Source organism: Epargyreus clarus, unplaced genomic scaffold (assembly GCF_041222505.1).
Source record: "Epargyreus clarus isolate Ecla_fem2 unplaced genomic scaffold, WU_Ecla_fem_2.2 ptg000032l, whole genome shotgun sequence".
Lineage (NCBI taxonomy): Eukaryota > Metazoa > Arthropoda > Insecta > Lepidoptera > Hesperiidae > Epargyreus > Epargyreus clarus.
The window spans coordinates 3,248,614-3,320,702 of record NW_027332237.1 but is presented as its reverse complement, the minus strand read 5'-3'; the positions used below and the strand labels follow the sequence as shown (position 1 = coordinate 3,320,702).

The window sequence follows — 72,089 nt, the reverse complement described above, 5'->3', positions numbered from 1 at the left end:
GGTGGTGTAAAGAATTCTACCACCTTCAAATTTAACAATCATTAAACTACTTCTCAAAGAAATTATTATTTGAAAAATTAGCATTCAAACATAATTTTTCGAGCTTCATTTAGTCTTTTTACGTACAAACAAACTTTGTATTTGTAACAGAAATTTTGAAATCGTTTATTTTGCAACAAAAACAAAAAGTATTTTTACGGCTCTTTTCAACCGCCACGGAGGGTGGGTCTCGAATTAATTAAATGTAAATGTATAAAACATTACGATACGTGGACCCCGGCCCGGTCAGCAAACACCGTTAGTTAGAAAATTGAGTAAATATTATGTTTCTACGGTAGATATAGTAAACAATGTACATTATAAAACGTACAGGTTAAGCATACCTAATCTACACAAGAGGTATGGCTTCTTTAAAAAAGTGCACTATTAGAAAAGTTAACAAATATATTGCTTAACATGGTACCCCCAAAGTTTCGAAGTTGGTAAAAATAAATTCCACTGTCTTTAAAGATAACTATAATCTTACTTGGTAAATCGTGTTAACATTCAGTTACCCATTTAGTATAAATCGGAAATTAATGTACCTAAATGTATAAAAAACAACATTACACATACACACATAAATTCTGCAGTATTAATAAATGGTTGTACCTTTGTAAATTTAATTAAGAGTAACATATAAATTAATAGTAAATCAATTAAATGTAAATGCATAAAACATTACGATACGTGAACCCCGACACGGTCAGCAAACACTTTAACCGTTAGTTAGTAAATTCAGTAAATATTACGTTAAATGTTAGCATATGTTACAAAATATACATTATAATACCGGTCAAGGCGTAATCTATTTCAGAAGTACTGCTTTTTAAAAGTTACTGTTGTATTAGATTTCTCTTGTAAATATTTGATTTCTTTCAACATTAAAAATACAGGGCAAAACTTAGGTACTATCAGATGTCCTGCCTGCTCGACTGCTATTAGAGTAACTAGATTTTACTTGTATAATAGTAATGTTTTAGTATTTATTTTCTACATACAAATCAGAGAACTAACTCCAAAAATGCGGGTTTGTAGCGAGAAGTAAATAAAAACACCAGAATTTTCGAATACAATTTTTATTGAAACAACTTCAACAATAACATCTATAAAAAGACGCAAGTCATTTTACAAAAAAAAAAACAAAAAGAGCCGCTGTTATACTAGATATTAACTTAACCAGGTTCATATTGTTAAATGAAAGGTATTTCGAGAAATTACAAGGTTGTTGGAATAAAGTTCCATAGATACACGGTTTCCCTTACATCGGATACAAATTAAAATTATTGAGTACTGTATACCGACAAATGTAAGAAAAATGGAGGTGGCTTCACCAGCTTTTCTAGAAATTTCGTATATCAAACTATTGTACCCCAAACCGATCTATCTTTTAGTAAAATCCTAGGAATTGGTACTTAACGCAAACTGAAAATAAGAATTGGAGAGTTTGAGACTGAACTAGATACCACTAGAGAAAAAGCGGATTTTTGATCCGCAGTGATATGGTACGAGTATATTCAGAACATATTTATTATTAACACGCTTTTCTTAGCTTGGGTTGTATGTATGTAAGTACGTAACAGAGTAACGGAATTTTTGAACCCGATTTCTATCCACTTTGAACGTTCAGTGTAATTCAAAATTTTGAAAAATTATTTAAAATTGATGACAATACACGATTTTAATAATTTTGTACCATTGTCCTTATCAACATCCTGAGGATTAACGATTTTCGAGGCGAGATTACTCGGCGCTTTAGAGAAAGTTCATCCCAAAGTTATTTATTTTCTAGTAACAGATAGATATAATATGAATGTATTCCGTCATGCAAGTAGCGCCTGATCTTACCTGTTTAATTTTCATACATTATGGTTAAAGACTTTATTTTCTCTTAAGAATATTCACAATTCACTTACAGAGAAAACACATAATTAAAACTATTATATGCCACCTAGCGTAAGTAACATGATAATAAATAAATGATAGTTTAACAATAATAAGTATAATTATTTTGTATCTAAAGCAAAAACAGTTAATACAATTTTCGACAAAGAGGGTAGATTCAGAAAAGTACACTGCGAATTGCAAGGAATAACGAACTTGTTATTGTTACTAATGATACGCCCAACAACTAGCGGATACAAGGTAAAGAGCGGACAGAATTATTATACATAGTACTGAATTATTTTACTGAGTTTTAATTAATATATTGATTGATTTTTGTCTTATTCGATTATAGTATTATTGTATTATTCACAATACATACATTCAATATACAATCAAGTATGTATTTTTTCAAATTTACGATCTTATTGAGTTTTACCATAACTTAAATTATCTGTCAACACAAAATTACGAATACGCGAACTATAATGATAATGTACTTTCTGTTACAACAAAAAATAGAACCCTTTGTGGTTCGACTCCGGCGGCACCACCGCCACACCTATTTCTACCTAATAACAACATTGTTAGACGCTGCTGTGTTCCGGTTTGAAGGATGTGGTGAGGGAGACAGACTTTTCCGAGGCGTTCCAGCTTAGTCCTCAGGGGTAGCGGCGCATCTGCGGCCGATTACTCTCTGTCTGTTACTCTTAAATTATAAAAAAAAATACAATCACGTGTCATTGTGTGAACCCATACACTTATGATTATTTTTTTTTATAATATGGGAGAGCAGACGAGCATGCAGTCCACCTGATGGTAAGTGGTTACTGCCGCCCATGGACATCTGTGATAACCCCAGATAGGATTAGATATTCTTACCTGAGGTCGGCCACAAATGCGCCGCTACCCCTGAGGACTAAGCTGGAACGCCTCGGGAAAGTATGTTTCCTTTAAACCAGAACACAGTAGCGTTTATTTAACACTGCTATTGTAAAATAGGTGTGGTGGTGGTGCCGCCGGAGCCGAACTACAAAGGGTTCTACCACCTTGGACTTTTGCCGAAGTCTAGCTACTTTCGAGTCCTCAAATATCTGTGATAGATAAAACTAAATTACCACGTCCATTCCCAACGAGCTTACCTACCTTCGCACATCACAGTTCCCGCTACGTAAAGTTTTTTGCATCGCGTGCCGTGTGACAGACAGACAGACGGACGGGGCAATTTATAATATGTCGCTATCGCGCGATCTGAGCACGCTATCCATGACCAACGTTACTTGAGCCCCGCTGGTTAAGCTAGAAAAAATGCTTGTGAAATTTTGTTTGGTTAAAATTGAACGATATTTGCTTTTTTTCATCAAATGTTATGCTTTGTTATGAGAAAAATATTTTTTTACTTATAAAATAATTGTTTCGTAAAAATTGAGGAATATTGTTTTTTTGTCAAATCTGTGCTCTTTTAAGTATAAGAAAATATTCTAAGGGTGGGTTGCATCATGTAACTTAGACGGTAAGTAAAGTAAGTATGGTAGAGTTTTATACTTCATATCTTTAACTATCATATTTTTGATAGAAAGTGCACCCAACAATGCTATACTTTTTAATATACTAAAGAGTTTGAACAGTTGTGGTTCTGTCACAAAAATAGATCTTGCTAACAGCGCCACATATCGGATTAATAAGTATCCAATTATTCAGGTTGGAAGTTACTTCCAAAAAATTATTAAAATCCATACGCTCTATGGAGATTACTCTATTGCGGAGATTATTTATTTATTTATTAGTATTAAGAACTCAGATTTATCACGATCGTAATGTTCTTACAACTACTACATCGGCCGATATCGTCTACAGTGAAATCGTAAGTATGGTAGTTTTTTTCATACGTTAAAATTCGTCAAGCCATTTAAGTTGCACGAGTGGCGACCACGAATCGGCAGACGGAGTGTAGGACGCCCCCCGGCGCGCTGGACCGACGACCTAAAGAAGGCTGGTGGTAGTGGCTGGATGAGAGCAGCGCAGGACCGAGTGCTGTGGCACACCCTAGGGGAGGCCTATGTCCAGCAGTGGAACGATAAAGGCTGAAGTGATGATGATGATGATGATTTAAGTTGCAGAACGAGGCAAGAATGAGAAAAACATTACCTATATTAGGTACTAGCTGACCCGGCAAACTTTGTACCGCTTCAAAATCTATTTATCAAATATATTTCATATAAAATATAGCCTATGTTACTCGTGGATAATGTAGCTTTCGAATGGTGATAGAATTTTTAAAATCAGTCCAGTAGTTTTTGAGCCTATTCATTACAATCAAACAAACAAAGTTTTCCTCTTTATAATATTAGTATAGATTAGTATAGAAGTATAGACAGTAACATATAATTTGAATATCATTGTTTAAAAAGGCAAAAAATAGCGATAACTAGCATGATTACTAGAGAATTGGTAGGGGTCTTCATAAAATGGTTTTAGGGTATTGCAATACCATAGCGATTATTTTACCGATTTACACGATAGCTAGGTAAAATTACCGGTTATTATACGGAAAGGGTTAGGGTTCCGTTGAGACCCTAGTTTAGGAGATAGGGATCGATTAGTCATTGGAAAAACCGCTTTTATTAGCTTGGGTTGTATGTATGTATGTATGTAACGGAAACTTTGAACTCGATTTTTACCCACTTTGAACGGTCCGATTAATTTAAAATTTTGAAAAATTATCAAGAACCGATGACAACACAGGATTTTAGTAATTTTATCCCATTCTCCTATCAGAATCGTCAGGAATCAGAATTAACGATTTTACTTGTGCGATTTTAGCGTGGTTTTTAGTTTTTAAACTATAATTTATTTGTTTTAAACTTTATGATGGTGGTAGAAACCTTTGTGGTTCGATTCCGACACCACCGCTACACCTATTAATGCCTAATAACAGCAGTGTTAAGCGCTTCTGTGTTCTGGTTTGAAGGGTGTGGTAAGGGAGTCATATATTTCCGAGGCGTTCCAGCTAATCCTCAGGGGTAGTGGCGTATCTGTGGCCGATCTGAGATAGGAACATCTAATACTATCAAAGGTTGATTATATATGTCCATGGGCCGCAGGCTTACCATCTGGTGGACTGCATGCTCGTCTGCTACTCCTATATTATAAAAAAAGAAACGTAATGAAAACTTGTTACTATCGCCAAATAGTAAATCCCAGATAGGATTTAAGTACTCCTTGAGGTCGACCACACATGGGTTGCTAAGGTCTAAATTAGAATGTCATTTATAAGTATTTGAAGGTGGTAGGACCCTGTGTGGCACGACTCCGGTATCATGGATTTTTTTCTAACTAATTCTGCATTTCGGAAAATGTAAATAATTGACCAAGTGCAAATCAACTCGCGCACGGAGGGTTCAGTACCACAAATATTTTCATATATTTTTTAGTGTCTGTTAATCTATTACGGTTAAAAAATAGCGGTTTCTTGCAAAGCCCCGTTTATTTTTTCAAGTTATTTTTAGTACTTATTTTTTATTATACCGGCCACCCGTATACATAGTCTGTAAAAAATTCAAGTCTCCCACGTCCTTTTGAAGGTTTCCTCCTCGTAAATAAAAAACAAAGCATAATAATATTTAAAGTAGATTTCTTCCTATCAATTTTGAATCCGGAAACACCACGGCTACAGCTTATAGCAACGTGTTCTGGATAAAGACTATTACTTCAGGAGTTAGAGCCCTGTGACAGACGGGCAGACAGCGGAGGCTTAGTAATAGGGTATAAAGGGTTACGTTTTTATCGTTGCGTACAGAACCCTAAATCATAACAATGGACAAGTGTCACCCACTAAACTGATATTACTTCTCGTCGATTATTTTATTCTTATATTAAGATATAATTAGTTGACCCGGCAAACGTTGTGTTGGCATATAAATAAAAAAATGTTAAGGGTGAACAACCCTTACCACTTAGGGGTACGGAAAATAGATATTAGCCGATTCTCAGACCTACTGAATATGCATATAAAATTTGGTGGAAATCGGTTAAGCCGTTTCGGAGGAGTACGGTAACTAACATTGTGATTGTGACACAAGAATTTCATATATAAAACTATTTTTATTTTTATGAAAACTAGCTTTTTAGTTTTCAAAACTATAAATTTATTTGTTGTTTGTATTTAGAACGCTAAACTAAATAAACCACCTTTTTGAACTTTCTTCTTCATTTATGCGAATTTTCTAGAAATTAATTTTTTACTCTGTTTTTTCTCCCTTTACTAAAATCGGTTAAACTAGGCACATACCCCGCTAGGGTGGCGTTTAATACATCCCCTGCGCGGCCATTTTTCATTTTGCTCATTACTTGCAACCCTTTGCGATTCCACCCTTGTAAGGTTTACAGAAAAGTTTTATTTAATAAAAATAGGAAGTGTTCGCGTCTTTCAATTAATATATTTATATTTAGTTAAAATAAATATTTGGTTGCACACACACACACACACACACACACACACACACACACACACACACACATCCACACATGCACACATATCCACACACATGACACACACATCACACACACACATGACATCCAGATTATAATTTCTGAAGGATTTAGTTACTCGTAGATACACAAGGCGATCCAGGATTTAGTTCATATCTTTTAGAAATCTTTACTATTCTAATCTTATTTTATTCCATAGTTAGTGACTTAGTAACCATTTCTAAGGTTATTCTACTACTACTGACATGTACGGATGCTAGTATATCATTTTTTACGCTTTCTACACTCACAGCCCCACACTAGGATTCCCTGTATCGTGGGTGCCATGGACACACACAAAGACGCGGACACAAACACCAAGACCCAGAATAAATATCTAAATTCATCACTCAGATATCTGTCTGGCCGGGGATCGAACTCGGAACCCTTTGCGCGTTAGACCGATATGGTGACCACCGGTATGGTGGTCGTCAAATTTCAATTTCAGCATCACCACCCATATTTCTACTTAATAACAGCAATGGCTAAAGGAGACTCTTATATCAGACATTCCAACTAAGTCCTCAACCCTAGTGAGATCGTGCACAGGCTTGTCTTTTTTATTATTTACTAGATCTAGCAAAAATAATCAGAATATTGCTTTTACTCTTGTCCCCTGCAATGTCATATGCAAGATCCCTTGAAATCCTTGAAGGTGGTAGCATCCTTTGTAGCTCGATTCCGGCGGCACCACCGCCACACCTATTTCTGCCTCATAATTATGTGCTGTGTTCTGGTTTGATGGGTGTGGTAAGGGAGACATATTTTTCGAGACGTTCTAACTTAGTACATTTATAATAATAATAAACGCTTTCTACACTCACAGCCCCACACTAGGATTCCCTGTATCGTGGGTGCCATGGACACACCCAAAACAAATACACAAACACCCAGAGTCAGAAACAGAAAACAAATTCATCAATTAGAAATCTCTCTGGTCAGGAATCGAACCTGGGACCCTCTGCGTGTCAGACCAGCATGGTGACCGCTCCGCCACGCGGGTCGATTTATATAAGACTAATAGAAAAAAATCTTTAAATCTTTTTTTGCTATCACTACACGCAGCTCCGCCGCCGGCAGTTTTCATTCCGACTTGATTAAATCCTGCACCGCTAATATATAACGTGCACCATTGTCCAAGTGCAAGAATTGAAAACACTGCACTTATTAGCTAAAACAGTATTTCCTCTAATATAGTGGCTAGGTTTTAATTGCGATACTCTTATGTAAAATTTAAAGTTCGCGTAAAACTGCTAGTCCGCTCTGAATATAGAAATGAGTCACGTCGCCATAGCAAATTGTATGTACACCTGTTCGCAACAACTTCAGAGCGGAATAGCTGTTTGGCTCGGACTATAATTGATTAAATCCATAGTAGCTAGGTTTTAACTGCGATACTCTTATGTAAAGTCTGCTCGCAATAACTTCAGAGCGGACTAGCAGTTTGACTCGGACTGTACTTGATTAAATCCTGCGCCGCTAATATATAACCTGCACCATTGTTTAAGTGCAAGAATTGAAAACACTGCAGTTATTAGCTAAAACTGGTTTTCCTCTAATATAGTAGCTCGGTAACTGCGATGTCCCTGTAGTTCCGGGACTAGAATAGGGCTATGGTATCCCATGCCTGACGTAAGAGGCGACTAAAATGGGGCTTCCGGGGTTGCGGCTAGCAAAAGTGGGAGCTCGAACCGTCCAGTACCTCGGAAAGGACGGCGGTTTGCGTGGTCGCATAGACTAATTGGGGTCTCCGGGGTTGCGGGCAGCGAGAGTGGGAGATCGAACCGCCTAGCAAGCGACCCCTGGAAGGACGGCGGTATGTGTGGTCGCATAACTTCGTATACACCAGAAGGTGTGGCGGGCCCGGAAGCTCACCTGGGTGGAGCTCGAAGGGGCAATGCGTTCAGAGGACTCCGGTTGCGTTCTGTAGGAGATCCCGGAGTCCTCTTAGTAACGCTGAGGACGGCCACCGGGGGGGTTTTAGTGCGGTAAGAATCCCACATAACCCTGTGCCGCTCCCACGGCACCGGGTACCTTTTGAAGGTTTCCCCCTCGTCAACAAAAAAAAGGTAGTTATCTAATTTTATCTAGGATTGATTACAGATGTCCATAGGCGACAATCGCCACTTACCATCAGACGGTCTGCATGCTCTGCTACCCCTCTTTTATAAAAATACGCAACCACGAAAATACAAAATATATAAAATTATATTTATGTATCAATTAGTTATACTAGGACAAACCATAAAACAAAATGGTGGAGTAAATTAAAAATATAGTTTACACGGTAATCTCGCCCACTATTATTGACTAACATTCATGAATGCTTCGCCAAAGTAAATATGTCACCATTCCGTAATATATAGGGACATAACATTAAAACATAGTAAAGATATTAGTCATGAACTATTTTGAAAATGCCTCGTAGGTATAATAATATTTTGTCCCTGTAGTTCCGGGACTAGAATAGGGCTACGGTATCCCCTGCCTGTCGTAGGAGGCGACTAAAAGGGGCTTCCGGGGCTGCGGACGGCAAGAGTGGGAGCTGTAACCGTCTAGCAAGCAACCCCGGGAAGGACGGTGGTATGTGTGGTTGCATACCGTCGTAAACATCAGATGCTGTGGGAGGAGCGAAAGCAGCAGGACAGAGCCCGATCGGGGCATCGCGCTTGAACCGGAGTCCGGTTGTGTTCCGTCGGAGATCCCGGAGTTCTCCAACAAGCGTTGAGGACGGCCACCGGGGGGGTTTTACAACGGTAAACATCCCACATACCCGGCGTCGCTCACACGACGTCTGGCACCTTTTGAAGGTACCTCGTAAAGAAAATATTCTTAAGCTTGAAATATATATTTCAGATTCTTATATCATTCTATAATACCCTTGAAAATTATATTTTAGTCAGCATTTTACATCAACAAGTTATAAATTTAGAGAAGTCAGATTTATTACTATTTTTTCTATTAAATAATTTATATTTGTCATCAAAACACATTATTTAAAATAGTGTTAAAATGGCGGTAAAGAATTATGATAACATTATTATAATTTATAACTAGTGATAAATTTCGCTGGTTCGAATCCAAGACTTCCGAATTTTTAAGTTATGTGTGTAAAAGAAATACTTGTCCATTTAACTGACGGTGGTTCGTCTCCGGCGGCACCACCGCTACACCTATTTCTGTTATAACAGCAGTGTTAAGCGCTGCTGTGTTCTGGTTTGAAGGGTGTGGTAAGGGAGGCATACTTTTCTGAGGCATTCCAGCTTAGTCCACAGGGGTAGTGGCGCATCTGTGGCCGTCTATGGGCACGTACAGATGTCCATGGGCGGCAGTAGCCACTATCATCATGTGGACAGCATGCTCGTCTGCTGCTATATTATAAAAATATGTGGCGGTGGCACTTTGACTTTTCCGAGGCGTTCCAGCTTAGACCTCAGGGGTAGCGGCGCATCTGTGGCCGAACTCAGGTGGGAATATCTAATCCTATCTGGGGCTGATTACAGATGTCCATGGGCGGCAATAGCCACTTACCATCAGGTGGACTGTATGCTCGTCTGCTACTCCTATATTATAAAAAAAAAACTTTCAGAATCACGAAGAGGTACGAACTACGTAATTCAACCACTTCTTTATTCATATCCTTACGTCCGCATGAGCAAAGTCGCTGGCAAAAGTTAAGATCAGGTATATAAAGCTTATACTCATAGGCTCTTTAAACCAGTTTTAGTATACATTTCAGCGTTATCGCAAAAAGACGTAATATTTTCGCATTCAAAGTAAGGTTTGGTTTAAAAATATAAAAGGAGTGTCACATTTGGTACATAATAAACAGCGATATAAAGTGGTCAGTAAAATACGCAATGACGTCAGCGAAGCGTGTATACTAGGGCTGTAGCGTTTTGGTCGTTGCGTTTTTGAATAAGTAGATTAGAATTTAGAAATTAATTATCACGTGTTAAGTGAAGGGAAACATCGTGTGGAAACCTGCATATTTGCATAAGATCATAAAAAACATATGAGTGGTATGTAAAGTCTACCAATTTGCACTTAGCCAGCAAAAAAAAACAAACGCTGTCTACACTCACAGCCCCACTAGGATTCCCTGTATCGTGGGTGCCATGGACACACACAGAGACAAATACACAAACACCTAGAACCAGAAACAGAAATCTAAATTCATTTTTTAAATTTCTGCCTAGACGGGGATCGAACTCTGGACCCTCTGCGCGTCAGACCGGTATGGTGACCGCTCCGCCACGCGGGTCGTCTTCAATCTGAAGGTCTTGTGCCCAATAGTGGGACTGTAACGGGTTGATGATGAATTAAGAATCTAGTGGTAAGAAAGCTTATATGATTAAAGTAAACATGGTCCCTTTGTAGAAAAAGCTCTTAAAGGGAACTCAAATAAACCGCATTTGATCAAAAAGATGGACTTTAGCCTAAATCTTCTCTGTCTCTCTCTCTTGCATTTCTTCTCACTCTGAGAGGAGACCTGTGCCCAGCAGAAAAGAGTTTCTGTGTGTGATATTGAGTTCTTGCATAAGAAAAATTAAAAAGTACGTGTCAGCGAGATTGAATTTCTGCATAAAAATTGGAAGGCGTCCATTTAAAATTGGAACTAATATAAAATCCTTTTAGTAATACACTTGAGATAAGCTATTGACAAATACAATATTCCTGCACACCAAGTACATTAAGACTAAGCAGTAACAGTGCACATAAAATTATTTACGAACTAACCTGTGCGTTTAACGAGGTGCTCTAAAGTGAAAAGTTTTACGTTACTCGTTTACGATCGCTGATGGATACGCCTCGTGCATGTTCGGCTTTGCTCGGCTAACTTCGTTTATAGCGCGGTTCTTACGCATTGGTAAGTTTAATGCGATTTCTGTAACTACTATATTTACTGTGTGAAGTCTAAATATTGATTAATAATTATTTTTATTAAATTACCCAAGCATGTTCTATGAATATAAAGTTAAGCAACGTCGGTTACGGTCGATAATTGGATGGGTGACCGCTAGTGGTTAAATTTCATATGCTATTGTGCTCTTGGGGTCAGGTTAGAGCTTCTGTTCTATTTGTCTTGGCGGAAGGCTAGATATTTTGGAAACTACTGACACTGGTTGCCCACTATACTTAACCACACTTCTCCAATCCGCAGTAAAGTAGCAGACCTCCAGGCCTCTCCTAAGAACAATTGGCAGAAAATAATTTCCAAACGGTATTTTTTATGTCAATTTTTTTATAATATAATATAGGAGAAGCAGACCAGAATGCACCTGATGATAAGTGGCTACTGCCGCTCATGGACATCTATATCATTCCCAGATAAGAATAGACCAACCAACCTGAGATCGGCTACAGATACGCCGTTACCCCTGAAGACTATGCCCTGCTGTTATGACGCAGAAATAGGTGTGGCGGTGGTGCCGTCGGCGTTGAGCCACAGAGCGTTCTACAACATCCAAAGTAGATTTTCTTGATATTCGACTGCGACTACTTACTTTTCTTACGAAGAAAACGTTCGTGGCATTTTTTTCGCAATGTTTTTCATTACATTGTAACTTTGTAACCCTTTACGTACTGTAGGGTTACTATCGATTCATCTTTACTAAAGCGGATTCGAATCTTGATCTGTCATTGATCGTAACATTGCGACTCGTTGCGATCTCGCTAGCCGCTTGGTGTTGCCAGTTAAAGAATTAATGCAAGGGACGAGTGATAAAGAAATAAGTAGTAAATAATATTGTTAAAAAATAAGCTAGACGCTTTAATGTTGACAGATAGAGACTAAATGTAAGGGAAGAGTAGTAAAGAAATACTGTGTAAATAATATTCTTAATTAAATTTTCTAACTGGCCAATAACGGAGATGGAAATATAACATGAAATTATTTGAGATCCGTGTACGATTGGCTTCAAATACTTAAGTCCTGCCAATTTTGTTTTACAAGGATGTTTATTAGTTAAATGTCCATTTCTTATGGAATAGGTTGAATGCCCGGTATGTTTTGTACCCGGTAAGACAAGCATTTTGACATGTAGTTTTCTTAGAAGAATACGAAAAACAATAATGCCATTAACAAAATTCAAACATAGGCTAAGATTGTGGCTAATTGACAAATGTTTTTACAATGTGCAAGAATTTCTTGACATAAAATGATTAAATTATTCAGTATGTATTATTAAGTTTTATTAAATTGAATTTTATTTTTGTATAAGTGGCTAAAAGTCTTGACATTGTAATTATAATGTATTCTAATTTATTAATTATGATATTTGTGTGTATAATTTTATATTTAAATAATAATAATTGATCCTGTAATTTTATTAATAATTTTGTACGTCAGTGATGACAAAATGTATATGAAGCATTTTACAAAATAAATTTGATCTGATTTGATTTGATTTGAAATAAGATTGTCTTTAACAGCTTTTTTGACATACATTTATTTGCTACTATTACAATAAACGTTTATTGTTAATCAAATTCTAAATATACCTGAAAATGAAATGAAATTACCTATATCCAACCAAACAATTTTTATTGAATAAACCCATACTAAAATATAGCTTTACCCTGGCAGCACTGGTCCAAAAAAAAAACAACTTCCCCGCTCGCTTGACGTAATCTCGATCTGTCAATGTAGATCCGCACAAAGCCGCCGCGTCAAAGGAAGCCGCTTACGTTTACCTACATGGTTGCAATGTCTTATGTCCACATACTAGAAAACGGTCGTACATTAATCGTCTTTTATCCAAACCATATATATATATATTATTATTGAATACTTCTTTTGATATTAGTAGTATTGAAAAGTGAATTTGGCAAAATTTAAAATGGACATAAATTGATTATTAAAGGTCGCCAGATTTGTAAAAAAAAGTATCAAAAATGCAATTTTAAAATTTATTTTTATGATCAAATATGATGATACAACATTTTTTTGATTTGTCATAGTTTCACTATTTGCCCGTGTACACTTATATGCCATTGGTGTACACGCAGTTTCTTTCATTCATTTATATTTTTTCGAATTCTTATCTTCAACCTATTATTGTCCCATTGTTTGTTGTTTTTGAAACCGATGTCTTAATTCATCACTTAATATATGTGTGCTTGGCCGGAGATCGAATCCGGAATGCAGCGTTACAAAAATAAAGCTGTCAACCCCTATTTCACCACCTTAAGGGTTGATTTTGGAAAAACCTCTTAAATTATATTTTTATTATTTTAAATCAGAAAGCTGAATATCAATTTTCATCGAGTTTGCTTTAAAATTGACGGAATTTCATACTACCTTTTAACCCCTATATAACCCTCTTAACGGTGGAATATCAAAAAATCCGTTCTTAGTGCTTAGTATCTACATTATAAAATGAAGCTATATTCATTTTATGATGCAGCACATTTTATGATTGTAGCTTCAGTAGTTTAGGCAAAACCTTAATTAATACGTTCTGAACGTATCTTTTAGCGTTTATATATATAGATAAAATTCGAAATAAATTAACAATATAATGATTTCCAAAAGGGAAATTAAATAAAATCACACAATTCTTTCCACATCCTTTATATACATTACAATACATCAATATAGTACTTAAAAATAATTAACATTTACCACTACATTTACGCATTAATTAACATTTAGTCGAAATAAATTAAAAAGTTACTGTCAAATTTGACATGACAGCTGTCAAATCTAACAGAATTTATATAAATCCATTTAAAAATAGCCGTTCAATACAATTAACCGTTTCTTTTGACAGTATACATATATTGCTAGAAAAATGTTTCATAGTCGATATTGCCATACGCGGCAAAACCTTACAATCTGTCACATTGACACTTGAAGGCAATTGTCTATGACACTGCAAATATTAGAGCGCTCAACGGCAAAATATGTCAAAGGCAACCATATTGTTCATATTGCCCAGATATTATTTACAAGTGTAGTATAGAGTCCCGTTTATTATAATTAAATAACACATATTTTATTCAAAACACAATACTTAAATATTTTGAAAATAGATTTTTCTGACGTCAGCAATACTGTAACAGTACAACTTGTTACAATAAAGATTGTATTCAAAAATAACGATATATGAACTTACTTGTTATCTACGAATGACCGAGGAAGTTACCCAAAATCGACTATTTTGAATCCAATGCTTCTTTGAAACAAGCTATACTTACATGACAATTATAATCTAAGTGAACCAAAAACATTGAATATGAACAGATTTCATTTTAGAATGATTTTAAATGACTCTGTACTTTTTTTTCCGTGTAAGTGTGATACACATATCGATACCTTAATTCGCAAATCAGCAAACTCCACTTTTTTCAAAATGATTTTTTTTATTTATTTTGTTTTTGTTCAACGCCATTTATTGTCAAAATAAATTAAAAAAAAAAAAAACATTTTGACAAAAAGTGGAGTTGGCTGATTTGCGAATTAAGGTATCGATATGAAGGTTTATCACTAGCACAAACTCTCAAAAAATATTTTATGCGTTTTTTTTAAACCTTTGCAGACAAATTTAGTAGCGTTGTTATATAAATTACATAACACATTGTTACAAATTATGACTTCGGCCCACAAACGTCAAAAGTGACAGATCGTAAAGTTTTGGCGCGATCCCAACGTGCCGGTATTACAATATATTGTGAAAAGCCGTATAAAATTAAAAAATATACATATTTATCATATTGTGTGTGATATTATTTATTTACGAATGACCACTACAAATCCGTATTACAATATTTGGGTACCAGGCGTGAATATATTGATACGACCTACTTATGCAAATATGTATATATACACATTTTTATTTATAATAAACTTATTATAATAACCATTATTTTTTAATTATAATAAACATTAAGATTGTTTGAATTACCTATGTGGTGAGTAAATAGGTAAGTTAACGGGTATTTTACCATACACATGCCACTTGTAAACATTTAAATAATTCTCACCGAATACTGCACATAGATGCAATAAAATCGTGCATTTTCCACTTGTCAACTTATTCACGCTTGGTACGGATTTAGTACATGAAATACGTGGTTTTATCTACCATTTTTTACATTATATCTTAATTTTTGATGCGATACTAATACTGCTTACAAAAAATATTTTTTCGAATTTATTTACATCACATTTTCATCATGAAAACGACAACGATCATACATTTTGTCGGATATTTTTATTTCCAAATTTCAATATATACCATAAGATCATTTGGTTTAAAAATGTAAACAAAGAGCGAATTAGTTTTACTGGCAACTAATTTTGAATGGATTCGAGTAAGTTTAAAATTCAAGACGGCATTTCTATTTGCCTCTCGCTTATTTTCTATGATGTAAGAGTGAGAAACATACAAAAGCTGCCCTGCTAAATTACAATCTGTATTGAATCAAATTACATATGTATTATGTATATTCAGATCGATGATTTGTGAAATTAAAATTCGTTACATTTCATGACGTCATCGTCAGCATCCCATTACTGACCCATTGCCATTCTTAGAACGAGTAAGGTCATTGATTATTTATCATAACAATGATTTGTGTCATCATAAATCAAAAACAGCAATAAACAAAAAAGAAATATTTTTTAATTCAAATTTCAAATAAAAACACACCATTTACATATTGTTTCTTTTTTAATTATTAACAAAATGTGTTCGCCAACAAATTATAAACATTTGGCGCGTGTACCGCCGCGCTAGTGTTGACAAGTGGGGCAATAACGTTAATTGACGACAACGAGAACATCCTGTTTACGATCGCTGTATACAGGGTGTGTCTAATATTGTTCCATTCTGGATTTAAAATAGGTAATTCAAAATGGCAGCTATGTTTCCTACTTACGGTCGATGAATACACAGGGTGTATCATAAATCGTTCTGTAATTATATAATTTTATTAATAAATATTGTAATTCAGCTTTTAAAGGTTTTTTTTTTCATACATCATACATAAAGAGTGAGAGGCAAATAGATACAAATGCGGCCATTTTTGATTTAAAAATAATGTAATAATAAAATTCGCAAAAAACAATAGAGTTACTGTAATAGTAATTTACACTGCGGTATGGTGCTACATTGTAAAAAAGGTCAAAATTTTAATTTTATACAATACTTTTACAGCCGTTGTAATATTTACAGTACATTTATTGTTTCATTGTGTGGTGTAACAAAGTACAAAAAGTTTTCTGTAACACCCTGTAGTTATTGTATTGTATGTCTATATTTTTACTTACAAATTTTGGATGTATTTATAAATCTATTTTATCTGTGTGAAATATAGGGCAAGTAGAGGTGTGAAGTTTAAAAGACAAATAAATATATATAAGAGATAGTATAAAAATGTTGTTTTCTCCTAAAAAACAAAAATATAAAATAATACCGAAAAATAATTTAAATTTTGTTTGCTAGCGAAAAATTATTTATCAGAGAAATTTTAAATGCTAATCAAACAAAGTATTTCCATCATTTTCTAAAATTTGTCGTTTTACGAATATTATGGCAATTTGCTAATTAGCATTTAATTTTTTCCTTAATGATGAGAAAAAAAAACAGTTTCGGGTTGTTAAAATCAATTAAAAAAATAAAAAAGAAACGAAACAACTAAAATAAAAATGTACAAAGATTCACATTTAAATACCTACCTAAAAAAACTAAAATACAACTTAAATCTAGAATAAATACTTATTCAAACGCATGGAACACAAGGATTGGGGCCGATAGTGACTTGGTAACATACGCTATAAGGTTACAAACAAACAAACAAGCAAACATACTGACTTGAATATACTGCATCATATAAACTGCATTATAGTACTGTTAGAAATTTATCCAAATCTGGAGGCACGGCAGTGCCTCCGCCAAGTTGAGCCAAAAAATATTTTATTATAGAATCTTTTAAATTAAATTTTTAGTGATATTATCATTGTGTTATTTTTATAATAATAGGTCATAATAATAGGTCATTTATATTGTCACTGGCTAGATTCCTATGCATTAGCATAAAAAAAGAAAAATAACGCTATTGACGGACTTGTATTTTGCGCGGGAATAATAATAGTTGTAAATTGGGTCGAGAAATAGGTTTATTATTTCAGTACCTATTGAATATAGTAGTGATAGCCTAGTGTTGATCACGCACTCCTGGCGGTCCTCCACGGTTCGGTTTTTACGCTCATTTTTGCCGCGAAAATGCAAGATGTGGAATGAACGGTGTGCACGGAAAGATGTGGAACTTCCTCTCGTAGAATACCTATAGCACTATAACATGGGGATATTCAAGAAAGGTTCAAATCGAGCTCTTTGCCAAAGCCGACGACGCATTAGGGACTCCGTAACCCTTCTACTTTATCGCTTAAAATTAAGAAATATATTTAAATTTTAATTTATTTCTCCTACCGTTTTTATGAAGAAGAAAAAGATCAATATTCAAAATTAAAAAAAAATAAACTAACTATGATGCAATTTATACGGTTAATTATTTTTATTTTAAGTTAAGGCTATTTACAGACGGACGTCTTACGACTCTACGATTACATTATTTATTGACGATAATTAATTTATTTTTATTTTCTGACACTCCTTCTTCATACTGTGTAAAGCATCGTTAAGCTATTTATAAACTAGCTTATATTTTTACCTAGACAAAACCTGAACTAAAGTTTAATTTCGTCGCTAGTTAAAAACAAATCACAACTTCGCATAAAGCTAAGCGATCTACACATACGAAAGATTGGAAGCTAAATTTTTTACTTACCAAAGATACTGATAATATATTGAAACTATAGATACGTTACGTGCCCACTAAACAACTCAAAAATGTGAACGAAACGCGAGCGCATTGACAGCACACATACACGTTTTCATTTTATTTACGAGTACATATACAAACCGTTGACCAAACATCGAAATTTGACGATGTCCAGTATGAAGAAATCGTCAAACATCAATCTTTGGCAAGCAAAATATTAAAAAGATCGTTTATATTATTAATGGGCGTAACTTAATAAGAGTAAGCATAAGAGTTTACATTACCTAAAATAAATGGGTAAAATAAACACAATCACACTTAGAGTCACCAATGCCCTGAGCAAAATAATTAGGTTAGGTTACATTAGGTTAGTGAATTCGAAGAATAAGGAAAGAGTTAATTAAATATACCATTTACTACTACTAGTATTAGCCTGTGGAATATTTAATTATATAATTTAACACATTGGCTGCTATGTGCTTTTATTCTAAAGATATTATATTTATCTTTTTTTCCAAAAGAAAATCCTTGATATAATTGGTATACGTATGTTATAGTATTTTATGTACACTAGTGGCATAACAATCTTAACCAATCTTTGCCTATCAACGGTAACGAAATTTGACAATTATTGCCTAGAAACATTGACAAATTTCAAACAGTAGGTAGGCAAAAATTGACTAAGATTGAAGAGGAATTTTAACTCACTTTGAGTGACTGATACATTAAGTCTGCATTTTTTGTCATTTTCTTGAAACTGAAATTGAATCTAGATATAAACAATATCTTTGATTTTAACCTACACGATGCTATTTAGCCAGAATATATTATAATACGATAAATATGTCGTGTGAAAATTTATCACAGACTGTTTGCATAAGGTATGTTATTGTGATACAATATTATATAATATATACAAGATAATTTTGTGATATTTATAACGATGGGATATTTTGACTTAAATCACCATATTCACGCTATGTTATAAATATATCAAACATTACAAAACACTATACTAATTTAATTTACTATTGGAGTGATAACGCACGGTGCGTTTTAATTAAGCATCCGCTGCGCAAACGCGAAATAGCTGTTTTGTTCCAAAACTCACAAGACCGCAGATATGCGCGATTACGTAGCCGCTGCGGTTATGTAGCAACCGTAGGTCGGAAAGAGATCGATATATGTTGCTCAATGTCGCAACGAAAACAGCAGACAAGAGCAACGCTACAGAAATAAATCGCGCTGTGAAAACAACAAAAGTAATTTACCAACATTTTCATATTTCTACGCGTCCGCGCGCGGAAGCGAAAGATAAACGCACCGTGAGCTTTGAGCCTTAAAACATGTATTTCTGACAGTGAAAAATTATAAAATTGGTGTTTTATTTCTAAAGTACATACCTATTTTTATTACCTATATTTGAAGATATTTGAGATTTTGCATATATTAATTTTGGATTGCGTCCCTTTGATCTGAAAGGTTCGACTTTTTGGCCCTATCTAAAAACCACCAATAAGTCTTTTATTTTTCTTTTATGTTCATTAGTTATAACTAATGACGTAAATAACGTAGAAAGATTGATAAAAACCATATGTCCCCAATTTAAGGAGAACTATCAGAAGCAAAATAGTTGGTATACATCGATTGTTACCTAAAACTGATGAAAACAATCAATCGCCCAGTACTTTGCCAAGGAAATATATAAATAAGTACGTAGAGCGTTCCCAAATTCTGGCAACGCACGAATTGTTCTTACTGCGTAGCCAACAATCGCAAAAGCTCCACTACAATAGCCTTAAAGAATATAATATTAGCCAAATGTATTATGATTATATCTTCAGACACTGTACGTATCATACACTGTCCGTAGCGAAACACAATCATATCATCCTATACAGTAGTTATGAACATTATTTTTATAATATAGGAGTATCAGACGAGCATGCAGTCCACCTGATGGTAAGTGGCTACTGCCGCCCATGGACATCTGTAGACAACCCCAGATAGGATTATATTCCTACCTGAGGTCGGCCACAAATGCGCCGCTACCCTTCAGGACTAAGCTGGAACGCCTCGGAAAAGTATGTTTCCTTTACCACACCCATCAAGCTAGAACACAGCAGCGCTTGACACTGCTCTTATTAGGCAGAAATAGGTGTGGCGGTGGTGCCGCCGGAGTCGAACCACAAAGGTTTCTACCTACAAAAACGTATATAGATCATAACGCGACCGTGCAGGCACGGGCTGTGCCTGTCACAATATTGTTTACAAACAATTTTGTCTGACACGACACGTTCAATGTCTGTAGATATAAGCCTCAAGCTTTTAAAACCAAATTTTGGGATTAAATTTTTTTTACATGCATTTCCTACTACTCATAAGTGTTAAAAATAATTGAATTGTATTAAAGCGACATTTCTATTTACATTTCGTTTACTGGCAGTGAACCTGCTGGTCCGCTATATTATGTACATGTCAACCAATAAAAATAAATAAATAATACCAAAACAAAGAAATAACAAAATCATACATGGCAGCTATAAGAGCAGCTAACATTCTGACATACAAATTCCGCCATTTTGAAAAAATCAAGTTTTGGGAACCATTGACTATAGCCTAACGTCCGTTTTCAATAATCTATCCGATGTTTTGCCTACCAAAGTTTCAAATTTGATAATTGTTGCAATAGAATTTTTCGAATTTCACTCCGTGGTAGACAAAAATTGAAAGATTGGTTATGGATTACGGACCTAAGTGTGTAATCAATCAAAAAATACTCAAAAAGTACCGAAATCAGATTTTTTCAAAATGTCAGAAATGTTGACATGTTATGTTAGACGCCCATTATAAGTAGACTTTACAGCATTATTTAATTTAAAGTATCGATAGTTTAAATTAATAAATATTACTAAAAGTATTAAATTACAATTACCTACTAGTACCAAACCACCAACACTCAAATCGCACGTTTCCGTTTTAAAACAATTATATTATTTTAGTCGCAACGTGTGTAGGAAGCCTAATGTGGTGTTCTATTCGAATTTTAAAATACAAAAAATACAAGTCCTCTAAATACGATGTAAAAATATTAGAATGTTTTTGTATTGGCATCATAGATTAGTAAAGATACTTCGCCGCCTTGAAATTGAATGAAGCCACAAACGGCTTATTATAGTAAGTTCTTTTTTTGAATTCTTGACAAATAAAAACATTTTTTAGAGAAAATTTACGAATAAATAACTAATAATGCGTTATTTACATACTAAATAAATAATTTATAATAATAATGTCAAATATTTTACGGACATTTTAGCACGGAGACGTGGCAAAACTTTTTTACGCAACTATTTCAATTCTCAAAGCTGGGTACATTTTCTTGTTAGGAGTGAGTAATCTTTACTAATCTATGATTGGCATATTCAAGTTGCAAAGTTATTATATATAATTGTATTGAATCACAGTATACATAATGTGCACATTATTGTAGTATATTTAGTATAGTCCGCGTAAAACTGCTAGTCCGCTCTGAATATAGAAATGAATCGCGTCGCCATAGCAAATTGTATGCCTACCTAAGAGTATAGTAACTTATATGACTACACCCGCTCGCAACAACTTCAGAGCGGACTAGCAGTTTAGCGCGGACTATACTAACTTTATCCAAGTTTTTTTGAAGTGGAACATTAATATGTCTTCAACTCTACTCAATATCAAAGTCGAAAGTTCATAATGCATATTTTTATTTACTTCCTGCTTAGTTTCAAATAATGATATCTGTTACTTACAGAAGTATATTGACTTTCTTTACCGATATATCTTGTATAAATAGGCAAAGTTATGAGAATACATGCCCTTTATTGAATTGTCTTTATTAAGCGTAAAAGAGTCGCATATATTTTAATTTGGTGTTTGCCAATACGACTTTTTGGTGTTGTTTAGTGATTCGTCAAACTTTTTGCATTGATACAATAAAAATACCATACAACCGATTTGTAGCGTTACTCATTTAGGGAGGTACCACACGAGCGACTCGCGGCAGAAGTCGCCGGCGACTTGATTAGTCGGCGAGTCGTCAGCTATCGCCGTCCCCGATCGCAAGTTTGTAGGTCGCTTATTGCAATAAGCGACTGCCGTTTACGGTCGGCTGCAGTTGCTAGCGACGGACAGAGTCAATCGGCGACAGTCGTCACCAGCGTCTTGTACATTCTTCTCTTATACAATGAATTCTTTCTATTGATGATTATTCATTTGTATTTATTTCATAAAAAATTGTAGTACTTAGTGACGTTTCTGAAAGTTCTTCTACGATATGGAATTAGTCACGATATTTGCAAAATTATTAATTATACTGAACGCCATATTAGATTAGATTATTTATAGAATTTTTCATTTCATTTTTACTAAAAAAACCGCCACAACATCCGAAAATTAAATTATCAAATGTCAGCTGTCAATTTAGAACTTTGTCTATGCCCACGAATGTTGCCAGCGTAAAAGTACCAACATTAATTGACGGCGAGTTTTAATAGCTGGCCGCGATAGTTATTCACGTGCCTCGTCTGCTCCAACTTACCCAGACTATTGATCGTGTCTGCACCAGCTAATGCTTAGTGTTGCCATGGTGTGAGTTGGAATCGGGATAACGGGAAATTGGGATTTATGTGAGATTCGAGAAATATGATTTATATTAAATCGTGAAATTACTTTTACGTTACATTCGTAACAATAATAAAGGAAAAGCTAATAAAATTTGTTTTTATCATCATTTTCATCACACTTCAGAAATAGGCTTAGACAAAACTGTTAAGAAAATTATTCTCTTTTGTATGTAATACATTTTTTGGTTTGATCGGTAGCCATTGAGAATCTATAATGATAAGATTAAATTCTGAAAAGTGATCGAACTTCAACATAAAAAGTTCATACATTTCTCTTTTTTATTGGTCAATTCATGTATTTTTTGTTTCATTCGCGAGTTGAAGTGTTATCAATAAAAAAGACTACATTTTCTGTAATGATAATTGGGTTATTTCCACCATCATCGACGGAAAACAGAACTGATATTAATACCCTAAAGGTACTGCATCAGCTTAAGGATAAAACAATGCCTAAAAATACCCGGGCTTACTAAAATTCCTGAACATACAAACACAAAAAAAGAAAAAAACAGGACGTCCCATCAGAACCGGTAGATAGAGCAACACTAGTTGCGCATCCCTTATCGATCTGCACTGAAATAGCCGGCACAAGCATTTGCATCCAGCTAATTACCGGTAAAAGCTTCACGAACCACTACACAACACTATTTTAACGGTATTTTATCGGACCTACTTGAAATTCGATATAACCTAAAAAAAAAATGTTTGATACTAAAACAATTTTTCATGTTATTTCAGTGATATGCTTCTATTTTACGCATAAAAAAACATTTTTAATGCACTAAAAAAAATGCATTTTGTGTATCAAATGCAAAAAAAAATATTTTATGTATTGATATTATACGCCTGTGCCTTATCGACTTTGCCTAAGTCTCACTTTTTACAAAAAAAAAACATTTTTTGTTGCAATTTAAAAAATGGCATTACCTACGCATATTATATTGTATCTCCGTTAGTGACAATACCAAAAATCCATCCTTCTAACAGTTCACATTTTATAGAAAATCTACAAAAACTTACAACTTACAACATATTCATGTTATACCGTTAATATTCGAGTGGTCTTATTCCGTACACGCTCAACTGGTCTTAAGCCCGTGGACTTAGATTAGTATAGATATCTCACCGCCTTGTAATTGATAGCCACAAATTTCTCACACATACTTAAAATGGCTGACTGTTATCCCATTCCATCTCCGACTGTCATGGTGTAATTTACGCGGAACAATGCCGACATGTGCAATTAATTGGTGCAAAAACAACACTAGATCGATGAAAAAAGTGGGTAGAAACATCATTTCATTCGTAAATACTCTAAAAACTACATTATTTTTATATTTTTCAAACACGAAAATAGATGACAGTGACAATTTCAATAATCAAAACTGGTTACATGTTCTTGTAAGGAGTGAGTGATCTTTACTAATCTATGCCCGTGGACTTAAACAATATTCCCATTACGTAATACTGTCTCGCCCGGTCTTATTTCCGTATTCGTACCTAGTGGTCTCTTAGCTTTGGATTCACGGTCGGGCGTCATTTGAGGATTCCACGTCGCTCGAACTGCTTGATACAGACTTCTTGGGCTTATATTCCGTTATCACCACCGTCACACCGCTCACTGTTACCTAGGAATAAAGGCAACTAATAAGACACATTTTTTAAGTCTGTGAAGGTGGTAGAACCCTTTGTGGTTCGACTCCGGCGGCATCACCACCACACCTATTTCTACCTAATAACAGCAGTGTTAGGAGCTGCTGTGTTCTGGTTTGAAGTGTGTGGTAAGGAAGACATACTTTTCCGAGGCGTTCCAGCTTAGTCCTCAGGGGTAGCGGTGGTTGATTAGAGATGTCCATGGGCGGGCGGCAATAGCCATTTACCATCAGGTGGACTGCATGCTCGTTTGCCACTCTTATATTATAAAAATAAAATCACAATTTATTAAAATACAGTAGATAAGGCTTTAGATGTACGGAGGCATTGTTACAATACCAATTTGAAGACATACAATAATGATATCCTTCAGTAAGTCTAATTTAATGCACTCGAATCTAAGTCCACATGAATATTGTAATATTTTTTGGAAAATCCTTAATTTAATGTCGCAGCCAACTTAAATAACCATTTAATTAACAGTCTATCCTCTTTACTGTTCCATTCGACTAACTTGCTGAATGACATCGGTAGATCGGTAACAATCGATAAACAATAAGGGTCTGATACATTTTTTTACAATATAGGAGTAGCAGACGAACATGCAGACCACCTGATTGTAAGTGGCTACTGCCGCCCATAGACGTCTGTAATCAACCCCAGATAGAATTAAATATTCCTACCTAAGGTCGGCCACAGATGCGCCGCTACCCCTGAGGACTAAGCTAAAGCGCCTCAGAAAAATATGTCTCTCTTACCACACCATTAAAACCAGAACACAGCAGCGCTTACCGCTGCTGTTATAAGGCAGAAATAGGTGTGGCGGTGGAGCCGTCGGAATCGAACCACAGACGGTTCTATCACCTTCAAAACCTTCTTCTTGAGAGGTTAACAGACCTAGACCTTTCCTGCGAGTTGGTGTGACCTCTGCAATACTGTCTACTGAGTACCTCCTTACCTCTCTAGTCTGCGCAGAGCTCCTATCAACATTACTGAGTCGGGGCGGTCGTCGTTTCTTTTTAAGCGAGTTGGCTGATCTAGGTCTTTTCTGCGAGCTGGTCGGCGCTGTACCAGCAGCCTGCGCCGCCACCAGCGCTGGGTTGATGCGCGGTTTTCGTGTCGAAGTACCTGGGGGGAACATATAGGAATTGCAAATGTGAGATCACATAGTAGAATAGGGCTACGGTATCCCCTGCCTGTTGTAAGAGGCCACTAAAAGGGGCATCCAGGGTTGCGGGTGGCAAGACTGGGAGCTCGAACCGCCCGGCCTGCGACCGCGGGAAGGACGGCGGTATGTGTGGTCGCGTGCCATAGTGCACACCGGGCGGAGTGGTGAGCGTAATGCTCACCTGCGCGGAGCCCGACGACACGACGAGCTAAGAGGACTCTGATTGCGTTCCTTCGGAGATCCCGGAGTCCTCTACGCAGCGCCGAGGACGGCCACCGGGGAATTTTAGTGCGGTAAACATCCCACATAACCCCGTGTCGTTCCCACGTTATAAGGTACCTTTTGAAAGTTTCCCCCTCGTCAACAAAAAAAAGGTTTAGTTAAACAATGTAAAGCGCTGTTATGATCTCGGACATACCAAGGTTCCCTCATTATCACAACACCCTACACACACGAAGCTAGTCCGTAGCTTCTAGTCTACATACCTAATACCGTTAAGTGTTAAAACTGCTATGACGCGACCACTAGGGAATGAATTGGCTCTCGACCTACTTTCCATAGCATTGTTGTTTATACGTCCAATATATTTAATAGCCAATGAACTATAGGTCATACTGGAAGCTCTAGTTTAAATTTTTTGAAGTCTAGGACGTCAGTGATCAATTTTATTATCATGCGGAAACATACGTTCCTCAGAATTTTTTATACAAATGTGTTGGACTATTGCCTAAGTCATAAAAAAAATATTTTTTAAGGATGTACTAACTGCATAATTTGATCGAGGAGGTACGATTGCCACATAGCACACGAGCATGCAGTCCACCTGATGGTAAGCGGCTACTGCTGCTCATGGACATCTGTAATCAACCCCAGATAAGATTAGATATTCCTACCTGAGGTCGACCACAGATGCGCCGCTACCCCTGTAAACCAAGTTGGAATGCCTCGAAAAAGTCTCCCTAACCACAGAAAAAGTCTCTCTTAACACATCCTTCCAACCACAACACATCAGCGTTTAACACTGCTGTTATTAGACAGAAATAGATGTGGCGGTGGTGCCGCCGGAGTCGAACCACAGAGAGTTCTAGCTTTAACTACATGCTCGCTTACCATTTCAATCTTACACAAATGTGTTATTTTTTATATGCCTGTACACAGCAAAAGTAGTCTCCTACTCTACGGTATATGGTAAGGTATACGAACTTAAGTTCCACCTTAAACCTGTCAGGTTAACTAAATCCAATATCGAGCAATAAGTGAATTGGCTCACGACCTCGTTCGCCCGTCTGTTATATGGCCAATCTTGAGTAGGGATGTTACTAAATTATCGATATAAACAGGTATTAATATTAAAATATTTATAACACAGAATATAAAAATTTAAACGCAATGTTATCGACTTATCGATAATTCAAATCTTTTACAAATGTTCGCAAATTAAGACTTTTTTCCGACCTAACGGTCTCTTTTTTCCCGATCTAAAATATATCTGAAAATATATGAAATTTTCGATAACGATCGTTATTTTTTTTCATCATATCAGCAGCGATAAATATATCGATATTTTAAGTTCGATATTTCGTTGCATGGTACATCCCTAGTCTCGAGTCAGTGAGATATTTGCAATTAAAATATCTGCTCCACTTATATAAATCAGAATGTAAGATAGTGAAGTTTTGGATCTGTATTTCATTGGGTGCTAGGAGAAATTGTAAAAGTAGAAATGTATGTCCACTTTTAGAATTAAAATGACGTAATTGTAGGTTCAAATCCCAGACACTTACTTCTGATTTTTCAAACTTATGTGCGTATTACAAATAAATTATAACTTGCTTTAATGGTCTAGAAAACATCATGAAGACATACATACCTGAGAGATCAAAAAAGTTCTTAAAAGTATGTGAAGTTTAGCAATACGCACTTGGCCAGCGCGGTGGACTTTAGCCTTTTCTTCTCATTTTAAGACGAGATCCGTGCCCAGCAGTGGGACGGTAATGGGTTGAAAACCTCTATACGACAATACCACTAACCGTACACTTCTCTTATGTTAAAATAGATACCAAAATATTTAAAGTGCGCCGTATTCCGTGATATATTCCAAAACCCTTTCCCTGTTCAGTTGGAATAGACATGAAACACAGTTATTGCATTAGCGGGCCCGCTTCCGTCTGTACCTATACTTAAACTTTAGCTTTAAATCTAGACATGGCTTAAAATAAAATTTTAAACTAGAAAAAGTAGAGTGTCGCTAATAGCGGCACGATAGAAACTATTTTTGGATTATAATGATAATAATTGTAATGCTCCAATAACTTTAATAAAATGTAAACATTGTGAACAAATAAATATAATTTTTGATTTGATTAAGATGGCGAAAACCTACTGGGTTCTGGCTGGAAGGGTGAACAAAGGAAAATATGATATTTTTGGTTATGGGTTTTTACATAGGAACGAATTATTCGACTTATATTATATTTAGTTACTTATTTCATAATATAGGAGTAGCAGACGAGCCACAGACCGTAATCTACCCCAAACAGATTAGATATTCCTACCTGAGGTCGGCCACAGATGCGCCGTTCCCCCTGAGGACTAAGTTGGAACGCCTCGGAAAAGTATGTCTTGCTTACCACGCCTTCCAAACCAGAACACAGCAGCGCTTAACACTGCTGTTATGAGGCAGAAATAGGTGTGGCAGTGGTGTCGCCAGAATCGAACCACAAAGGGTAGAACCACCTTTAAATCACTTACCATCAGGTGGACTGCATGCGTGTTTGCTACTTCGGTATTTTAAAAATGTGGTAACATGGATTGACCTACATACCCTTGTTATATTACAAAAAAAAAATTAAATCACTACTGAATATATTTTATTGCCACATATATAATTCGCACTTGTATGAATATAAAACACGTGTTGTGACTGTAAAAACTAAAACCATGTGGATAAATATTATAAATAAATATGAAAACAGTGATCAGAGGCGACAAGCGTACCAACATGCGCGACTAAGAGAGGTTTTATTTCCATTTCGTTGGTAGCTTTTTTCCGAGACTTAATGAATTCGGTTGAGTGGGCAACTTCATCCTGTTAATTTTGTGTTACAGTGATGCGCGCGCATCTTGAAATTTCACTCTCATCAGTTTTTCATAACGCGCCTAAAGAAGTATAACTTCAAAAATGTTTAGTCTGTTCTGTCAAATCCTAAATTGATGTTTATGTTATCTTAGAAACAACTGAACGTCTATTCATCCATCGACGATTTTTTTGCAAAATTGAAGGATTTTATAACATTTCGCAAAATAGAATGAAGGTGGTAGAACCCTTTGTCGTTCGACTCCGGTGGCACCACCGCCACAACCTATTTCTACCTCATATCAGCAGCGTTAAGCGCTGCGGTGTTCTGGTTTGAAGGGTGTGGTAAGGGAGACATACCTTTCCGAGGCGTTCCAGTTTAGTCCTCAGGTGTAGCGGCGCATCTGTGGCTGACCTCAGGTAGGAATCTAATCCTATCTGGGGTTGATTACTAATGTCCATAGCCACATACCATCAGGTGCACTGTATGCTCGTTTGCTATTTCTATATTATAAAAATAAAAAAGAAAGCGAAAAATTACTTTCCCAACCATATCTATACTATAGTGAATTTAAAAATAGCCCCGAGGTATCCTGTAAAGTATTCAAAAACCCCCCTTTCAGTTGCTTAATAGGTAAAGACATCGTTTTGGCATTAGCACTTCCTTTCCGTCTGTTGTCTATTTAAGCCCTACAATTTGATAAAATCCAAAACATCTCTGCGCTTATTTTTACCCGACTGCGGAGGGTAATGCTTCTCGAGCGTATGTACGTATGTATGTATAATCCGCGCCATACTGCTAGTCCGCTCTGAAGTTATTGCGAGCAGGTGTAGTCATACAATTTGCTATGGCGACGCGACTCATTTCTGTCTTCAGAGCGGACTAGCAGTTTGGCGCGGACTACATGTCGCTGCTTTGCAAGAATAATGGCACAAGTAAAAAAGGTAAATTTCCAGGAAAGCCAGTTTAAAATTAAACAATGTTTTTGTTTCGAAATCTTTTATTTAAATGAGAATTAAAATAATGAAAATACAATTATAAGTAGGACATAATCCAGGTACTAATTCCTAATACGCGTAACTTTGGAAAATTAGAAGCCTGGGATTTGATCCTCGGACCCCCGAGGGCTTCTTGGCACCCAGCGTTACCGAGGATCGGTTAACATACAAGGTTTTGGGCACACGATATACTTTGAAAAGGGCCTCAAGCCATTCTGTGGAGTAGAAACCCTCTCTTCAGTTCTCTTAATAGACAACGACACCGTTTTCGCATTAGCGCTCTGTCTTCTCTCGTCTACGGAATATTTAAATAGACTATTTCGATGGTCTAAAAAATCGGTCTTTAATTGTTTTTTCTAAATCCATTTGAACTGAATTTTCATATAAAAAAATACGAGACGAAAAGATTTAGTTTCTGAAACCGTGCACCGAAATGCAAGCAGAAGTTACTCGAATAATAAGAGAATTAGTTCCTTTTAGACGGTAGTATGTAGTTCAATCTGATTCGACCGGAGAGGTACCACCGCCACGCTCATTTCTATCCTGAAGCAGCTCTGCGATTCGGCGGAAGGATGTAAATGCCAGCTGATTTACAGATGAGACCTTAGTCCTCGAGTGTCAACACATCTGTGATCCGGTTCAGGGGGTTACTACCATCTCTTAAAACAATATTATTTTAATCATACATTGAAATATCGCACCACGACCTCGTTAAAGTAAGATTGTTTTTATAACATTACAATAAGCAGTTTTGTATTATGTCGATCGAAATTATTCATTCTTTTTTTGCAGGAAATTTACCTTTTTAAGCAAAATATAACAATTTCAGTTGTTTTTTTTTTTATAATATGAGAGTAGCAGACGAGCATGCAGTCCACCTGATGGTAAGTGGCTACTGCCGCCCATGGACATCTGTAATCAACCCCAGATAGGATTAGATATTCCTACCTGAGGTCGGCCACAGATGCGCCGCTAACCCTGAGGACTAAGCTGGAACGCCTCGGAAAAGTCTATCTCCCTTACCACACCCTTCAAAACCGGAACACAGCAGCGCCTAACACTGGTGTTATTAGGTAGAAATAGGTGTGGCGGTGGTGCCGCCGGGGTCGAACCACAAAGGGTTCTACCACCTTCAAATATACTATGGATACGCGAAAAATTTATAAGGGTTTAAGTTTGTTCAACTGCGTATGACGGAATATTTACTGTTTTAAGAAGGTCGCGGTACGAAAAAAAAATAATGTTGATGCAATATTGAAATAAAAGTTTCCTGAACTATGAAGGTTTTTAAAAGATGGTGGTAGGACCCCAGGTAAGACATGGTCTATTTGGTCGCAGATGTCCATGGGTGGCCGCCATCCAGTGTTCTGCAAGCTCCTTTGCCAACTCAATTAGTAATTAATTTTACTTGTTTTGCCATTAAATTAATAAAATCGTGAATAAAATGAACCTACATAATTAACAGTATTTCGTATTATCTACACCAAACGAGTGCACTTTGACCTTAAGGTTTATTCTGAAAGATCCTTGCCCAGCAGTGGGACATGAAAAGATTGTAATTATGAATAGAATATGGCAAAAGATACAGTGAAAAAATCCGAATTCTCGTTAAAAACTTTGCCACTTTCCATCCGCAAAAGGTGACGACTTATGGTGCAACCTATGACGACCCTTGACTTATGAAGTCCTGTAACTTAGGACATAGAGAGAGATAGAAAGAGTAGGCGATATACAATAGAAATAGACCAATATATTTTACGAGATTCGTCTTCAAACACTTTTAAGTAGGAATTCCGTATGTATACGATACGCCGCTAGTTTTTAATTCCAACATGCTCTGTTTTATGTCCGCCTGGTACTTGAAGCGAGATTGATTGAAAGTAACTACTCGAAAACTACTAGTTAGTTAGGTATAATTAAATGTAATTAAAAACTTCCTAATGGTTAATTAGTCTAATTGAAACGAAACTATTTCGATAGTTTCCAGTTTTAAATAAATTCGTTGTAATTCGTATTAAGAAATGAGAATGTAATCTACATACGTTCTAAACATATAGATGCAAGAATGTCTACTCACGGAAAGGTCAACGATTGCTATGCGGACGATTGAAGATGTCGCTTAACAAAAATACATCGTATAGAATAACTCGCTTTGCATTTTGGTCGGTTTATACACGATAACAGCGCTCAATGTTACAGTGGTCGTTTTTTGTACTAACTACATATTTTAAATTTTTTAGAACTTTTAATTTTGATAGAATCTTAAGAAGTCACAAGTAGGTACATATTGGTAGTAGTAATAATTTATTCATTATAACGCATATAAATATATTCCAAGGACGGTTTTATGTACGGCTTATTTAAAGATTTTCAAGACTTTCATAAACAGGTGTTAGTTGTATCATAATTAGAAAAATAAAAGTGCATAAAATTGTAATATTTTAACGTGATATTACTGGAACACTAATTACTATAGAGTATGTTTATCTTGTAGGAATTGTTATCAATATACTATAATATTAAATGAAAATAGCAACACCTGAACATTTATTAGAGACCATTTTAGCATTTTGATACTATAGCAATCAATACCACGATGTACAAACTGTACTTTCAGTCTAACATGACTTCATTATGCAAATTATTGCAAATAAATGGAAGAATTAAGAAATTTTGACCCTAATCGAATAGTTTCATTGTGATGTCTGATATCATGTTTTAGGCAAAGTTAAGGATTTAAAATATGTAATGGATCGAGAGTTACCTTTTCTGACGTCGCACATTGAACATTTGAATGCTTCTGCATTATTTCGGTACGTGCAAACACTGCAGTCCCAATAATTCTCTTCGAGCACCTTTGACGGCCTTTTGGCTCGTCTAATTGCATTTTTCTTGTCCATTTTAACGCTCACACAACACAATATCAACTAATACACATCAATCATGATATTTTCGAATAGCCACACAGGTTTATCACGTTAATAACTATAAAATTCCACCTTAAAATCATTATTTATGTTTTACTGTGCACAGAAATGTAAACCGTGATACGCCATGACAGTTTGTCAGTGTTGGGTCGGTAAAGCAGGGCTAGCGCCATTCGTTTTCTGTGCTGTTTTACCGACATTGACACAGATTAAAATAAATATTGCTTCGTTTGTTAGAAAAGTGCACAGACTATTAATGTTACATACTCTTACTTACTGCTTTTGTTTTTCATTTTATTATAAACCACTATAGGTATTATTCAACTACTAAATAATTATATGCTCACAACAAAAAAAAATAACCTAACAATGTAGGCACTTAAGTGATAATGCTAATTTTTTATTATATTTTCAGATTTCAAATTGCAGATTTGCAAATTGAAAATATTTTGGCAAAATAACCTATCATAAAATAAATCGTGTCTTGATATAGTCCGCGCCAAACTGCTAGTCCACTCTGAAGTTGTTGCAAGCGGACGTAGATTTTTATATTCAGAGCGGACTAACAGTTTTTATATCAGTGACGCTGTGAACCAAACTATTTAGCATTAGGACAATTTATGTTTATCAAAACAATTCGTAATATATATCAGAATTAATCCTACAATTAAAACCCACTTTTCTAAGTCTTATCCTACAGACATAGATAAGTACCTACAGAAGACTTGTAGGAGCGAAAATGAACTTAAAATAATCATAGATAACTTATTTCAACGAAAATTGTAAGCCAAAATTATAACTCTATTTACCTCTCTCTTATATTATCTTTGTGTAAGCAAGAAACATGAACATTGTACAAAATCCTTTTCTACAATTCATTAATCCTCCTAAAAAAAAATCATTCATTACCAACATTACGTATAATACCTTACTTTCGGTAACAATTTCTACTTCAAAGTACGAAATAGAACCAACATAAAAGGACGAATTAATTTCTTTGAAGCCTAGCCATTACATTATATAGTTAAGGCTGAATTTCGAATGACAAAATCAAAAAGAATGCGAGAGGAAAGTTTAACAAAAAAGCCCTTTTTAAGTCTTCGTAGGAGCAAAATTCTTAGAAATGCCGACCATTTTTTGTTATAAGGCCCTATGTGAATTTTATTTTTACCTGCGGCAACTTGATCTTAGAATGCAGACTAAAAATACTAAAATTATACGTTTCAAGTTATGTACCTGAACTGTTTTTGTTGGAGGGAAACTTTGATTCGATTGCGCGCGGCATCGCCGCCATACCTATTTATGCTTTAATATTAAATATTGTTTTAGTGTATTTTTATTTGAAGCGAGGTTAAATATGTATTGGTTTGTAAGGGTGTGGTAAGAAAGACATATTTTGGAGTAATTCCAGCTTAGTCCTCAGGTGTAGCGGCGCATCTGTGGGCGATCTACAGTAGGAATATCTAATCCTATCTGGGGTTGATTATAGATGTCCATAGGCGGCAGTAGCTACTTACCATCTAAAATAAACTATTTGATTTAATTACCATCAGGTAGACTGCATGCTCGTAGATTTGAACATTTTCTAAACTTTATGCATAGATCATAGATTAGTAAAGATACTTCGCCGCCTTGAATTTGAATGAAGCCGCAAATGGCTTATTATAGTAAGTTCTTTTTTTGAATTCTTGACAAATAAAAACATTTTTAGAGAAAATTTACGAATAAATAACTAATACTGCGTAATTTACATGATAATTAATAATTTATAATAATAATTTCAAATATTTTAAGGACATTTTAGCACGGAGACGTGGCAAAACTTTTTTACGCAACTATTTCAATTCTCCAAAACTGGGTACATTTTCTTGTCTTGCCACGTCTCCGTGCTAAAATGTCCATAAAATATTTGAAATAATTATTTATTTATTATGTAAATTACGCAGTATTAGTTATTTATTCGTAAATTTTCTCTAAAAATGTTTTTATTTGTCAAGGATTCAAAAAAAGAACTTACTAATAAGCCGTTTGTGGCTTCATTCAATTTCAAGGCGGCGAAGTATCTTTACTAATCTATGATTCTGGCAAATAAGACGTAAGGCCTTCGAATAATTTGAAGTATTGCAAGATTTGAAAGAGACATTGTCACGAAAATTATAACAGGGTCAAGGTGAAAACCATAAACCATTGTAGCGTGCTCACAAACCCATTAAACCTAATCAAATTGTAAATGAACTTGACACGCATTGTATTGACACCTTTACATTTCTCATTTAGTATCTGATTTATGAAAGTAAAGGTACGCTACGTAGTTCGGCTACAGTTCAAGCAATTTATGATTCTTCTGTTTTTATTCTGCTTTATAAGAGTTGTTAAAGTGTCTGTGATAGCCTAGTGGTTAAGAAACTCGGCCTCTCGATCGAGGGGTTCAAATCCTAGGCACGCGCCTCTGATTTTTCAAAATTATGTGCGTTTAGAAATTAATTATCACTTGCTAAACGGTGAAGGACAACATCGTGAGGAAACCTGCATACCTGAGAGATTTATAAAAATAAAAATCTCAAAGATATGTGAAGTCTACCAATACGCACTTGGCCAGCACGGGGGACTATGGCCTAATCCTTCTCATTATGAGAGGAGACCCGTGCCCAGCAGTGGGACAGACATGGGTTGATGATGATGATGAAGAATCATGTAAAGATGTTGAATTCAGTTTTTATTCTGCTTTATAAGAATTATGTAAACTGTCTGTGTTCTGCTTTGAAGATGGAGGTACTAATGATTAACTTAATCTTAAATGCTTAATCTTATGCTTAATCTTAAAACTTAAATGCTTAACAGACGCATGTTGGTCTTGTGAAGTGGCAAAGCATCTGTGATTGGCTTCAATTAGAACCCCTCTTTTCGGAATTCAGCTTCGATTAAGTTTAAATCTCCACGGGCGGAAAAAGTAGGTACCTACCTACTATCACAGTATAAGGATATATAACTATTCCCGAGGGATAAATAAAATTAACAGTTGACATTGACCTCTGACCGCGAGCGAAGCCGCAGATAAAATCTAGTTACCTTTGTATAAAAAAAACCTATTTTATTCACTTGTTTATGGAGTTTTTTAAGGTCCACTAGTCAAAGCTAAATCTTTATCCTAATAACAACTATTCAGACTATTTTTCCCTCTGCATCCAGCTATATAAAAATCTAATTCATAGAAATTAAAATTGATAATAATAGATCAGCTAAAACTCGCCATAACGTTACAATTGTAAAGTTTACTTTTGCATACACGCAGTGTTTAATGTCTTCACGGAGCATAAAAGTGAGTAGAAATGGAACAACTTACAGTGTTTGAAGTGACATAACATGTTGAGTAACTCGGCAAAAAGTTACGAACATTTAGTAAAGTCATCGTAAAACAAAGGAAATGATGTTGCAAATACAAGTCTGAAAGTCAGTTTAAACGCAAAATGAAGTGGAAATGAGACAATTGAAAAATTTGTAGTGACTTAAGTTAAAACACTTGGGAAGCAAAAAGTTACGGACATTTACTAAAGTAATCGAAAATAAAGGAAATTGTGTAGCTTTTGTAAATATAAGTCATACTCTGAATTTGCTACACGTTTTGCAATTTTGACTTTTGCCGCATACGCGCAAAATGTCTTAAAAGATAATAAAAGCGAAAATGAGACACTTGAAAAATTGTTTGAAGTGACATAAGTTAACAAACACTTGAAGCAAAAAGTTACAAATATTTAGTAAAATCGTCGTAAAACTAAGTAAGTAAATCATATTGCTTAGGTACCTACTCTGAATTGGCTAAATGGTTCGCAATTTTTACATTTGCCACATACGCGCAAATTATCGTAAAAATAATAAAAGTCACTGGTAATGAGACAATTGAAAAAGTGCCTAAAGTGACATAAGTTAAGAAACACTTGAAAAACAAAAAGATACGAATACTTAGTTAAAACTGCTCACGTACTCTCATGTTCCTACGCGGTTTACAATTTTCACTTTTGCCGCATACACGCAAATGTCTCAGGGAAGTGAAGTGAGTGAGCAAATAAGACAATTGAAGTGACAACAAAGTGTTTGTAGAATGTAAAACGTTGAGCGATGGAGTTAGGAGTATGCTTACTAGATATGTTTTACGACCATTTAGTAAAGCCACATTGAAGAAGTGTAACAGACGAGCATGCAATCCACCTGATTGTAAGTAGCTTCTGCCGCCCATGGACATCTGTAATCAACCCCAGATTACATATTTACCCGAGGTTGACCACAGATGCGCTGCTCCTCCTAAACACTAATCTGGAGCTGGAACACCTCGAAATAGTGGGTCTTCTTTACCCTTTAAACCACAACACAGCAGCGCTTAACACTGCTGTTATTAGGCAGAAATAGGTGTGGCGGTACCCGAGTCAAACCACATTGAGTTCTACCACCTTAATATCACTGAAATTGAACCACAAACGGGTTTTTACAAAACGTATGCTAACTGAAGTTTTGTTTACAGAAGTGAATCAGTCTTCCGATTTCCCGACACAACTGTCAATTGTTTGTTCGCGCAACAGGTGGGCGATGAGCCACGACTGAGTTTCATGAAGATTACGTGATACATCGTAGATCATTGAAAAGTCTTCTAAAAGTGCCCGGGATTTTCAGTCAGAAGTGGTGAATATGAATGAATTAAGGAGACATAATTATCTCAGGCTACGATCTCAGGTTGGAATGCAATTTTATACGAGGTTGATTACACAATTTACACATGTCCATGGACGATTCAGGTGGGCTATATGATCATGTGCTACTTCTATGTAATAAAAACAGCTATAAATAGTGTGGTAGTGTGAGAATGAATTGTAATATTTTTTTACAAAACGTATGCTAACTGGAGTTTTGTTTACAAAAGTGAATCAGTCTTCCGAGTTCCCGACACAACTGTCAATTGTTTGTTCGCGCAACAGGTGGGCGATGAGCCACGACTGAGTTTCGTGAAGATTAAGTGATACATCGTAGATCATCGAAAAGTCTTCTAAAAGTGCCCGGGATTTTCAGCCAGAATCGAAATGATGAATATGAATTAAGGAGACATACTTATCTCAGGTAGGAATTAAATTTTATCTGAGGTTGATTACACAATTTACACATGTCCATGGGCGATTCAGGTGGGCTATGTGCTCATATGCTACTTCGATGTAATAAGAACAGCTACAAATAGTGTGGTAGTCTGAAAAGGACTTTTAAAATGTTTTACAAAACGTATGCTAACTGGAGTTTTGTTTACAAAAATGAATCAGTCTTCCGAGTTCCCGACACAACTGTCAATTGTTTGTTCGCGCAACAGGTGCGATGAGCCACGTGAATCTTCATGAAACTCAGTGTTTCATGAAGATTAAGTGATACATCGTAGATCATCGAAAAGTCTTCTAAAAGTGCCCGGGATTTTCAGCCAGAATCTATATGATGAATATTTTAAAGAGACATACTTAATTCCTCCAGTTTAATTCTCAGGGGTAGCACTAGCAGCATCTGCAGCATCAGTGGTTGTCCACACCCCAAATATAATTAGGTTCTTATCTAATGTTGGCCACAGGTAGAAACCTAATTTTATCTGAGATTGATTACGCATGTCCATGGGCGGCAGTAGCCAGTGAACATCGGGTAAACTTATATTATAAAATAACATTGTTGTTTTAAGATAGAAATATTTTTGAATTGTTATTTTTTTATTTGAAAATAACTTGGAACAAATGATGAATATTGATATTATATACCAATTTTTACTTACAGTAGGTATTACATTCATTTAGAATGAAATCGTACTCAACTCTATCTATCTCTATATTTTTTTTTAATTTGAGTCTTTATAATAATTTCCTGCCAAATATTTAGCCTTCGATTTGGGCATATGATTGGCTCGATTAATTTACGCAAACTCATAGGTAACATCACTATTCGGTACTTATTACACCAATCTTTATCTCAATATAAAAAACCTCACGCACAACTAAAATTCAAGCCCAGTAATAAAATCCTCGGACTAAATCCGCAAAAAGAATACAAACCCGCCGTGAATCATATTTCGAATGCACTTGTTGCTTCCACAAAAAGAATAGGACGGCTAGCTGGATACGAGACCACCAAACAACTGAAAAAAGATACCTTTGAAGGCTTTTGTCGTAGTACGAGCGTAAAGCGAACGACAAAGTTAATTTAAAGCTTGCTAACAAGAAGAGTACCTACAATTTTATTTTTAAATCTATCAGTTACTTACTTTAAAAATATTGATCTAAATGTACTGGCGGAGGTTAGTAAACCTATATAACAATTTATTTCATAATAGTATACATAATAAAATAATACATCATTTTAATAAGAATGTTAGATACAATGTAGAAAAAACAGAAAATAATAATTTATAATGAATATAATAATAATTAATGTTACAGTCATATCAAACTAATTCATGTATAGATCACAAAATTGTTGGTTAGGTACAGTTTCTTTTTTGGATATTTAGAATATTCAATTTTGATGTGAATTATAAAATGTAACTATGTATTTACTAATTAACGATTAACACAGAAGACATTTCTTTTTTCGCTTTTCCATTTACGGTATTTACCAGCACATACTGTGTGACATAGTCACTATAATAGGCATTTTGTATATATAAGGACATCTTGTACGATTCTACTAATGCCCAACCATAGCTTACTCTTTCCCAGTCAGACCAAAACAGAGCCTGATACTGATTTATCGTACACGATGGCAGATTAAAAAGAAAACGTTTGTCGCTCGTAACCCTAGTTCACTACTTAACTGGCAACACTGGCACAAATCACTCCTTTTTATTCGTACTGCAACACCATTCACGTCGCACAGATAAAAAATTGACTTTTGGCGGGAAATCCGATAGGATGTTCTTTTTACGTTGTTCCGATACACTGGAAACTTCGACTTTTGACTGTTTGATTTTTGAAATGTAGTTTTCAACGTTAAAATATGAAGAGGTTCTTTTACTAAAATGTTTTAAAATAGTTAAATGCAATGGCAGCTTAGTAGTTGAATCTTTGCCTCTCTATCAGGAGGTCCAGGATTCGAATCTTAAATTAGAGCGTATCTATGGCGTATCTATACACAATTGTAATTGTAAAAATGTTATTTTGGTGTATGTACCGTATGTATATACGCATGTAGTAAAAGCGGTTATTTCAATATTAAAAACAGACACTCGATTTTTATTTTTATGTATAGATTAAAAAATATGTCTATATATAATAGGTATTACCGAGCATTGGTGTTAAGAAAGAAACCTCAAATTTTCAAACATGGTTTCTATAAAATTTCGATTAAACGAACATTACTTTCAGTATTACTTTTTACTTTCAGTATTAGTTCACTTTTGTAACACAAAACGGCACTTATTGAGCAGCACAATATTTATAGTAGGTTAATATAAAATTAATAAAAAAAAAGGGTAGAAGATTTTTTTCATTTTTTTTCTCCCGTTTACAACACTTGGCACGATGTATACTGCACAGCCTTCCGAGCAACGTTCGTATATGGTCCGGGCTGAAAATCAGTTGCCGAGATCCAATCTCGGTTTTTTTCTGAGCTCCGGAACCTTTTTCACAGACTTTAGCTGCAACACTCGATTATGTATTTTGTTTGTTTTTATTTTTTAATTTACTTTATTATTTTCAGTTTTTTTTAATATTTTGTGTAATTTTATTTCTTAAGAAAATTTAGTCAATAAGTTCATAATTAAGTTTGTGTTTCCATATGTGTATTTTCGGATTTCATTGTTTATGTGTTATAATTTGTTGTTGTTGCTTAAGTTCTTGAAATAAATAATCTATCTATCTATCTACTTCATCTACAAAAAAATAAAAATCATACGTGTTATCCATACAAGAATTTTCCGTACAGTTATAGACCAGTCCATTACAGTGCTAAACCGTAATATTACTAATTAATAAGCGATCTTCCTTGAATACTAGTTACTGTAGTAATGGAGGATTATTTCCTTATACCCATCTATTTTCTGCTATAAAACATACATGCAATTCATTCATACTATATTAACACATAACATAGAGTAAGAATAAGATAGAGTAAGAATAACAAATTACAAACTGATGACAAAAAATAATAACGAAATATATTCAGCTATAAAAGTGAAGTAACAATTTATCTCGCATAAAAAAACCTTTCCGTTCTATTAGACTTTACTTTTACCCTGATACCGTAAATATTTTAAATAAATAAATTATTGCATGAAAAACGGTTTAACGATTTCCAACATTACTCTCATGAATCGTATAGCCGCTATCGTCTTATTCATAATCCATCTAATGTTATCCCTGTCAAAGATTCATATTTCACAATTTTTTCATACTAGAAATTGTCAAATTTGGATTTACCTAGACTGACCAGGCTGTACAAGGAACTTGTATCTAAAGACGGATGCATTGATATGTTTAGTGATAATGTCAGGAAATTCAAAGCCAAAATTTTTAAAGTTTTGACTACGTCACACACGGCGTAGCCATACTTAAAGTGTCACAAATAATATGATTTTTAAAGTTGAAAATTTTCTAAATCTTACTAAATACCATCGTTAGTTACCGTACTTCTGTTAAACATCGCATGCTGTGACTATTTATAAATGGAATTACATGTAAGCACTAGATATTTAATGACACATTGTTACATCATAATATAACATCTATTTCTGTTATTCTCCAATAAAATAAATAAATCTCTGGCAGCGAAACATAGACAGATTTAGTATTGGGCGAATATAATGTCATAATAAACTTATTTAAAATAATTAGGTACTTTGACGTCGATAATTAAGAGTCTAAGTTATTCGTCCTCCAAGGCAACAGGCATGTAGGTTTAACTGACTGTATGACATGATTATATATTATTAGACTCTAAATAATAGCTAGGTTACTCTAGACTCAGGTAATAATACGGGTACGTAGAATTAGAACGTCACGTGATAATAAACGTTTAGATATATCCACCAACAGTACATATAGAAGTTGTAGATAATCTACTAATTCTTTAAAAGTGTTAGAACTCGTAGTTCGACCCCGGAGGTACCACTGTCACATCTATTTCTACCCTAGGATAGCTGTGTTGAGTTCTATTTTGCTCTGGTTTTAAGGGTGTGATAAAGGAAACAAGAGTTCTTCTAGACGAGGCGTTCTGGCGTAAACTGAACTCAGACAGTGTTTTAATCTTAACCAGGGAATACTGTACAGTCGTTTATTGTTAAGATTTCATGAAAAATAATAAAATATGGGTATCTTTTAATTACACTTTTTAATTATTCTCTATAGCAGTGATAGCCTAGTGGTTAAGAAACTCGGCTCCTCGATCGTGGGGTCCGAGGTTCATATCCCAGGCACTCACCTCTGATTTTTCAAAGTTATGTGCGTATTAGAAATTAATTATCACTTGCTAAACGGTGAAGGAAAACATCGTGAGGAAACCTGCATACCTGAGAGATTTATAAAAAAAAATAATCTCAAAGGTATGTGAAGTCTACCAATACGCACTTGGCCAGCGCGGTGGACTATGGCCTAATCCTTCTCATTATGAGAAGAGACCCGTGCCCAGCAGTGGGACAATAATGGGTTGTTGATGATGATGAATTATTCTCTAACACCCTACAATTCAAAATATAATTTAAGTATATTTATTAGGTTCGTGGCGAACTGTACATGGTCTTAAGCAGCGCGAAGTAAGACCAAGCAGTGCTCAAAATCTGGAAAGAAACAAGAAATATATAAAAATACATAATAAAACAGTAGTTTGACATTCTATATTAGTACAGAAAAATGACTGATTTTTATAAAACGGTTTCACATACATTTCTATCTACCCTAGAACTTCTTGTCACGCGTGTTTGGGGCCGTTGAAGTATTACGTAGGCAGATTTATTAAAATTATTAACCCCCACCCCCCTTGTCAAGTAACCAAAGCTGTTACCCCTCCCCTCATGCTTACGTAAACATTTTTTCAATTAATGTATTGTTTTTTTTAATATTATAATTATAAGGTTACAATTATAATTTTAAAAATGCCTAAACGTATGTATGCATTATTTGCTGGAATCCCCGAAAATGCGTTTGGTTTTCAAGCACAGATAATGTGAGGGTTGCCATTCGTGTAAACAAGTAAATAACTACCGATAACGTAATCATCATCTAGAGTCCCCTACCCCCTATGTCATCCAAAATAAGCAAAGCAAGGACCCCCCGCCCCCCGTAGTGCTCACGTAATACTTGAACGGCCCCTTGACGCACGCATGCGTGTTCCAACCGCACGCGTGTCTCGCATCCTATCGTGGCACACGCACACGCACGGTTCGCAAAGATACTGCAGCAAGTTAATCCATGTGTGCATGCATGCATGCGGGCGTAGACACGCTGAAGGTGGTAGAACCCATTGTGGTTCGACTCCGGCGGTACCACCGCCACACCTATTTCTGCCTAATAGCAGCAGTGTTAAGCGCTGCTGTGTTCCGGTTTGAAGAATGTGGTAAGGGAGACAGACTTTTCCGAGGCGTTCCAGCTTAATCCTCAGGGATAGCGGCGCATTTGTGGCCGACCTCAGGTAGGATATCTAATCCTATCTCGGGTTGCTTACAAATGTCTATGGACGGCAGTAGCCACTTACTATATTATAAAACTACTACTCCTATATTATAAAAAACTGCTACTCCTATATTATAAAAAAAAACACGCGCGACAGGATACGCATCCTTATACGTTCGATATTTTAAGGATAAAGCATCTACTAAGCGCTATTGATTTGAACTTAAATATTGAAAAATACAAAACCAACTAACATAATTGTTGGATTAAAAATATTTGAATGTATGTTAAAATGATTTACAACAATTAAGTGAGTATCGAAATGCATGGGATATAATTATAATATATGTATATTATTATAATTGCATCTGAAGAGACAGTAAGAACTTAATATTGGATAAACTGCAAACTGTTTCGTTTCTTCAACGTGAAATCCATTTTCCACCCTTTTTATTAAAAGCCGTATACAAAAATAGGTACATTAAAATACATTCATCAAATAAAGCTCATACAATGCTCCTGTGAATACTTCATATGCCTGCTATTAGAGTATTCACAGACTGCGCGAGATCTCGCCGCGTTTTTACGCAACTAAAATGTAATGCAACTTTCTCAGCGTACAATAATAAGCGTCCTACTATTATTTCTGTTTCTAACAGTGTTTCATACGGAACTATCCTGAGGAAGCTATCCTACACTACATAGTATACACAACACAGTATACTAATTTTCTAACTCCGCCATATCTGTTGCTACCTTAGAACAGCAATGTTACTGTTATAATGAAGGTGGTAGAACCCTTGTGGTTCGACTCCGGCGGCACCACCGCCACACCTATTTCTACCTAATAACAGCAGTGTTAAGCGCTGCTGTGTTCCGGTTTGAAGGGTGTGGTAAGGGAGACAGACTTTTCCGAGGCGTTCCAGCTTAGTCCTCAGGGGTAGCGGCGCATCTGTGGCCGACCTCAGGTAGGAATATCTAATCCTATCTGGGGTTGATTACAGATGTCCATGGGCGGCAGTAGCCACTTACCTTCAGGTGGACTGCATGCTCGTCTGCTACTCTTATATTATAAAAAAAAAATCGATTTAAGGGATATGGAAAGGGAGACATCTTAAGTTGGAACGCCTCGACGTTAATGCCGCCAACTTAGTCCTCATGGATAGTAACGCATCTGTGGGCGACCATGATTAGAAATCCTATCTTATTTTGGGCTAATCACAGAAGTACATGGGCGGCAGCAGCAACTATATAAACAACTATACAGAGTGTCCCGTAAGTACCACGACAAACTTATATCATCATCTTCTGGCTCCATCGTCAGAAAAAATAATCACTGCATCACCAAATTTGTACGCGCAGTTAGCGAAAGGATCTGAATCTGATCGGAAAGGAACAGGGCTAAATTTAGGAAAAATATAAAACAATCGATAGTACACTATCGATTGTTTTATATTTAAACGGTGACACTTTTACTAAGGATTTTTTTCCTCAGATCAGAACCTAAACTATGTTCTCCCTAAGTTTTTCGTAGTACTTACGGGACACCCTGTATATACAAAACTATGTATATATACCAACAGGTGAACTGCATTTTCATTTGCTACTTATATGTTTACAACTTCTATAATGCCTCTTTTGCGACTTCACACTGTTCTTTAGCGTCAAAAACGCTTGTAATATGAAGTTACCTTCATAAACGCCCGCAGGTTGACGTCAGCAAACCCAGACGCGGTCAGCCTGCAAGGTTTCTGCGATCTGCAAATAGACCTTTGTTATCTAAATATGGTAACATTTTAAACTGAAGAAATTTTCGTTTTTTTATACATAGACGAAGGTACTAAATAGAGTCGTAATGACGCTTTTTTATAATAAAACTTATCTAAAGCAACTGAAAATATACTAAGTTCCGTGGTTCTATGGATGGTACATTTTTTTTGTGTTAATATACAGGGTGATTTTCTCATATACCTATAATTCCCAGAATTTGATCCTTATAAGCGACACTATCAGATAGTGGAATAATATAGAGGGTGTATTTTTTTTCAAAATGAACTCGTTCGATTCCTGGCTAAGGAAAAAGATATTTTAAAAAACTCGGCCTCGTAACTCCCTTCAGCATTTTTCGCTAATCCTTATAGTTTCGGATTAGGCCCTGAAGGCCTATTAAAAAAATCACCTTGTACATATCAAAATCAAATCAATTTATTTGTGATTATTATTGTTACTTGGTACACATTTTGTTACATAGTCGCTTATTCTGTCACTGGGTGGCTTACAAATCATATATAAACTATTATTATATAATTAAACATGACTAGATAACAAATTGGATTACTGATTTTTATCGCTCAAAGAGGATAGCTCAAAGAGACGTATTGGCCCATACGATTTTCTAGTTCTGACACAATCCACTAGGGGCGCTGATTGGAAATTGTATGGGAAAATACGTAAACAAATACCAAAACGGTCATATTTGTCAAAACGTAAAAACTCCTGGTAAGAGTACTAATGTCAAGTCTGATGTTAAGAGGTTTTTATTACTAAAGGTCTATTTGATTACTTCGTCTATGATGTTATGGTGACATTCTGACGTCAAAAATATTTTGTTATTGGCAAAGAAATTTATTTTCACCCCTTTCTAATTTTAAGTACGGCTTCTCTGTTGTTGTTCGTTTTATTTTGAGATCTATTGTAAAAATATATTTAGAAATTGCCTTACATAAAAAAAGCAAGAATTATGTAAGTAGAAATTTATTTTATTTTCATTTTTATGTCTTCAGTTGTCACAATTATGGGTCGTTTTCAGAGTAAGTTCAATCGTTGAATTAGTGAGACTTTGTGTGTCAATAGTTTAACTCTTAAGTATTTACATCGTTAAACTACTAAGTAGAAATGAATCGCAGAAAGTACACATTTCCTCGATTATTACATTAATTTGGATAGTACAGACAGCCTAGAATATATATTTTTCACTACCTATTTTAAAACATATCCACAATGTCAACAAACATGTCCCTTTAATCCACAAGAAGTTTAGTTAACCATTTTCATTGACCTCCCGCATATATGATGGCCTATACTTTAGAGAGCCCAAATTGGATCTTCTGTACTGTATTACCGATTTTTATAAATTATAGCTTCAACACCTTATCCATAAATAGCGATTTAAATATCAATCGGACTTTTCTCGGTTATTGTAAGATGTTATGTTTTTACCACACTTTTATTAGCTTGACATGTATGTATGTATGTATGTAACGAGATCTATGTCAGATCGAGATCATGATCGTCAGGAATCAGGACTAACGATTTTCCTTGTGCGATTTTAGCTTGTATTTTTTTGTTTTTAAACTATAATTATGCTCACCTAGTTTGCACCAGAAGTAAATTCTTGGCAATTGTTGGCTTCGTCTCATACCACTTGCTTTTGTAAACAGCGTCTCCTATTTCCATACTCTGTTCAAAAATAATTTAAAGTATTTTTAATACAGGTAGATATATTTTCGATTAAATTAACAAGGGAGATAGAAGCTTTGTTTTTAACATCGTTAAGCAACTTTGGACACGTTCGGATGATGGGTGGGTAAATATTAATGGCTAAATATCATACGCGCTTCTGTGCTACATGGGAAACATCAAATATTATTATATTAATTCCAATAGATTTATTGAAACAGCAGACACTAAACCATTTTTAAGGCCTTATGATTTGAAAGCAATCGACATAGAAAACATTGTCCTTAGGTAACGCATGTCTGATCGACTTCAGGCAGAACTCCTGTTCCATATGGAGTTGGTTACAAATGTTACAAAAACAACAGTGACATTATGAACAAATGGGTTGCATGTTCACTTGCAACAATGTTATAAAACAAGAACAAGCAGTGATAGCCTAGTGGTTAAGAAACAAATCCCAGGCACGCACCTCTGATTTTTCAAAATTATGTGCGTATTAGAAACTAATTATCACTTGCTTAAACGGTGAAGGAAAACATCGTGAGGAAACCTGCATACCTGAGAGATTTATAAAATAAAATCTCAAAGTTATGTGAGGTCTACCAATACGCACCTGGCCAGCGCGGTGGACTATGTCCTTATCCTTCTCATTATTACAGGAGACCCGTGCCCAACAGTGGGTCGATAATGGGTAGTTGATGAATGTTATAAAAATCTAGTCATGCGTATTTTAAAATGATCTTACCGAGCGCATGAGCATGTCTCCGAAAAAACAGAGAAGAAATATTTGCAGCAGACATGATGACAGGAACGAGAGAAATGTCATGACGTATGGCGAGTCTTCTATAGCCTGTAAACATACGGTGGATTATAATTAAACACATAACGGATACGTATTTGATGAAATATAAATGCAATATCCGAAAAAAGGAAGCAACAAGAATATTTCGGTTAGAGCTTTTACCGACCCATTTCTTTCTTTAAATCTGTAGCCTTCGGAAAGGTCAAACCTATTAAGATAGTCCTCGCACATTCTTAATATTATAGAAGTAGCAGACTAACATGCAGTTCAGTGATATTGTTGATATAGTGATATTGAACCCTAGATAAGATCTGAGATCTTCAATGCTATGTGATAAATCAGAAGACAAAGTAGAAATGCTTCAGAGAAATATGCCTACTTTTTCCCATCCTTCCAACCAGAACAGCAACGCTTAACGCTACTGTATTTGGTAGAAATAAAACATACCTTGAAGGTGGTAGAACCTTTGTAGTGCGAATCCGGCGGCACCACCGCCACACCTATTTCTGCCTATTAACAGCAGTGTTAGGCGTTGCTGTGTTCCATATTGAAGGGTGTGGTAAGGGAGAAATACTTTTCCGAGGCGTTCCAGCTTAGTCCTCAGGAGTAGCGGCGCATCTGTGGCCGACCTCAGGTAGTACTATCTAATCCTATCTGGGGTTGATTATAGATGTCCATGGGCGGCAGTAGCCACTTACCATCAGGTGGACTGCATGCTCGTCTGCTACTCCTATATTATAAAAAAAAATATCTCAACAAAATGTTTAGAACGCCTATAAGTATAAATGATAATCACTTACCATAACATTGAATCCAGTAAGACAGATTAAAATGGAACTCGATACAAAATTAAAGAGAGTTGACTTCGTGAATATCATTTCAAGCATATCAACTAATCTGCAACCAGAAATATACATTTTATAATTTAATATTCCGTCAGCAGTAGCCTTTATTTTTGTTATCGATGGAAAAACCTTTAAAAGATCACAGACTCACAGACTCCGTAGGGAGCGAAGTCGGGTTATGTGGCATTTTTACCGCCCCCCGGTGGCCGTCCTCAGAGCTTGGTGGAGAACTCCGGGATCTCCGACGGAAAACAACCAGAATCCTCTAAATGAGGCCCCTATCGGGCTCTATCCTGGGGGGAGCAAATTACGCTCCTCCGCACAACTGGTGTTTACAACGGTATGCGATCACACATACCACCTTCCTTCCCGGGGTTGCTTGCTGGACGGTTCGAGTTCCCACTCTTGCCGCCCGCAACTCCGGAAGCCGCTTTTTAGTCGCCTCTTACGACAGGCAGGGGATACCGTAAACTCTGGTCCCGGGACTACAGGGACACAGCAGTGATTGAAACGGTTAAATACAACTTACCGAAATAATGTTTGATGCCATTTTATCAACTCAACAAATTTCAATTGAATAATTTCGTTCGAAGTGTTTACGCTGAGAAGATTTTCAAAATTATGATGTAGTAGACGGAATTGGATCCGTAAAAAGGTACAACAGATGTAAAACAGATAATCTGCTGCACATACATTTATTACAACAATAGATTCTGAAAAATAAAAACTAACTTTATTTAAAACCGGTTTCATATTTACACACTGAACCCTCCCACATATATACAATATCAAAATCCCAAATACCCTTCTTACAACAGTAAGAAGGATACTTAGGGATATTGATGTAAAAAACAATTATATAGATATCACGTCTTATCACATTACACATATTTTCAGCGATACGAGATAAATACTTGAGCATCTCAAAGTGAAATACTCATAGGCAAGTCATATCAGTGATCTTTCAGTTTTCGTTTAAGTAGGAATCCTACAGGATTATGAGTTGCCCAATATACTCGTAATAAACAATTGATATCAGTAGGACTACCATGAGTTTACAAAAGTATTACTCGCTAGCGACTGCGTAAAATAAATGTATGAAAAATTGTACAGCGCCTCTGGTGGTTACTCGTAGAACTAAAATCCGTAGTGACGTAACTCGATACGTAAAAAACCTATCGAAATCAAATCGCTAGCGAATGTCATTATGATCTATTGCCATACAAATTCGGTCCCATGAGTCATTAATTTGACAGACGTTGTCAAGAAATACCGTAACGATAGTAGTTATGTTATTCACTAGCAAAATGACAATAGTTTTCTATTTACCATTTCTATAGTGGCGTTTCTATGCCAACTCATGATAATGCTACAGGTGAAATATTTGCTTATTCTATTGTTGCAGCAAATTTTAACCTTTATCTTAAGACTATTTTATGACATTTACCTAGATTAATTAAAAACGGATTTATTTTTTACCAAATATTCGTACCGATATAATTGAGTAGTAATATTATTATAAAAAAAATCTTACCCGACCAAATCTGATGAATATACACAAACGGCCAGTACCTTATATCATGCGAATCAAAGGGATAAACTATCGGAAATGGCAGTATTAGATCAAGCTTCTTCGTTTTCATATACTTATACACGGTCAGAATCAACGAACTAGTTGCAAAGGTCAGCACCAACAATACATTAATAACATTTGATATTTTGATCACAATTCCTAAAAATTTCGTCTCTTCTTCCATAATTCTACGTTTTTCTTTATCTTTCCCTCTTGCATTCTTGAGTTCAAGCGCTTTCAAACTATCAATTACTTCATTTATTTCAAATTCGTATTTCAGAAGGAAGAAACCTTTACAATTTGCCATAAAACTGTACGTTATGCAAGGAGCTATGTAAGTTAGGGCGATTAAACTGTTCCCTTTGGCCAAGCCATCTACAAACCAGTATATTCCACCTACAAGATCAGAATTTAACCAAAAGAAATTTAATAAATACACGCTTAGATCTCTCAATTTAGTTTTAAGGGTACGACATTTGCTGTCTAATGAAAATCCACCGTAATGAGCAAGTAGTTTCAAAGATTTCAAATGGTTTTCTAATAAAAATGCTTCGTTGTCCATTTTTAGTTCAACTTCTTTTCGAATAAAGTTCTGCTCTTTTTAAAGTTAGCCCTTAAATACAAATATTTTGGGGGAGGGGTAAATAATGTTTTTAATTGCATACAATTATAGCTACGAGTATGTAATTAAATCTAATACTTACTTTATTATTTACGACTTTAACCTATTCTGATTTAAAATGGGTTTTTATAATTTATTATTTATCTTGTATTTGTATTTTATTCTGATTCACAAATAATACTGGTTCTTTCCTTAATACACCTTTATTACTTTTGCAAAACAAAATACCAGCATTACATATATTAAGTACCATTTTAACTACGTAACGTTGGTATACCCGGTTTTATTTCTGTGTTATAACAATATTAGACATGTTCTATTTGTCCCTGTAGTTTCGGGACCAGAATAGGGCTACGGTATCCCATGCCTGTCGTAAGAGGCGACTAAAAGGGGGCTTCCGGGGTTGCGGGTGGCAAGAGTGGGAGCTCGAACCGGCACGACGGCAGTGACTACTTTACAATTCTAAGTAAATATAATGTGTCGATCATATTTCTTGTGACTGTATTTTCCGCATTATAATAATATACATTTATCTCTAGATATTTGCATACTTGGAACTCATTATTATTACGGTAAATATCCTTGTTAAAGCCAATCTTTATAATACTACATATTAATCATTGATGCGTCATAGAATTATTGTTCTTAATAAGTTCGTCTCCAGTGGCACTGGCGTCACACAAATTCTTATTACAGCAGTGTTAATCGCTGCTGTGTTCTGGTTTGTAGGGTGTAATAAGGGAGACATACTTTTCCGAGGCGTTCCAGCTTAGTCCTCAGGGGTACCGGCACATCTGTGGCCAACCTCAGGCAGGAATATTAATCCTATCTGGAGTTGGTTACAGATGTCCATGGGCGGCAGTAGTCACTTAACATCAGGTGGACTGCATGCTCGTCTGCTACTCTTATATTATAAAAAATCTACATATTGCTACGCTATACAATTATCTTAATTAGTTCGTCTACAGTGGCACCGCGGTCACACCAATTCTGTCTTATAACAGCAGTATTAATCGCTGTGTGCTTGATAATGTGGTAAGAGACATACTTATATGAAACGTTCCAACTTAGTCCTCAGGTACAGTCAATGACCAACCAATGTGGTAAGAACTGATCTTTATCTTCGTACTTACACGGAGCATTCCAAGTTAATCATCAGGGGGCCTACCACCATGGTCTTTTAAAAACCAGCATAGTTCAGGAAAGTTTTATTTTTAATTATTTCCTCCTTAAAACAGTAAAATATTTCGTCATAAACAGATGAACAAACTAAAACCCTTATTAATTTTTCGCTTATCCATTGCATAAAACCAACTGCAATTGTCATATTTTGCTTAAAAAGTTAAATTTCCTGCAAAAAATTAAAAGTATGATTAAAATAATATTGTTTTAAGAAATGGTAGTAACCTCCCAGGCCCTCTCAATGGCCAACTTTAGGTAGAAATCTAATCCTAAATCCGAAGTTGATTACCCATATCCATGGGCAGTAGCCACTTGCCAACATGTGAAATGCATGCTCATTTTCTACATCAAATTCAAATTCAAATATATTTATTCGCAAGAACATGGGTAGTTCATAAGATAACAGTAAAGTATATAGTTCGCCAAGTTCCACCTGCCAAGGCATGCAGAAGTCCCAATTACAAATAAACTCAAATAATTCATTATTATAATTATGTCATCAAATAATTGAGGCTGTTAGAACTCTGACCCTCTGTTAGGACTGTGACTCTGAGGGTACTCTGACCCTTAACTACAAAAAACGATTTACAGTATGAAGAAAAGTAAAAGTATAGTTCGCTCCGAAGTAGTTGCGAGGAGGTGTAGTCATACAATTTACTATGGCGACGCGATTCATTTCTATATTCAGAGCGGACTAGCAGTTTTACGCGGACTATACAACATTTTTAAATTACGAAAATACAGATAGGTTAAAAATCATTAAAATGCAGTTAGGCCACTCTGGTTCTAGCAGCCTCAATTATTATCAATTGTCAGAATTTACATTTATATTATTATATTTATAATACTTTATTTATACAATATTACATCAATATAATAATCACTACTTAGTCATAGATTAGTAAAGATACTTCGCCGCCTTGAAATTGAATGAAGCCACAAACGGCTTATTAGTAAGTTCTTTTTTTGAATTCTTGGCAAATAAAAACATTTTTAAAGAAAATTTACGAATAAATAACTAATACTGCGTAATTTACATAATAAATAAATAATTATTTCAAATATTTTAGGGACATTATAGCACGGAGACGTGGCAAAACTTTTTTACGTAACTACAGTGTAAACTCCATGTAACGTCACTCGATTTAACGACAAACTCTATAAAGCGTCGAAATCAATTGGCTTAGTTGGTTTAGCTTGTATTCCATACAATGATACACTCTACATAGCATTACACCCACTCTCAATAACGACCACAGTTGAGTAAAAAAAGTACCTTTTAAGTTGCTAAAATTAGTAAAAACTGCGCACCAGTGTACGTTCTTTTGTCGTTTTATTATCCTAGCCCGCAATAAACTCGACTGTCGGCATCATGCATACGGAACTTTCTAAGAAATTCGTTCTTTTGTTTACCAAGATGCCTCAATATCAGAAGATATGAATAATATAATGAAAAAAATACAACAAAATTACTGGTGTAGCAAAAGACGTCAGACAAAAAAAAACAACACGCAATAGCGTTCAAATAAGATTTTTTTTTATGTACATAATGTACTAACACTAGACTGAAATAAACTTTTTCTTTTTCTAATTCTGATTTTTGTTCTCTCCATTTAACGACCACTCTCTATAACGCCATAAAATGCACAGTCCCTTCAGTGCCGTTATATAGAGTTTACACTGTATTTCAATTCTCAAAACTGGGTACATTTTCTTGTTAGGAGTGAGTAATCTTTACTAATCTATGTACTTTATTCTAGATCTAAATTAACGTGTTAATGTATAACTATCACGAAACAAACTTAAAGTAAGCGCATATAAACAAACTACTTCCTCCGGTTCAAAATTCGATCTCTAGACATAACACTGTCTGGCGGTTACCTTCCCCCTCCCCGCTACGCACCCTCCCCCCTCACCCCTATCTCTACTTCGCCCAAACGTATTTTTAACTGACTTCAAAAAAGGAGGAGGTTACTCAATTTGACCGTATATATATATATATTTTTATGTTTGTTCGGCGATTTTTTAAAACTTGTTTGTTAAAGCACATCAACACTGCTTTTTTGATGTAACTGCAGTGTGTTACTGTGGTTATGATCACCAATGGTACGATATAAGGTACAGTGGAACGGTAATAGATTAATGCTGATAAATAAACTTAATTAACAAGTAGTATGTGACTGACCTCAGATTCGTCATCATCATCATCATCAATCCATTACTGCCCCACTGCTGCGCAAATGTCTCCTCTAAAAATGAGAAGGATTAGGCCATAGTCCACCGCTCTGGCCAAGTGCGAATTGGTAGACTTCACATACCTTTGAAAACTTTTTTTTTAAATTTCTCAGGTATGCAGGGTGCCTCACGATGTTTTCCTTCACTGTTTAACACGTTAGCTGCGGAACGCGGCTTAAAACACCTCGTCCATGTCTGGTCGTTATAGCGGTAAGAAAAAACTTTAACTTCTCTGTGGTGCGAGAGGCATAACTTCCGTCTGGTTCAGTGTAGGAGAGTGATAACTATATGTTTGTGATGTGCTACTGATTCCTAGTTCTATGGTACACCAACCTAATGTCGGGTTTGTTAGACCTCGTACCGCACTGAACAAATAATAATGCTAACACAGTGCGGAACGAGGTTGGGAACGCCTCGTTTCCCCACGCACCTCGTACCGCACCCCACGCTAGCTTCACGTGGTTAGTGTTGTGCAACGCAGTCGAGGCTGCGTAGCGACGAAGTAGGACCGCTGTCTTTATGTTGAAAATTATCATGTCGAAACGTTGCCGAAAAAAGTTGATCATGGAGGAAGATGAAGAAAAACCGGTTGAAAAATCTGAGCCAGAATCAGAATACAGGAAGATATTTCAAAAACAGGTAAGTCACAAATATACTCTGTCTAGGTGAAAGTCCAGTAGTGAGACTTGGCAGGCTAGGCGTATATCCGTATAGTAAGAAATTACATTATAGATAATTACGTTTCCTGTTATGGTTCAAACAAAAGTTAAGTAGCTACATTATTGATATAGGAAACGTAGGCAAAATCGTTACCGAGTATTCCGATTACTCTTTACCCTTATCTACTCGCTCCTACTTTTCAGAATCCACTGCAAAGAAAGCACATCATCTCGATAAGGGTCCAAAGAAGAAGAGATGTGTCGGATGCTACGAAAAACTCCGCACATTCTTGACATGTCGTGAGGCAGACAAAAAAACCAAAAAAAAAATCTCACGGAATGCACTGTTTGCAAAAAACCTTATTGTCTGAAATGTTTCAATGAAAAACATCCATAACTTTTCCCCTTTTTGTATTCATTCTGTCCATAACGTTGATAAATAAAAACAATAAAATAAAATCGATATTTATTTTCCCATCACTAAATTATATGGAAACCTGCCATTTTTCAGTGCGGTCCGAGGTGCATTAGACCCACATTTTATTTTACCCATAGAATCTAAAGTAACGAATTTAACCAAGGGCGGCGGCAGTTTTAGGTTAATCAACTCATTGTTAATAATAATCAAGACAAAAGCCGTCGATTTTGTCTTATTTGGCGCCAAAAAAAGGATTTTAGTCTCCTTCGGGCGGTGGGATTTAACACGCCTCGTGCCGCCACAATGTCGGATATAGGACGAGGTTTAAAACAACTCGTAACGCAGTAATGGAAAGTACAGAAAAATCTGTGCCGCAGGGAACGTGTTAAGCAAGTGATAATTCATGTGTATACGGACATAACTTTGAAAAATCAAAGGTGCCTGGGATTTGTATCTCAGACAATCAAGACGCCAAATTTCTTAACCACTAGGCTATTACTGCTTCGCTATACTGCCTATACCATTGATTCCCAAAGTGGTCCAGAAGGACCCCCAGGGGTCCACGGGAGACTCACTGGGGGTCTACGTAGGCGTGAACAAAAAATGGGGTCCACAAGATGTTAGTGGGGGTCCACGAAAATTGATCTGCTTTTGATACTAAAGCGCAAAAATGTAAGCATAGTTTCTACCTATTAATGTATGGCGTAGGGCCTATCTACATTTTTGACACAATTTTTTGTCGACTTTAAGAATGTGGTAGTAATGTATCAGCAGGGGGTCCACCGAAACCAGCAAAATTTTGAAAGTGGTCCACGACAAAAATAAGTTTGGGAACTACTGGCCTATACGTTAAAATAGCTCTCACAAAAAGTTCGTAAAAATTATACAGTCCATAACTTTGACGGCATGTTCCCTTGGCCTCATTAAAAATGGGTTTGTTGCTATCGTGCAGAACCCTAATTATGTTAAACAGCGAACAATTTATAATAATTATGGTCTTATATTCGCGGCTTAGTTAAAATTACTAGTTTTAACTTAAACTTGTTTTAAATACGGCGACTTAATTATAAGGTACACTATGATATTATCTTTTGCGGAATTTTATTTTACAATAAAATTACCGTTTAGTTATCTGTGGTTTCACTATTATAATCAGGTAAGTCTAAAAAAATGCCTATATTTTTTTCGTGTCGTAATTGCCATTTCATAATATGCCGTAAATAATTTTATTCTAAGATCAAATTTTGATAATTTCTAGTAGGCATTGTCAAAATTCGATCTTTGGTAAGCAAAATATTGAATAGATTATATAAATAACAGACGTGAAGGTAGAACCCTTTTCTTACATACTTTTCCTAGGCGTTCCAGCTTCTTGGAGGACTCCGGTTGTATTCCGTCGGAGGTCCCGGAGTTCTCCATGCGCCATTAGACCTATGTATTTTTTTAATTAGGTGAATGATTTTTAGCATTTTTAGTTAAGAAACGTTAATTACTGATATGTAATAATGTGTTAAATTTTTCCACTTCTTAGGTAGTTATGACAACTTGGCAACATTATGACGACCAGTGGCGCCCCCACCACAATCACCGAAAAGTCTGTTAGACTTTAAAGTTTATTTTGGAGATGACATTGATAATAATAATAATAAACGTTTATTGCCATAATAACACACACACAAATTTACACAAAGAATAAATGTACATTTTACAGTAATATTAATATGACAAAAAGGAATTCGGCTCAGCATTGCTGTCTCAGAATCAGGGATTCGAGTAGCGCTGTTTTTCAGCCGCTCCTATAATCCCTGTGGTGTTAGGTGGGATAAGAAGATAGTCAGCCGTGGGGCATCTCCTGGGTTTTAAAATCCAAGCGTGTATGTGTGTGTGTGTGTGTGTGTGTGTGAGTGTGTATGTACGTATTTGGAGGTTAATTAATGTGTTTAATTAGCATTAAAGAACTCCTTTATTGGTAGATATTGCATGCAGGCAGGTTTCAAATTTTCACCAGCAAGTTGTCTTTTTAACAAAGCAGATTTATATTTGTGTTTGAAGCATTCCGTTCTCATTTTAATGATCCTTTCAAATAACAGTTTATATTTAACTAGCTGACCCGGCGAACTTTGTACCGCCTCAAAATCTATTTATCATATATGTCATATAAAATATAGCCTATGCTACACGTGGATAATGTAGCTTTCGAATGGTGAAAGAATTTTTAAAATCGGTCCAGTAGTTTTTAAGCCTATTCATTGCAATCAAACAAACAAACAAAGTTTTCCTCTTTATAATATTAATAATAATAATATAATAATATAGACAAAATTAAGAGTACAAGTTACACAGTTAGCACAGACTTTTTTGCACAGCTTTAAGAGCACTAGTTATATAGTTCAAGCTATTTAGCACAAACTATGTTAAAAATATATTTAGCACAAATTACAAGCACAAGAGTTATATAGTAAAACTATGGTTTCTAAGCACGAATAATTTCGCAAGCTAAAAAGTAAGTAGACCTGACTTCGGATAGGGCCCCCGCTATGAGGAACTCAGAACGTGTTGGAATTTAACTAGGGTTACGACATTTTAGTTTTAAATAAATAAATTTCTTACTAATTATATATTTTATTACTTAATTTGATGTCGTTGTAAAGATTAGGATTTTTCATAATATTGTAAAAAAGTTTGCCTTCAAAAACGAAGTTTGGCAAAAAGATCTAATCTTCCATTTATGAAATTTTGTTACCGTATAAAACGGACCACACTATTTTTACCTAACTAAGGATACCTAATGTTTTTCGAGCTTGTCTATGTATGTCATAGATTAGTAAAGATACTTCGCCGCCTTGAAATTGAATGAAGCCACAAACGGCTTATTAGTAAGTTCTTTTTTTGAATTCTTGACAAATAAAAACATTTTTAGAGAAAATTTACGAATAAATAACTAATACAGCGTAATTTACATAATAAATAAATAATTATTTCAAATATTTTAGGGACATTTTAGCACGGAGACGTGGCAAAACTTTTTTACGCAACTATTTCAATTCTCAAAACTGGGTACATTTTCTTGTTAGGAGTGAGTAATCTTTACTTATCTATGATGTATTTACAATAAATAGATATACCACTATAATGTCTTTATTAGTAGTATAAATGTGTCTCATTTTTAGGCCCAAACGGCTTAACGGATTTTAACAAATAAAGTATCGTTGAATTCGTCTACATTGTGGGGCAACATAAGCTTTATTTTTAAGCATTCAAGTATTTTGTTTTTTTATTTCATTATTTTTTATTTTTATAACTCACATTTTATATTTAACAGAAACCAATTTCCCAATAAATTATAAGTTTGTATAGTCCGCGCCAAACTGCTAGTCCTCTCTGAAGTTGTTGCTACAGGTGTAGACATACAATTTGCTATGGCGACGCGATTCATTTCTATATTCAGAGTGGACCATACTCGTCACTATTTTTTACGAATTTATTATAAACGAGGAAAGTACCACCATTTCAACTAGTACCAACTTACTTCAAACAAGTGTATGAAAGTGCCACCCCTAAATATTATCTGGATCACCCCTTGCGTGAGACCCCTGCGGCGTTTGGCAACAGCAAGTGAGCACGCACAAAAAGTGACGTCACATAAATTAAAACCTGTTTCGAGCCATGGGGTAGTTCTTTGTCATGTGTTTTGTGGGCTTACACCGACCGAGTAATAAAATAGAGGCCTAATGCGAATTTCTAGTAATCGGCGCTTCACTCCCGTTTAATAATCAATCCATCTAATATTTGTCTATCAAAGAATAACAATTTCTTGTACTCAGAATTTGTTAAATGTTTTAGCTAGACAACAATATTACAATAGTCTTCTGGTAACATCACACATATCTTATGCGGTTACATATTATTTTATTGTAAAAACGACAAAGACAAAAGGGCATAATAATTCAACAGTATTAAATACAATACAATGGTAGCAGTGAAAGCCTAGTGGTTAAGAAACGCGGCCTCTCGATCGAGGGGTCCGAGGTTCAAATCCCAGGCACGCACCTCTGATTTTCAAATTTATGTGCGTATTAGAAATTAATTATTACTTGCTAAACGGTGAAGGGAAACATCGTGAGGAAACCTGCATACCTGAGAGATTTACAAAAAAAAAATCTCAAAGGTATGTGAAGTCTACCAATACGCACTTAGCCAGCGCGGTGGACTATGGCCTAATCCTTCTCTTTCTGAGAGGAGACCCGTGCCCAGCAGTGGGACAGTATTAATGGGTTGATGATGATGATGAAATACAATACATATGAAACCATTCTAACATTACATAAGTCAGCTAGGTCTTACATAGCGGGGCTAAAATAAATCTAGCGTTACGTATATTATTATTATAAAGTATCCTTAATCACTTGTCAGGATATATTTTCATTACAATACTTTTTAGTCAATTTATGTTAATAAAAGTCTATTTAAATGTTGGTGAGAAGCAATGTAGCGGGAAACTATATAAAAAGAAAAGGATATTATATATGTTTTTTAGAAAAATAAGATGTCATGGAATGAATTGTCAGAGAAAATAAATAATGGAGTTGTAACTGAATCTTTTATTGTATAAAATAGTATTCCAGGAATAATGAGCTCACACACTCATGATATTACTACTAACGATAGTGCTAAAGAAATAGACAGCAAACATACATCAAAATAAGGCACTTGGATCGTAAATACAATACGGACTCTATTTAAATTATTTATTAACTCCATGAAAACCAGATTTCCTAGAACAAAAAAATAAATATTTTTTCAACATTTATATAACAAGGAAAGGTCGGAAGCTCTTCTAGTGAAATGTTGACTTTTCCTCAGTTGAGCTGTCCATTTTATTTATAGTTGAGTGCAACAGACAGACGGTGTCCTATTACTGATTTGTTCTTAGAAATGAAATAAAGACATATTTTTTGCAAAAACGAAATGTTAGAACATATTTTGCAGATTTTCAAATAGGTGTCAAATTGCATAAGTTGTTTTAAATTCGGTCTCTTACGTGTGAGATCGGAGATTCTAAAGCCAGAAATATTTGTAAAATAGTAGACGAGCATTCAGTCCACCTGATGATAAATGGCTACTGTTACCCATGGACGGCAAATAAGATTGGATCAACCCCAAATAAGATTGGATTCCTACCTAAGCTCGGCTGCAGATGCGCCACTACCGCTGAAGACTAAACTGGCATGCTTTAAAATTGTACATCTCCCTTACTGTAAGCGGAACACAGCAGCGCTTAATACTGCTGTTATTAAACCCGCTTCACATTCTCACGAGAGTCTCGCGAGAACGCGAAAAAGGCACGAGAAACAAGAATGTGGAGCCGATACGAATTGGGTTTTTCACGCGTTCTTGCAAAGATTCTCACGAGTTTCTCGCGAGAATGTGAAGCGGGCTTTAGGCAGAAATAGGTGTGGCCGTGGTGCCATCGAAGTCGAACCACACAGGGTTCCAATACACTTAACCTTACGCTTACTTTGAGGTACAGTCAATAATCTTATATATAAAATTCTCGTATCACAATGTTAGTTACCATACTCGTCCGAAACGGCTTTACCGATTTTCACCATATTTTATATGCATATTCAGTAGGTCTGTGAATCGGCTACTATCTATTTTTCATACTCCTAAGTGATAAGGGTTGTTTACCCTTAACATTTTTTTATTTACATGGCAACACGTTTGCCGGGTCATCTAGTCTTGATATTAAACTTTATAGTGAACAAAACTTTCCCATATAAAAGTTGACTTATGATACGACCACCACCCACCCACAAAACAGAAGGACAATAATTGCCAAATGCAAGTCAAACCCGCACCCGAAGGTTCCGTACAACCAAAATTTTCATTTTTTTTTTTAATTTCTAATATTTATTATTAAAGCAGCCATTGAAGTACACACATTGTGAATAATTGAACTGTCTACCGCTAACGGTTCAAAAGTTAGTTGGAAAAATATCGAATAGCAGTTTATTGTATAGGGACCCCTTTAGAATTCAACTGTCTTTATTTTTAGTATTTTTGTTATAGCGGCCACCGTTGTGCATCCTCTGTAAAAAATCAAGTCTATCTATAAAGCTTCCAGAGATAGAGCTCTGTGACAGACAGACAGACAGCGAAGTTAGTAACCCTTTGAGTATGGAACCCTAAAAAGTAATATATAATAATAATAGTATTATATAATATAATAATATATATATATAATATAATAATATATTATTATTATTAAAAAGTAATATATGTAAGTAGGCTTAGGGCTATTGCCCTGCCATCTGTCAGTGACATATGTCTGACATTTGTCAACCGCAACTAGAGCGGTGTCGAGTGTACCGACACCTGTTGTGCATTATGTTTAGCTTCCGGTACTTAGTGTTAAAATTAAACACTAGTTTTAAAATAACAGTTGGAAATATACGTTTATACTTACATACATACATAAAACTATTCACCATATATTTTTTTCTAAATGTATATAACTCAAAGGTGACTGACTGACATAGTGATCTATCAACGCACAGCCCAAACCACTGGACGGATCGGGCTGAAATTTGGCATGCAGGTAGATGTTATGACGTAGGCATCCGCTATGAAAGGATTTTGATCAATTCTACCCCCAAGGGGATAAAATAGGTGATGAAAATATTACTTCGTAACGCGAGCGAAGCCGCGGGCAAAAGCTCGTTATAATATAAGAATAAAAATAATAAACGAGTATGCAGTCATTATCAGCCATCAGGTGGCTACTGCTTTCCATGGTCATCTCTAATCAACTCCAGGTAGGATTAGATTCCTACCTGAGTTCACTCACAAATGCGCCGCTATCCCCGAGGACTTAACTGGAACACCTCGGATAAGTATGTCTCCCTTACCCATACCCTTCAAACCAGAACACATCAGTGTTTAACACTGCTGTTATTACGTAGAAATAGGCGTGGCGGTGGAGCCGCCGGATTCGAACCACAAAGAATTCAACATGATTACTAAATTCATCACATTTAATATTTTTACAGCATTTTATCTTACGTACTTTATAAATTCGTATGTATATAAGGGTTAAATCGTGGAACTTAAAATCAATTAACCCCAACCAATTAACTAAAATTTCACATACGAGTTTAAATCTGATATCATGAAGGTGGTAGAACCCTTTGTGGTTCGACTCCGGCGGCACCACCGTCACACCTATTTCTACCTAATAAAAGCAGTGTTAAGCGCTGCTGTGTTCCGGTTTGAAGGGTGTGGTAAGGGAGACAGACTTTTCCGAGGCATTCCAGCTAAGTCCTCAGGGGTAGCGGCGCATCTATGGCCGACCTCAGGTAGGAATACCTAATCCTATCTGGGGTTGATTACAGATGTCCATGGGCGGCAGTAGTCACTTACCATCTGGTGGACTGCATGCTCGTCTGCTACTCCTTTATTATAAAAAAAGTTAATGATAGCTTAGTGACGTCAATCAAAATCTAATATGGCGAACGCCCGAAGACAGTGGATTAATTAATTTTTAAAAACCCGAAATGATATAAATATTAGATAAAAGGTTTTGTTGAAAGAATACGAAAAAGACTGACCCCACTTGTTCTTTAAGATCCTTTTTACCCGACAGCCAAGGAAGGGTTATGTTTTTCGCGCGTATCTTGTATGTTTGTTTTTCTTTATTTTTTAAATATTACTTTTAAAAAACATTAAATATCTCCAATATGCCGTGTCGCTCCCTAGACACTGCTATGAACTGTAAGCTGCTGTGTTCTGGTCTGAAGGGTTTGGTAATGGAGATAAACTTTATACAATCGTTCCATCCTATCTACGATTGATGATAGCTGTCCCTGCGCAGCCTCACCATCCGACAGATACCTTTGCTACTTATATAAAATGAGGCTCAAAAAACCGGAAACCCGAATCACAGCGCTGAACATCGCTGGCAATCTAGTGAAAGTGTAACATTGCATCGAAGCGGACAGCGGAGCAAATGCATACGAGTAACCGGTTTGGTAATGTAAGATTTAAGATTGCGAAGTTTTTTTATAAGACAGGAGTAGACGAGCATGCAGTCCACCTAATGTTAAGTGCCTACTGCTCATTAACATGTATAATGAACCTCAGATAGGAATTTTTAAACTTTTTTATATATATAATTATACATAATACAGGAGTAGCAGACGAGCACGCAGTCCACCTGATGGTAAGCTACAGCCGCCCATTGTTGTCTGTAATCAATCCTAGATAAGATAAGATTCCTACCTATGGTCGGCCACAGATGTGCCGCTACCTCTGAGGACTAAACTGGAGGGTCTCGAAAAATATATTTTCGTTACCATACCCTTCAAGCCAGAACACAGCAACGTTTAAAACTGAATGAGGTAGAAATAGGTGTAGCGGTGGTGCCGCTAGAATCAAACCACAAAGGCAACCCATGAAACCAATGAAACAGTAGCGACTTCCAGATGGCGCTGTTGAATCACGCTATCGAAGTTTTCTAAACATCTTGCATATATACAAGCTCCGAACTGAGACTCGGAGCACGGCCGCTCCCCGGGCATGATCACCTAGCCCGGCGGGAGATCTCCCTTTGCCAAAAAACAGTATTTAACATTGTTCTTCAAATTGAAAGAATTTGAATGTGCGAAGTGTGAAACAATGTTGTATGACGCTGCTGGACACTGCGACTAGTAACCGGGTTCTGTATCCAAAGGTTTTGTAATCCAAAAATATCAAAAGTCTGTGAAGGCTACCAATACGCACTTGTCCAGCGCGGTGGAATATGGCCTATTCCTTCTTATTCTGAGAGGAGACCTGCGCCCAACAGGGATAATAATGGGTTGATTATGATGATTGAAATAATTGACGACCCGCGTGGCGGAGCGACCACCATACCGGTCTGACGCGCAAAGGGTCCCGGGTTCGATCCCCGACCAGACAGATATCTGAATGATGAATTTAGATACCTGTTTCTGGGTCTGGGTGTTTGTGTATTTGTCTATGTGTGTGTCCATGGCACCCACGACACAGGGAATCCTAGTGCGGGCTGTCAGTGTAGAAAGTGTTTAGTGTTTTAAGTGTTACTTAAGTGTAAATTACAATATAATTTCCTAACAATCAATACCTTCAATCAGCATCAATATTCAGTATCATAAATATTCATAATGAAAAAGCGTCTTCACTCGGTTTCACAGTAAACGTTGACAATAACAATTATGTGTAAATGTAGTACCATAGGTTAATGGAAGGTCTTTGTCATGACCACAGAGCTAATAATATTTAGAAGTGAAGGTGTTAGAACCCTCTGTGTTTCGACGGTACCACCGCCACACCTTTTTTTTTTTTGTTCACGAGGGGGAAACCTTCAAAAGGTACCCGGCACCGTGGGAGCGACGCAGGGTTATGTGGGATTTTTACCGCACTAAAACCCCCCCAGTGGCCGTCCTTAGCGCTGCGTAGAGGGCTCGGGATCTCCAAAGGAACGCAACCGGAGTCCTCTTAGCGCGTTGCCCCGTCGGGCTCTGCCCAGGTGAGCTTGACGCTCGCCACACCATCTGGTGTGTACGACGGTATGCGACCACACATACCGCCGCCCTTCCCGCGGTCGCTTACCGAGCGGTTCAAGCTCCCACACTTACCGCCCGCAACCCCGGAAGCCCCCTTTTAGTCGCCTCTTACGACTGGCAGGGGATACCGTAGCCTTATTCTGGTCCCGAAACTACAGGGACAACCACCGCCACACCTATTTCTGCCGAAAACCAGCAGCGTTAAACGGTAATGCGTTCTGGTTTGAAGAGGGTGGTGAGAGAGACAAACTGTTCCGGGGCGTTCCAGCTTATTCCTCGGAAGTATCGACGCAACAGTTGCTGATCTCGGATAGGAATCTAAATTATCTGGAGTTGATTAATATGTCAATGGGCGACAGTAGCCACTTACCATCAGGTGGACTGCATGCTCGTCTGCTAATCCTTTATTATAAAAAAATCACAATATTAATACTTTGATAATTTTTAATACGACGATACATTTTTGCACGGTTATGATATTAATTCTTGTCATTTATTATTGCCATTTCTACCCAATTCTTAAATCTTTAGTTAAAAATAATCAGTTGTATATATCAATTAATTAATTAATTTGCATTTTTTTGTATTTTTGATTAGTGATAGGGTCATCACTTATATCGTTACCAAATGTTATAAGTTTTTTTTTTTATATTTCTGTAATATCACTTTAGACCCAAAAATGAGAAAATGTGGTCATCTCATAGAAAATTAACTTTTAGAATAAATAATTTTATTATTATTTTTTTTTTTTATAATATAAGATTAGCAGACGAGCATGCAGTCCACCTGATGGTAAGTGGCTACTGCCGCCCATGGACATCTGTAATCAACCCCAGATAGGATTAGATATTCCTACCTGAGGTTAGCCACAGATGCGCCGCTACCCCTGAGGACTAAGCTGGAACGCCTCGGAAAAGTCTGTCTCCCTTACCACACCCTTCAAACCGGAACACAGCAGCGCTTAACACTGCTGTTATTAGGTAGAAATAGGTGTGGCGGTGGTGCCGCCGGAGTCGAACCACAAAGGGTTCTACCACCTAATAACATTAACAACAGAATTTATATTTTTCTGACGTTTGAGACTAAATTGCTACTGCCACTCATGGACATGGATGGCCTGCTCCACCAATCATCAACTCCAGATTATTAGAATCCTATCTAAGATCGACTACAGATGCGTTGCTACTGACGACTAAGTTGCAATGCCTCCGAAACGTATGTCTCCCTTACCACACCCTTCAAACCAGAACACAGCAGCGCTTAACATTTCAGTTATTAGGCAGAAATAAGTGTTGCGGTGATGCCTCCATGGTCAAATCACATAGCGCTTAATTATGTATTAAATGCAATTAAACCCTGATAATATTAGAAGAATAGTAATAACTATTAGTAGACTCTCACCACACCCTTCAAACCAGAACACAGCAGCGCCTAACATTGCAGTTACTAGCCAAAAATAGATGTGGCAGTATTGACTGTGGAGTTCAAAAACGATCAAAAAATTTATTATAAATCTTTAGTCTCAAACTTAAAAACTTGTCGGTTTTAGCTCCAATCCATTGTCACTGTGTTCAATAGATAGGTTTTTTGACAAATAACTTTTTCTCATCGATTACGGTTCAATAGCCAACAACAATACAGACAAAACAATGGCCGCTTGAGAATTAATATCTGCTGAAGAACTGACTTGATTTTATATAAAGAAACTTTAAGGCATGCAGTCAATTTGAGATTTCTTGTAATACCTAATAGAAGTATCAAAGGCAGGAAGGCAAGGGGCACACAGGGATAGCGGCGTTGTTCCTTTAGTTCCGGGACTAGAATAGAGCTACGGTATCCCCTGCCTGTCGTAAGAGGCGACTAAAAGGGGCTTCCGGGGTTGCGGGCGGCAAGAATGGGAGCTCGAACGGCCCGGCCAGCGACCCCGGGAAGGACGGTGGTATGTGTGGTCGCATACCGTCGTGTATACCAGACGGTGGGGTGAGCGGCATGCTCACCTGGCGGAGCCCGACGGGGCAACACGCTGAGAGGACTCCGGTTGCGATCCTCTGGAGATCCCGGAGTCCTTTACGCAGCGCCAAAGCCGGACACCGTGGAGGGACCTTTGAGTTTGAGGGACATAGGTTCCCTCTGTGTGTTCTACCGCCTTTACAATGGTGGGTGTTCCGAGGAACTATTTGACTTGGTACCTACGTCACTATTCCTCCATCGCACCACTCGCCGAAGGATGAAGTTCCATCCACATCAACTGGACTCGTGGCGGTCCTCCACGGTTCGGTTTGCACGGACGTGTAAGATGTGGAATGAGCTTCCTCCCGAGGTATTCCCGGAGCGCTATGACATGGGGCTCTTCGAAAAAGGTGCAAAAAGAGCTCTCATACAAAGACGGCGATGCATTGGCGACTACTCTGGTGTTGCAAATGTCCATAGGCGGCGTTGACTACTTTCCATCAGGTAGCACGTCTGCCTAATTGTTAGGTAAAACTAAAAAAAAATAAAAAAATTTTAAAAAAATCTCAAAGGTATGTGAAGTCTACCAATACGCCCTTGGCCAGAGCGGTGGACTATAGCCTAATCCAGGGGTTCCCAATCTTTTGTAACCCGCGGCGCAGTTACAAGTTTAATATTCTTTCACGGCGCCCTGTGCCCTGTCCTAGCTAACTATTTGAAGAAGACAGTCGAAAGAAATAGGTAACTACATTAATAGTAGTTACCTTAGGTTGATCGAAACGAATTTAAAACACCACAATATGAAATTGTACAATACGTTATTATAAAATAATTTAAACGGAAAACAACAAGACAGACTTGAGGATAACAAAAATAAAATATGATATTTATTCTGTCAAATCAATGTGAAGGGTGAGCTTAGTTATCGCCGTGCAGTTTTTCAAAGCGGGGAATATGACTTGACACTGCTATTCTCATTTCTTGCTCCACATTCATCTTTAGCGATATTTGTTCTTTATCACAGCTACATCTAAAAACCCAGCTTCACATAGATATAATGATGCAAACGGAATGAAAATTTTTAATGCTTTGGATGTTAAATTTGGATATTCATTTTGAATCGATGACCAAAACGCTAATATTTGTGGTGTCCAATGTTTAGAGCAGGGGTTCCCAAAGTGTGCGCCGCGGCGCCCTGGTGCGCCGTAGAAAGTAAAGAGGGGCGCCGTGAGTCGATCCTCTAAACATTGGACACCACAAATATTAGCGTTTTGGTCATCGATTCAAAATGAATATCCAAATTTAACATCCAAAGCATTAAAAATTTTCATTCCGTTTGCATCATTATATCTATGTGAAGCTGGGTTTTTAGATGTAGCTGTGATAAAGAACAAATATCGCTAAAGATGAATGTGGAGCAAGAAATGAGAATAGCAGTGTCAAGTCATATTCCCCGCTTTGAAAAACTGCACGGCGATAACTAAGCTCACCCTTCACATTGATTTGACAGAATAAATATCATATTTTATTTTTGTTATCCTCAAGTCTGTCTTGTTGTTTTCCGTTTAAATTATTTTATAATAACGTATTGTACAATTTCATATTGTGGTGTTTTAAATTCGTTTCGATCAACCTAAGGTAACTACTATTAATGTAGTTACCTATTTCTTTCGACTGTCTTCTTCAAATAGTTAGCTAGGACAGGGCACAGGGCGCCGTGAAAGAATATTAAACTTGTAACTGCGCCGCGGGTTACAAAAGATTGGGAACCCCTGGTTTAGAGGATCGACTCACGGCGCCCCTCTTTACTTTCTACGGCGCACCAGGGCGCCGCGGCGCACACTTTGGGAACCCCTGGCCTAATCCTTCTAATTCTGAGAGGAGACCCGTGCCCAGCAGTGGGACAGTAATGGGTTGATGATGATGACATATTACCGTGCTGCACGCCCTATGAAACCCTTCAAAAGCGCTCAAACTTTGAAATTTAATGAGTGTGTTTACAATTTTTAAACTGTGCTACGGTCTAAATCTAAAATATTATTTAATAAATATTACCAAAAGCCCTATCAATAAGTCAGACCTAAATATCTACATAGCGACGAGAACTGTATACCAATTTAAACGGCTTATAACCGTGGTCGGTCGGTCTAACGGTACCATACATATTCACGACTGTCCCTTCCTCCCTAGGGTTACCATGTTGCAGGACGTTCGTAGGATTTATCCCGGGGGGTTACTACCATCTCTTAACACAATATTATCTTTAATCATACTTTTACTTTTTTTGCAGGAAATTTAACTTTTTATGCAAAATATGACAATTTCAGTTGGTTTTATACAATGGATAAGCGAAAAATTAATAAGGGTTTAAGTTTGTTCAACTATGTATGACGGAATATTTTACCATTTTAAGAAGGAAATAAAGCTTTCCTGAACTATGATGGTATTTAATAGATGGTGGTAGACCCCCTGGTCTTTATGGTAAAGGAATGTGTTGATGTTTGCCGAGTAAGTGGAGTCTAATGGTTTTAATTTCAATTTTATGCGGGGTTTTCTAAAGATTAAGATGGTCACGTCATATGTAAGAGAGCCGGTTTTGAAAAAAATCTTAAAGGTAAGATGTGTATCCATAGATTAGTAAAGATTACTCACTCCTAACAAGAAAATGTACCCAGTTTTGAGAATTGAAATAGTTGCGTAAAAAAGTTTTGTCACGTCTCCGTGCTAGAATGTCCCTAAAATATTTGAAATAATTATTTATTTATTATGTAAATTACGCAGTATTAGTTATTTATTCGTAAATTTTCTCTAAAAATGTTTTTATTTGTCAAGAATTCAAAAAAAGAACTTACTAATAAGTCGCCACAAACGGCTTATTAGTAAGTTCTTTTACAAAGCGGCGGGTTTTTCATTCAATTTTAAGGCGGCGAAGTATCTTTACTGATCTATGTGTGTATTGTATCTTTTTAGTTTAAAAGGAGACTCATGCCCAAAAGTGGGACTGATGTGGGTCGATGTCTTTGGAGATCTCCAAAGTAAACAGATACTTAATTAATTGAAGAACGATTATTTTTTACTGTCAAGTTTTTTATTATATTATTTTGTATTTTTATAGTTTCGAATATTTTTGGAATATTCTTAAACTTTTGAAATTAAACATTTTCAGAGGCGACTTGATCTCTGAAATCTTTATCATATTTCACATAATATATGAAAATTTGAACTGTCTCATTTTTCGAACGGATATGGTAACCCTACTGTCAACCGAAGCGAAGGGTCTTTGTCGAGTTTTTTAAGCTGGCTATATAAAATCCGTCGCAAATACTAAAATGAGACAGATTTTTTGCCTTCATCTCATTCTCGGAGTCGGTGGGATCAAAGAAACCGTCTTCCAATTGCCTTTTCATTAGTTCCCAACTAATTGTAATTTGTAACAATGTGTAACAGTTCTAGGGTCTTACGACAAAGATTTTGAAAAGGTCTCGAGTAAAAATAAGCAAATATTTTGGCAATGTTATGTGATTAATATTAATACACTTGGAGAAAAGTATTTTTCGAGACATTTCAGCTTAGTCCTCAGTGGAAGCGGCGCATTTGTAGGCGACCTCAGGTAGTTTTACCTGGGGTTGATAACTGATGTCCATGGGCAGCACTTATCGCTACATGGACTACATGCTCGTCTGCTACTCTAATATTATAACCAAATAGCTGTGCCCCCTGGTTTCACCCGCGTTAAAAAGAAACAGAATCAAAATCGGTCCAGCCATTTCAGAGATTAGCCACAACAAACAGACAGACAGACAAAATTTAAAAAAAATGTATTTTGGTGTATGTACCGTATGTATTCATATGCATTTAGTAAAAAGCGGTTATTTCAATATTAAAAACAGACATGTTTTATGTATAGATGTATAGATATGTACCTATATAACTTTGAAAAAATCAATGCGTACATGGGATTCGAACCTTAGACTCTCCGATCGAGAGGGACAGTTTGAACTATAACTATCTACTTCTATTTAAAATTTAATTTACTAATTATAAAGGTCATAAATAACATTTCAATTGAAGTCCGGCTTAATTACAGGACAAGACAACTAAATCAACATTTAAAGGAATTGAAAAATGCTGAATATATATTTGGAGGCAAACACAATATTAATTACACTTAGTTTATCATTCCTTTTGAGACACTTAATAAACATACACAAGGAACAAAATAGAGTGCTAAAAGATATATATTTTTTTAATAATCATTTCTTGAAAGTACAATTTACCATTTTTTTCGAATACAATTTATTTGACATGAGAAATACAATACATATAATGTAGGTACTGATAGTTTGAAAAGTGTGGTATTTAAACGAAGCATTCCACTTTGTCTGTAGGGTAGCAACGATAGTTAGCATTCTTACCCTATCTGAGGTTTGTATCTGATGTCGAATAGATGACATATGTAAGGAGTCTGTTTGGTGACTTAGTCTATGTTAAGAACATTGTAATTACTTTAATTTCGAAGGACGCCAAAAAAATTGTCACAATATTTTCTAGTTTCGGGACTCTGCTACGTATAGAATTTAGTTCCGACTCCTTAAAATGAAACTCAAAAACGGTTTAAGCTTCGAAAATTCGATAAAACTTCCAAAAATCTCCCTGGAATTTGCTGGAATCGATATTTACCCAAGGCAAAATAATCCAGGAGTTATAGGTTTTATCCGTACATGGCTGTTCTATTTCAACTTAATCTGGTTGTATCCAGATGTGATTGGCGAGGTGTACCGGGTGATCGACGGCTTCCAGTCAGGGAAGACCTTCGACGAGTTGAGCATGAGCGCGCCCTGTGCTGCCATCTGTATGTTGAGCACAGCGAAGACTTTCCCACTATATTTCAACAGAGATGCTCTCCAAAAAGTTGTCGAAAAACTAACAATACTGCATCCAGATCAAGAAAGCATCAAGGAAGACGTGAAAAGACGAATCCTTGAAGAAGCAGCTAAAATTTTAAAAAAGATTATCTTCATATTTTTCAACCTATTTGCCGCTGTGGGGATTACGTTTTGTATTTCGCCGTGTGTGGCCATGATGTACAATTACTATACCACGGGTACAACCGACTTCATGTTCCCGTTTCGTATTAAGTATTTCTTTGACCCAAACACGTCTGTCAGATGGCCGTTCGTATATTTACATCAGTTTTGGTCGAGTTAGTATAATTTTATAATATACAAGTAACAAACATAAATACAATTCGCCTGATGATAAGTGCTCATGAATTTCAACCTCAGATAAAGTTAAAATTCTACTTGAGGTCGACCACAGATGTGTTGCCACGGATGCGTTAAATGTCTCGAGGAAGTTGGAACGCTTCGAATAAGTAAGTCTTACCACATTCAAATCCAGAACACAGCAGCACTTAA

The 72,089-nt window shown here is 36.1% G+C and overlaps 4 protein-coding genes across 4 annotated transcripts in view; 1 reads left to right on the top strand and 3 right to left on the bottom strand.

Annotated features, from left to right (window-relative positions):
• Positions 1-23,794: 23,794 nt before the first annotated feature.
• On the bottom strand, positions 23,795-32,880 carry RYBP (ring and YY1 binding protein). The gene is made up of 3 exons (XM_073090368.1): positions 32,565-32,880; positions 25,516-25,685; positions 23,795-24,532 (listed from the first exon to the last, which is right to left on the bottom strand). Exons 1-3 carry the CDS (start codon positions 32,698-32,700, stop codon positions 24,428-24,430), a joined length of 411 nt encoding a protein of 136 aa, XP_072946469.1. The 5' UTR covers positions 32,701-32,880; the 3' UTR covers positions 23,795-24,427.
• Positions 32,881-42,414: 9,534 nt separating this feature from the next.
• On the bottom strand, positions 42,415-48,495 carry LOC140755050 (odorant receptor 67c-like). Its single transcript, XM_073090233.1, has 5 exons — positions 48,405-48,495; positions 47,548-47,652; positions 46,714-46,802; positions 45,035-45,101; positions 42,415-42,511 (listed from the first exon to the last, which is right to left on the bottom strand). The coding sequence occupies exons 1-5, from the start codon at positions 48,489-48,491 to the stop codon at positions 42,446-42,448; spliced, it is 414 nt and encodes a 137-aa protein (XP_072946334.1). The 5' UTR covers positions 48,492-48,495; the 3' UTR covers positions 42,415-42,445.
• Position 48,496: 1 nt separating this feature from the next.
• On the bottom strand, positions 48,497-50,684 carry LOC140754961 (uncharacterized). The gene is made up of 2 exons (XM_073090121.1): positions 49,984-50,684; positions 48,497-48,501 (listed from the first exon to the last, which is right to left on the bottom strand). Exons 1-2 carry the CDS (start codon positions 50,582-50,584, stop codon positions 48,497-48,499), a joined length of 606 nt encoding a protein of 201 aa, XP_072946222.1. The 5' UTR covers positions 50,585-50,684.
• A 20,584-nt stretch (positions 50,685-71,268) lies between these two features.
• LOC140755168 (odorant receptor 67c-like) overlaps positions 71,269-72,089 on the top strand; it is a 10,375-nt gene continuing 9,554 nt past the window's right edge. Inside the window, exon 1 of the mRNA XM_073090378.1 lies at positions 71,269-71,875. Within this exon, the coding sequence (XP_072946479.1) occupies positions 71,269-71,875 (607 nt within the window). The remainder of the gene's footprint in view (positions 71,876-72,089) is intronic.

Coding starts and splice junctions, on each gene's coding strand:
- LOC140754961 (XM_073090121.1), bottom strand. CDS start 50,584: ATGGACAACGAAGCATTTTTATTAGAAAACCATTTGAAATCTTTGAAA.
- RYBP (XM_073090368.1), bottom strand. CDS start 32,700: ATGGACAAGAAAAATGCAATTAGACGAGCCAAAAGGCCGTCAAAGGTG. Junction 25,686..32,564: donor AATGTGCGACGTCAGAAAAG/GTAACTCTCGAT, acceptor TGTTCCCCCCAG/GTACTTCGACACGAAAACCG. Junction 24,533..25,515: donor GCTCTGCGCAGACTAGAGAG/GTAAGGAGGTAC, acceptor CTTTATTCCTAG/GTAACAGTGAGCGGTGTGAC.
- LOC140755050 (XM_073090233.1), bottom strand. CDS start 48,491: ATGCTTGAAATGATATTCACGAAGTCAACTCTCTTTAATTTTGTATCG. Junction 47,653..48,404: donor TTACTGGATTCAATGTTATG/GTAAGTGATTAT, acceptor GTATGTTTACAG/GCTATAGAAGACTCGCCATA. Junction 42,512..45,034: donor ACCTGCGGGCGTTTATGAAG/GTAACTTCATAT, acceptor GTTTCTTTCCAG/ATTTTGAGCACTGCTTGGTC.